General features: G+C 40.7%; 1 protein-coding gene across 1 annotated transcript; it reads right to left on the bottom strand.

Annotated features, from left to right (window-relative positions):
• Window positions 1-814: 814 nt before the first annotated feature.
• Window positions 815-19678, bottom strand: LOC131219269 (uncharacterized). The gene is made up of 3 exons (XM_058214328.1): window positions 19615-19678; window positions 3057-3217; window positions 815-2974 (listed from the first exon to the last, which is right to left on the bottom strand). Exons 2-3 carry the CDS (start codon window positions 3208-3210, stop codon window positions 1362-1364), a joined length of 1767 nt encoding a protein of 588 aa, XP_058070311.1. The 5' UTR covers window positions 3211-3217; window positions 19615-19678; the 3' UTR covers window positions 815-1361.
• Between the last annotated feature and the right edge of the window lie 52411 nt (window positions 19679-72089).

A 72089-nucleotide genomic window follows, 5' to 3' on the forward strand; every position in this document is an offset into this window, starting at 1 on the left:
AACAAATACACACCAACACATCATCCTAACCCCCCAAAATTTTAGTCATTCCATTGTAACCGTAACCGTCAATATGATCATGAAGCAATTCACTGTGGGTCCAAGATATTATATTTTAAGATTATCATTACACCTTTTTTTTTTCTTCTTTTTAACCTGCTCATGTGTAATTTCTGCATCTTGACTCTGCCAGTAAACATGATAAGACTGCTTTCCTAACCGCAATTTAGAAGCAACAGGTACATTAGATGTCATGTGAAGGTGGTAAAGCTAATGGCTGGGGTCGCAAATGGGTGTGACCCGGCCAGAGTCTAGCCTGTGCTTTTTGGGGCGCAGATTGCATGGTGATCCCAACAACATGTAGCTTGGTGGTGTTAGGATGTAGCAGGATTTTATTGGGCCACGTGTTGCTGTCAGAGATGGGCCACGTTAGTGTTGGGATGTAGAAGAATTTGAATGGGCCACATGCTGCTGTCGGATATGGCCCTCATGCAAAGCATGTTTGAAAGTTGTTACGTGGAGTCCCACCTTTGACAAGTGGCATAGGGACCAATCAAATTCTCCCACGCCCTACGTGGTGTTAGGGTCGCCACAAAATCACCATCCGTGCTTTTGGACCAGTGATTAATTGACAGCTAGGCCCATTCCAGCCCAGCCCAGCCCAACTAATTTGACTCAATTGGGACTGGCCTCGGAGAGAACACAGGTCCTTGGGCCATGAACCGGACTTGGGCATGCTCCACCAGTTTGCCACCACAGCTAGCACTCCCCCACCCAAAAATATTAGAGAGAGAGAGAGAGAGAGAGAGAACCCAGAGAGGAGCAATGATCTATTGAAAGAGGGAATGGGGCTACTGACTCTGAGGCTAAACATCAAAGAACATTCTAGAACAATGAGAAGTCTTCCCGTAATAAGCCTTGCATGGACTGATGAAAATGTAAACACTCCTCAAAACCCTATCGCCCCAGTAAAAATCCCAAACAGATGCTCTTCTCAAGAGAAATTTTCCCTAGAGAGAGAGAGAGAGAGAAAGAGGGTTTGCCAAAAATGGCAGTAAGGGTAGTGCTATTCACAAACAATAGATTCCATGAGAGAGCACTATATGATGCAAGCTCGCAGAAACCACACACCCCTTTTAAGACTTGAACTCTATACTTTACAATGAAGGCAGGACTTCCTTTCTTCCACCATGAATGCACAATGGAAATCGGACCTACGCTCAATGAAAGAATACTTCCTGCCGACAATACCCGACTCATTATGATCAATGGCCTCAGATGCAAGGTGGTTAGAGAAGCTGCCTTCAGTGCAAGATGAGGTTGACAGATAGGGAAAAAAAAAAAAGAAAAAAAAAAAGAGCTCAGCTTTTACCAGGACCATCCCGCGTCTCATTCTTACTCTGGCCTTCATCTCCAAACACCTCTTCGATCATATTGAATGTAGATAAGAAATCGACGTCTTCCTTGGGTCCCGGGAGAAATCCAATGTCCCATGCTTTCGCTTCACAGGGCGGCTCCAACAAGTATCCATGATCAACAAGACCACTTAAAATGTCATTACCGTACTCACCATGCAAGCTTTTATTACGGCCTATCTCAACTTGGCTCTCATGCGTTGCCGCCACATCAGCTGGGCCATACGAATCGGTGCCATTGCGCTGGCACTCGTAGGACGTGCATGAGTCATCCTGGACATCTTGATCCTCTGAGCCATTCTGTGGATTATTACCCGCATTCTGATTGATAGGAACCAAACTGCAACCTTGTAATTTGCCCAAACTGGGTACATTACTAACGTGTGCTTCGGAAACATCATCGAGCCCTCCGTCATCGTCTTCACTGGCAACAACATCGTCATCGTCATCGTCATCGTCGTCCCCAGCACCTCCATCATTGTTAATTTCAAAATCATCATCCTCATCATCATCATCTTCATGGCAATCCTCGTGGGCACCATCACCATAGTAAACAACATGCTCTTGATCCACTGGAGACTCCACAGCAGAGTCTTCTTCTTCCTCGGTCATTGCAAACTCCCCACCATCATCACTACCCTGCCACTCATCATTGTCGCTGTCAATGTTCAGTGGATCCGTCCTGTTCTGCTCGGCCCTTCTCCGGAGCATAAAGACATTGAAATAATAACTGACAAGTTCCTTCTTGGTTCGGTTGGGGAAGACCCGTGAGAGATGTTCCCAAAAGTTCTTCCCTGCCGATGCGGGATTGGAGAAAACAACTGCATGGAACACCTGTTCCTCCTCTTCGCTCCATCTCTGCGCTACATTCTCACCCATCTCACAGAATCCCAGCTCCATGAATGGCTCCTGCCCAATCATTTCCTTCAGCTTATCTCTAGCTTCCATCACGTGCTGTCTCACACATCTAACTGACCCCACATCTGTGCATTTACAATCAGTTCTACCATGTCCAACATCTCCTCTGCTGTGAGCAGATGCATCAGCATCCAGCATTGGGACAACACAAGTCCCAACCAGCTTCTCCCAGTTGCTGTCGTCCATCATGGGGTGAGCACGTAGCCCTGACGACGGCATAATAGAGGATTGTGGAAAAGCGGCACTGGCATCTGTATCAACATCCAATGCTGCTGGAGCTGAGTTCTTGGTGCCCTCCAGACCCCATTCTGGAACATCAACTTGATGATCTGGTCCAAGAGAAACAGGTTTTCGGTGCGGATAATCGAGAAGAGATGATGAGTAGATCTCCTCTGACGGAACTAATGATCTTGTTAGGCGATCGTAATCAAGGAAACGAGGGGAGCAAGATATCGGCAATCCTGACTCTGACCTCAAATCCTCTTTGCCGGTACTGCTTGTGACCCATGACAAGCTGGAAATGCTGCCAAAAGCGCTGACGTCAAACTCCTTGTCTCTGGCAGCTGAGATGACACTCACAGCATGGCTAACAAGCATCTCCTCATGCTGAGGCTTATTGAAGCTTTCTTCACCTTCACCAACTTTGCATCAAAATTCAGATCAGTTGGAAAACTAAGTCAGTTCCCATCCATAATTACGACAAATTCTGGTGATTTTTCTTACCTGAAATATGAGGTTTTTCGGGGATGTTACAGGGACCAGTTTCTAAAAATGAGGCCAGGCGAATGCCATCATAACCCAGCTGTCTCGGGTGCTTACAAGAGAGTTGGTATGGATCATCATCATTGAGAGGCCGTTTGTTATCCTTAAATACCATGTTTGATCTACAAAACCAACAACTAATGAAACTAATCACAAGGTCACAAAGGCAAAAACCTAAGCACACCACTGCAATATGAGTTAATCTACAACTCAAACCTTATCGAAATGGGAATCAAAACTAAATACCTCAACAGGGTTTAATACTCAACCAAGCATAGAGTACAGATAATAAAAAAATGTTTTTGTGACCAAAAGAAAGAAACCAACTAATTATAATCACGTGTTACTTGATTGAAGTCTAGTGCCTAGGCTGAAGCATACAGTAATGTTCTCCAAACAAAATGACTTTGATTTGCATGGGTAGGCTAAATATTATGATCTTACCCACCGGAGGAATCATCGACGCCATTTTTCAGTCATGGATGGCCCTATCAAAAGTTAATACAGATATTGGCATCCGGCAAATCTCCATCACTAATCCGGAAGTTTTGACATCTCATGCACCTAGATGGATGCATATTTTGTACTAGTGGGGGAGACCCAATTGGTGTGTTAGATGTCAACATGCCTCAAGTATCATTGTAACCTCAGTCCTACAAACCATGTGTCTAGTATTACCAAACATGCAAGGTGGAAGAAAGTTGACCAAGAGGCATCAGATGAGTAAGAAAGCTACCGGAGTCGACAACAAGGCTACCAGTCCAAAATTTAATTACAACAGCTATGAGACTGGTTCTTCTGTCAGCTATGAGACTGCCAGGATGCATAACTTTTGCCCACATGTCCATTTCCAATGGTTGTGATGTCTCCTCAAAATCTATGATGGCTATTTCCAAGTTTTTTTTTCACAATTTGATTACATTGGCCTCTACATCATTAAGGACATGCATGAAGGTGCCGTTACTGTGTTACAAGAGTGGGCCTGTGGTAAGTCTAATGAATTCTCAACAGCAACAGGCAAGTTTCCAAATATCAGATCAAAGGGCATACCAGCCAGTCGAAAATGATACATACTGGGCGTATCAGACAATATCGAACCTATCAGAGCAATTTTTTTAATACTAAAAAAATGAGATAAAACATCAAAAGAAAAAAGAAAAAGAAAAAAGGATAAAATGGGAAGCATAAGAATCTATCACTTATGTGAGCTTTTTCATTCATGTATCGGACCATTGTCTCGTAAGAATGCTATCTGGCAGCCTAACCTGCTGTGCTGAATAGCAGAGTGTAATTATTTGCATGTTGAGACTTGAGATGGAGTGGGAGGACCAGGAAGCATGGTTCACAAATTTGGACTCGGACTGCCACAAGGTTGGGTTGACTCCGAACTCAACCGACTAGGCGGGCCAAGAAATTAAAATTCTATCATCATCATCAAAGCCTCATCCCAACTACTTGGGTCTAGGGCTGTACATCGAGCCAAGTCGGGCCGAGGTGGGCCAAGCTTGGCTTGACTCGTCCGTGCTCTTCTCGAGCTCGTCCTTGAGCTTACCAATGGAGCTTGGCTTGATTCATCCGTGCTCCCCTTGAGCTTGAGCTCGCTATTGAGCTTACCATTCAAGCTCCTAGCCCCAACCCGACCCCCAAGCCTTTCAATTTGCAAATCATAGATTCAAAACCCCAAATCTCAATTTTCGAATTTGAGATTTTCCTATTTTCAAACAATTACATAAATAAATAAATAATGAAATATTAGATTTGGAGGTACCTTGCTGTTGAGAGAGAGAGAGAGAGAGAGAGAGAGAGAGTGGAGTTCGAGCAAGTGGGGAGGAGAAGCAAAGAGAGATTGGGAAAGCGAAGCCGGGGGGGGGGGGGGGGGTTGGGTTTGTAAAGGGACAGGTAGGGTAGAGCCTTTAGGGTTTTTTTTTTTTTTTTTTTTCCGTGTTTTTTATATATATATATATATATATATATATATATATATATATATATATATATATATATATATATTCAAGTTGAGCCAAGCTCGAGCTAACTAAGCTTGGAATCGAGCTTTGAGCCTAGCCGAGTCAAGCTCCACTTTGTTCGACCTCGGCTTTTTTTCAAATGAGTTGGGTCATATGAAGCTTGGCTCGCCTTGAGTCGCCGTTCAAGCTGAGTCAAATCGAGCTAGATTGAGCAAAGGCGAGCAAGCTTTTTGAGCTAGCTTGGCTCATGTATAGCTCTACCTGGGTCAGTTACACAAACAAATTGTGTTATGCCATTCCACTCAATCACAGACCATACCCTCCGTCAAAACACAAGTCCCTCAAGTCTTTTCCTACTACCTACACACACCCATGTCCTTTTGGGCCTTCCCCTTGCCCTTTTAGAGCCTTCAACTTGACCCAACTCACTCCTAACCAATACAGTTCTTGGTCTCCATTCCATCTAAGTCCACTTTACCTGATCTTATTACCTATTGGGTGTTACTCCTACATTCCCTCGTAGGCATTCATTCCTAATTCTATCGTTCCTTGTCTTGCCACTCATCCATCTCAACATCCTCACTCACACTATGCTCATCCAATGAAAATGTTACTCCTTGACTATCCAACATTATGTCCGATAAAGCATAGCCGGTCTTATAGCTACCCTATAATAACATAATCGAGAAAATAAAATAATTTTTTCTAACTAAATTAATAATTAAATTTCTTTTGTTGTGAGAGAATCATTAGGGACCGGTCAACTAGAACTCACTTCTCGTCAAAAGGAACAGAGGGAAGAAACTCATAGAGCTATACACGAGCCAAGCTAACTCGAAAAGCTCGCTTGGCTTGGCACGATCTAGCTTGATTTGACTGAGCTTGAACAGTGACTCAAGGCGAGCCAAGCTTCATATGACTTAGCTCCTTTGAAAACGAGCCGAGGTTGAGCAGAGTGGAGCTTGACTTGTCTTGGCTCGAAGCTCGATTAGCTCGAGCTCGAGCTCGGCTCAAATATACTATACATACATACATACATACATATATATATATATATATATATATATATATATATAAATATAAAAAATCTTAAAGGCCCTACGCTACCCATCCCTTTTACCTTTCCCTTTACAAACCCAACTCGCCGCGCCCGCCTGAGCCTCACTCTCTCTCTCTCTCTCCACTCACCCGAGCTCCACTCAGTGTCTCAGTCACAGGGCCCGCACCCACCGGACTCTCTCCCTCTCTCTCTCTCTCTCTCTCTCTCTCTCTCTCTCTCTCTCAACAGCAAGGTACCTCTCAATCTAATCTTTGATTATTTTTTTTTTTCATTTATGTAATTATTTGAAAATAGGAAAACGCGAGAGTGAAAGGTTCACTAAGCACACATGCACGGGATATATGGCCCGAGAAACTCAGCATGAGAAAGTACGAGTTTGGGGTCGGGTTGGGTAGGGTAAAGAGCTTGAATGGTAAGCTCGAGAGTGAGCTCGAGCTCAAGGGGAGCATGGACAAGTCAAGCCAAGCTCCAATGGTAAGCTCGAGGAGAGCAAGAACGAGTCAAGCCAAGCTTGGCCCACCTCAACTCGACTTCACTTGATATATGGCCCTAGAAACTCAGCATGAGAAAGTATGAAACCTACCCTGCATGGACAAGGCAGCCCATCCGCAAGACATCACGTGTTCCACCATGGCACACCAACACAAGATGCAAGTCATCCATCCAGCTAGACCATTTTGTAGTTTTTGAGGATGGAGCTTTTGAAGAGGGCACCTGTTTTTTTTTTTTTTTTGAAGATGGAGCTTCACTAAGCACACATGCACGTGCAATAACGCTCACGTACATGTTGCACATGTGCTAGCATGGAACATGAGTGTGAGATCCAATCCATCCATTAGGTTGGTCTAACCTTCTACATGTTTTCCTAAAAAAAAAATCTGGTCCACTTAGCCTGTGGGCCCTAATATTAAAAATAAATGGTGGGTTCAAAAACTTCTACCAAGTATTTCAAAGCTCTACATTTGTTTTGCAAAATGTGGTCATCCACATGACCAGTGGCTCAACCTGAATCTTCGGCTAGGGCATCAATATAGCGGTGGCGTTCTGATAAGATGTATTGGATCTTAGACCTATCATTAGGGGTGTCAATGGGTCGTTAGGCTTTTGGGCCTAGCCTGCCTCAGGTCAGGCTTGGGTTGGAGTATCAGACCCGAGGACTAGGCTCGGGCTTAAATTTGAAGCCTGTTTATAAACGGGCCGAGCTTGGACCAGGATGTCCAAAAGCACGTCGGCCAAGCCCGAGCCCGTTATGGTTTACAAATGTCCTTCCCAAAGCAAGATTAGGTGCGATGAAGGTAATAGCTTGGTGAACCCGTGGGACCCACCTCGATGTAGGTGTTGTAAATCGACATCATCCATCTATTTTGTCAGCTCATTTAGGGTATGGTCCCAAAAATGAAGCAGATCCAAATCTCAAGTGGACCACACTTGAGGAACACGGTGGTGATTGAACGCTTACCATTAATATTTATTTGTAATCCAACCTGTTGGTATGGTCACAGTCTTGGACGAAAGGAAAACACAAATAGCAGTTGGTCCAAAACTTTTGTAGCCCCTAAGAAGATTTTAATGGTGGGAATTCAAGCCCTATTGTGTGGTCCGCCTAAGATTTGGATCTACCTCATTTTTTGCACCATAACCTAAAATGAGTTGGAAAAGCATATGGATGGCGTGGATATACAACACACACATTTGAGGTGGGCCCTACTCCCCCACTAAGTTGTTACTTGCCTCACCTAATCCCAGTCCCAATCAGTTGGACTTCTAAGGCTTCAATTAATTTTAATACCTAAGAAGAATATAAGGGGTTGTCACCTTTGTGGGTCCCACGATGGAGTTTATATGGAATCCATCCCAACCAAGAGGTGTGTCACCCCATGTTAGGCCCAAGGACAAAAACTCATCTCCATCTGTGTTTCAAGTGGACCACACGATTGGAAATAGTTTAAAGGGCAATATTCACCCCCCAAACTGCTTCCTTCATATGTGCCACCGGAATAACGGATGGGGCTGATGTTTGGGCCCCAAGCCTAGGTTTGGGTATAGTATCTAATGGTTGGAGTGGATTTTATATAATCATCATAGTGGAGCCCTGTAAATATCAATGGTGGAAGTCTCTCTCCCAACTATTTCCCTTGGCATGGCCCACCTAAATCACGAGGCAACGTGGTTTTTTGGCCCTAGGCCTAATGTAGGATTAAAAACCTAATGGTCAAAGTGGATCTCACATACATGTTAAGGTGGGCCTCCTAAAAATAAAGAGCGAGTCCAAAGGAGAGTTATCTTACGTGCAAAGCTCACGCATCATGAGGAACTGGAGTTATTTCACACATCTTTTTTTGGAAAAGGGGTTAGCAGGTTAGGTGGGCTCCACCTAGGTGATGATGTAAAATCCACCCCAACTATTAAGTGTGTCACGCCATGGCCCAAAATCCAGCCCAATTCGTAATTCAAGTGGACCACATGATTCGAAACAATATACAAGGCAAGGCTCAACCTCTGAACTATTTCCCTTGGTGTGTCCCACCTGAATAATGGATGGGCCTCACTTTTGGGACCCGTGCCTAGATATTGTTGTGGCATTTAATAGTTGGAGTGGATTTTATATAATCATCATGGTGGGCCCTGTAATAATCAAGCGAGGACGTCTCTCTCACAACTATTTCCTTTGGTGTGGCCCACCTTAATCGCATATAAGCTCGATTGTTTGTCCCTCGTCCTAGCATGGGATTACCCATCTAATGGTCAAATTAGAACTTACATAAACATCATTGTTGGGGGGGGGGGGGGGGGGGGGGGGTTATTTTTTTAAAAATTTATTACGTGGCTCAGGCACTAGCCGAGCTCGAGCTGGACTTCTTTAGCCCATTGCAGGCCCAAGCCGGGTTTGAGCTTAGGTTTGAAGATTTAAGCCAAGCTTGGACAAGGCTTGGCCCGGCCCATTGACGCCCCTACATATCGTACTAAGCAGGCATATGCGTGGTGTGTCTCGAGGCTTTATTGCACACTTGTGTGGACTTAGCAAAGCTCTTGAAAATGTTTTGCTAAAATATCAAGTCATTTCACTGGTCAAACAGGCCATGGTTTATAATATAAATGGAGGGCTGAAAATTTTTTGCCAAAGCTTTTCTAGCCTTTCTAAATATTTCTAAAATTCCAGTTTGCATAAAAAGTGGCCAACCTCATTTTTGGACCAGATATCTACATGGTCAAATCCATCCAATGTACAACCACCTTGGATCTCTCCCGGATGCCACAGTGGCACATGTCATGGTATGTAACATGGGATACACCTTTTACATGAGTGTCAATGACTCAACAAACCTAACATCTGGTAAGGAACTCTTTGAAGAAGGCTTTCCTTCTTGAGTTCATTTTGCCTCTTTTGCGCCTTGGGATTGTGTCACCTCATTGGGGCACACGTGTAGATTGTCTGATGATAGTAACCGTCCATGTTCTGGATTCTATTCTATACAATCCATTGTACGAAAATTACACTGGTTGAATGACGTTGACCCATGGTATGCTAAAACGGTTACATAACGGTTGTTATGTAACAAAAATGGTGGTAACCATTACGTGTGACAGAGCCAAAATGGTCGTAACAACCGTTATAGGAAAAAAGACCTATAACAATCCCAAAGCAGATTTTTTCGGGAAGGAAAAAAAGAGGTCGTAACAGCCATTGTGGCATGTATTGAACATAGAGTGGAGCACCTTGCTTTGAACATTATTATATGTAGGTAAATTTAGAACACAGAAGAGAATTTTCAATGGCCTTCAACTCTAACAATATAGGATCATTGATGAGGCATGATTTTGAGGTGATAACTTATTTATTTTAGTACCAAGAAGATGAACGGGTCTAATCATCCACATCTCAACATTTTGACCCCATTTCAGCAACATGTGTTGGGATCTAGGTCCCCAGAGAGACAAAACTAAGAAGGCCAACTGTTGTAGCACTCTTGACGTGTTTTTTTTAACTCATCCAAGTTGGAGGAGTTGACTTTGCTAGAACGAGGTTGAAGGCAATCTCCAAGAAATAGAATCACAACCTTAACTTGTTAACATTATAAGGACAACTTTCAAGGGGCCATGTAAATACCATACAACCACAAAATCATGGTGCAAGAGTCAACTCTAAAGAGTAATGGCCCAACAAGTGATTCAAAAAGATTTTGACACCAATTTTGATTGTCAACATCACATCTAGATTAAAATATCCCCTAACTAACCTCAACCAAACCAACATATCCCCAAATTAACAACTAACAACAAAAGGAGATACTCGAAATACCCTTGCTACACTAAAAATCAGAAAACAACAAAGAACCACCAAAATAGGGAAGATCACTGGGCATCCTTGGATGCCAAGAGAGGTATTCTTGCCCAACGGGGAAGGATCACTAGCTGGCCAATATATAATTCCCACTAGTCAAGGACCCTTCCCTAGAACCATTAATACAGGCCTTTAACAAACGGGCCATTGGGAACGTGATCTACCTATTTCTCGGCATATGTTTGAAGGTTACTCTCATGCATGCCTTGGCGCATCTAGTAACAGTCCTGCAACCACGTTATCTTGTTGACATGGACCAAAACATTAGCCATATGCCCATCTATACTAAAAGGGTCACCCCAACTACACAAGTAGCCATTGTTGAAAATCAAAACTCTTTCCGACTCTTAGTTGAAGATGCTCACAAATTCTAGAAGACCATCCAATCAAATTGCTACGGCATCATGAGGCTCTTGTGACTCACCATCGTCTCAACGTCATCACCATGTATACCCTCATTACCGTACAATCTTAGATTAGATCTCCATCAATGTCATAACAATCAACAGACTCCTTGCCAAAGATCAGATCCTTATCGAGACCCAACTTTTCAACATTAATGAGGGGACATGTCATCGCTAATAAGCGATGGTTCCGAAATTTCGTGCAATGCAGTATCACTTATGGGGCTGAATTCTTCCTCCATATATATGCAAAGATCAACAAACTGCCACAAAACCATTGGAAGTTGGAATCATGGCCAAACTGCACCAAGTTGATGATGTCATGATGTACAATGCACTTGGCAATATACTATACTTGCCAGAGTACATTTTGGAACTTGTGCGTTGTGCCAGCGCTTTAATATGCTATCGTAGGGACTCGATCCCCTTGTCTTTTGAACAGGTTTGTATCTCCCACAGCCTAGCCGGTAGGTTTCGTATGCATGTTGGAGAGGCTCTTGATGGGGAATATTTGATTTGGGGCTTTTGATATGAGAGTTATTCAATCGGGTTATTGTATATGACTATTGAATAGAAATCAAGTGAATTGGGGTTGTAGGGGTGTCACTAATATTGTCACTACTCACTATAGGTGTCTCGATATGGTTGAAATGGGGTAGAAATGGGCAAGACTGGGATGGTGAGGTAGGAATTTACATTAAAAAAGAAACGAAAATCAAGATGGAAGGGATGATGATAACTAATCTGAGCAAGATAAAGCTTCAAAGCTCCAATGGACTATTTGGACGGGCAAAAAGTGAACCAATCAATATGTCAACACGTAGCGAATGAATCTTGATCACCTCTCTACCCCAATCTTGAAGCAGATCAAGCAATCAGCCAAACATCCCATAAACAAATTGGACTCTAATACCATTTGCTGGAGGGGACCCCTTGAATCCACAGAACAGCCTTCCCACGGCAAGGAATCCAAATCCGATGAGTGGCTCTAGCAAGGACCGTCAAATCCTCCATGATTGGGCAATCCATGAGCATCTTAAGCGCTAATCAAACTCAGCAAGAACAAGAGAAGGTTCTCCTTCCTCTTCTTCTCTCTCTACTTGGAAGAGAAAAAAAAAAATCAAATCAAATTTAATTATGAAACACCAAAAGAAGTCGCTCACAATCTCTGAAATAAAAACTTTATAAATCCATTACTACAAACCACTAATTAATAATGTGATTAGTGTGTTACTCATGACTAATATCCAACAAACCTTAACTACACCAACAAATCCCCTAACTAACAACTAGCAAAAAAAGTAAATACCCCTATTATACTCAAATAGCAAAACAATGAAAAACCGAAAACAGGGATAATCAATGGGCATCCATGGACTGCAGGTGAAGTATTCTTACCAGCCAAAGATGGATCATTGATAGGCCAGAAATTGTTCCTGCAAGTCAAGGACCCTTCCCAGGAATAATCAGCTCAAAATTTTCAACGGATGACCTGTTGGGGATATACCTGGGGTTGCTTCTTGTATGCTCTGGTGCATTCGAGCATCGCCCCATGGTGCCACCACAAAGGGCTCCACCATCCTCCTAGGTCAAAGACAATTATTTGCAAGAGAGTCATAGGTTACTCGATGATCACTAATCCAAAACACGTTGCAACCCCCCTCCCCAACCAAAGGTTTTGACCAGATTGTACAGCATCAAAAATTGCCCAAAAACAAGTCAACATTTAGTCCAAGTTACTGTGTTTGGTAGCATACTAACATACTCTAAAAATATTTTTACTAATCTTTTGTCCACCTACTTATCGTGTTTGGTAACATAATCTAAAGTCCAAACTACTTGTGAAAAGGGGACATGTTATGAATGATTTTTGCCTTTTCCCCCTTTTTATATTCCTTCCAAATACACATTGCTAGCCACACGAGCATCATGCAAGCCACCTTCAAGCAATAACACCTCAACAAAGTGATCCAAAAAGATCTCAAAACCAATTTTGATTGCCATAGGCCAGCCATATTAGAAGCATTATTTCCACCTAAGCCAGAAATCAGTCAAATTGCATCAAAATTAAAATTGCCACATCGACAACAGAAAGGGTCCAAGACTATTGATAAAGGAAAGCCAAAATCTAGCTTCCACCACCCACTAGAGTGTTTAGCTCAAACATTGGCTCTCTTGCTCCTTCCCCATCCAGTAATATATATATATATATATATATATATATATATATATATATATATATATATATATATATATATATAAGAAGAAGAAGAAGAAGAAGAAGAAGACAACAAGGAGGCTTCCGCCTAGTCAACATTAATTTGCCCAATTGGCCTAGGAAACATTTCTACAATTATGTTGGGAATATCCTTGATTACCATTGCACGTAATGTCTCTCCCAATGTTTCATAGAGACATCATTGAATACAATTTTAGTGCAACTTCAAGAACATCAATCCTTTTCCGCCTTTCAAAAAATAAAAATAAAAATAAAAAATCAATCCTTTGCCCTGGTTTCACCCAACACACAAGTAGGGGCTCTCCAATCAGGATGCCCGGGCTCCCTTAGAACAACAATTCCATTGCTAATTCCATTGTAGTCAATAACATTGCCTTTGATTATGTACCATTTTCCTTTTAAAAAAGTCTCTTATTACTTTCAATCCTATACGCCCGAGTCCAAAGGATATCAATGTATGCTAGAAGCAAGCCATCGAACCAACATAGCAACCTTTTTGAGTAGTGCCCAATGGAGACCAAAAAGAGATAGATTGTGTCCTTGGGTTTTAAAAGAAGCAACACGGTGGGCAAGGCGATTGATCATGTCTTCCTCCTTTGACTATAGGATATATCTATTCCACAAATGACAGCCTCTACAATGCAAATGATCTCTAGTAAGGATATTGTTGAGCAATGCAATCAAGTAAAGCGATGAGATTCTACAAGGAACATATTTCAACCACAATTTTTTAAATGGTGCATTGGCTAGCAATATCATAGCCATACTATTTGTAGAAAATGGACAAAACCCCGCCCCCCCCCCCAAAAGTTTCCTGACTCCAAATTTCTATGATCAAGCCATGCTCTATGAATAAAATCTCCTCCATTCATGGTGTGCCGTAATGGTCGTTATGAGGCCGTAAAGTTAACAGTGGCAACCATTACAAATTATGGGGTCATAACAACCATAACGGAAAGAATGACCCGTAATAGCTGGTATAACTCTCGTAACGGCCCATTACACCCGTCGTAAAGGCTGTAATAGGCCCATAATGACCCATTACACCCCCTGTGAAGGTTGTAATGGCCCCATAACGACCCATTGCACCCCTCGTAAAGGTTGTAATGGTCCATTATAGCGCCGATACAAGTTTTTCAATTTTTTTAATTACAAAGAAACCATAACGGATGTTACAAGGGCCGTAACGGACGTTACAACCCGTATCGTAAAGGTAACGATGGTGGCTGTTACGGACACCATTACCGTTACGGAATACCTTGCTTTCATTCCAACATTCCTATCATCTCATTAAAAGCATCAATTCTCTTCCTCTTGTCGCTTAGATTGTCTTTAAAAGAAAAGGATTGAACCATTATGTTGTCAACACTTTTATAAGCCTCAGATAGCCCATCCTCTTCCTTTCCTGCTACGAGAAGAAGGTTGTTGAATTCTCAACAAAAGCATTTCCCTGAACCAAATATTGCACCAAACTTACCATGTTGCCAATGCAACCTTGTATGTGATTTTGGCTACGAGAGAATTCAACTGGCGGACTACTCCAGAAATGTCTAATCCTTGTTTTCTAGTAGCCATTTTTATACCCCAATTGAGGCCCTAGAAAACATTCCTCAAGCTTGTTATGCACTTCACATTGTTGGTAAACCACCACCATTTCTTGATGTGTCAATAGCTCCCTTAGTCTTTTAATGCCTAGGCCTTCAACCTTTTTAGGTTTTAACACATCCTTCTAGCATACTCTCCACATTGAGGACCCACCTCCATTTTTCCAAGCAAAGTATTATTTTCCTTAGTCTTCTAAGGCCTAAGCTCGTATCTTTGGGTTTACATGTTCTCCCATTCAACAACATCATAAGTTCATAACACATTTTGACCAGATACACCTTCATAATCTTTGAGAATGTTTAAAGCATATTCCAGCCTCTTTTGTGCATCTTTCAAGCAAGAGTGCATAGTTTTGCACATAAAAAGTGAGATAATTGTGTTGGAAACCTTGATAACCATGGTACAAAATATCATCCGATATGACCCAGTATCATCCAAGTCGTATCAATTGCAATCAGTACTAGTCTGATACATACCTTTTGTACAAATAAATGAGATGACTCACTCTAACTCAATGTAGACTTGGACAAAAACCATTTGTCACGACTCATGGGGGGATGCTTGTATTTATGAATTGTGAAGTCTTTTTTCCTAAAATGTGTTCTATTAAAGAAGAGGGATGTGTGAAGGTGACAATGAAAGAGAAAGTCTTTTTGCCTAAAATGTTGTTATATTTATGGAAGGGGGGAGACGGACACACACACACACACACACACACAGAGAGAGAGAGAGAGAGAGAGTGAGAGAGAGTTGACATGTCAACACAATTAAGAGAGATGGAGATAGAGAGATGGGGGGAGCATAAGAAGAAGGAGAGTATTTTCCTAAATACATTTTTAAATTTTTTTTCTAATTTTTCCTTTTTTTTATTGTTTTCTATTTTTCAATTGTTTGACTCATCCAATGCAGGAAAAATCATATTAGCATCGGCGATAATAACTACTTCCTCTACTAGAATGAGTCACACTCCAAAACCAAGATTCCAATCCATGTCGATAAGCCCCTAAGGACACAACCTTAGTCAACTAAGAGTATCAACGACTTCAATAAAGAAAAATGGGATAGTCTCCTTGGCATAAAGCTAATTAAAGAAGCAGGACAATGAGCTATTGATTGGAATGAAGTACAAGCCATCAATACAAAAGCATTCATGCCGCTTCCTCATCTTTGATCAATACCTGTTCTTCTCACCATGTATTCTAGGAAATTCTAGTAAAAATAAACATAAGCCTTCCATGTCGATGAGCCCCTAAGGACACAGCCTTAGTCATTAGTCTACTAAGAGCATCAACAACTTCAATAAAGAAAAATGGGATAGAGTCTCCTTGGCATAAAGCTAATTACAATGAGCTATTGATTGGAATGAAGTACAAGCCATCAATATAAACGCACTCATGCCACCTACTCATCTTTGATGAATGATTGTTCTTCTCGCGATGTATTCCAAGAAATTCCAGTAAAAATAATCATAAGCCTTGCCCATATCAATTTCCCAACCAAAACTAAATTCCCCGCTCTTTTGGAAATGATCAACAAATTCATAAGCACTTAGAAAAACCTTTTGCGTGCTTCAAAATATCCAAGACAGATCAGTCGATACGTCGGTATATTTCCATATTGAAAGTAACTCATCCATTAGACTCAGCAGTTCACCTTCAGCTACAAACTCATTGCTCACATCTCGCTCGTGCTGTTCGGGTGAGTTCACAGATGGGCTTACGCCATAGCACATGCATAGTGTGCCATAAAGGCCGTTACGTAAAGGTAGCGGTGGCAACCGTTACACGTTACAGGGTCATAACAGTCGTAACAGCCGTTATGGGAAAAAATGACCTATAATTGTCGTTAACAACACATTACATTCCCTATAAAGGCCATAATAGCTCTTTAATGGTCTATTACAGGACATACAGGTTTTTCATACTTTTTAATTAACATTACGGGGCATATATAGGTTTTTTGGGAGTTTTTTCAATAAATAAAAAAATAAAAAAGAGTGACCGTAACGGCAGTTACAGGGTCGTAACAACTAGGGGTGTACATCGAGTCGAACCGAGTCGAGCTGGCCTCAGCTCGAACTCGGCTCGAGGCTAATTGGCTAGCTTGACTCGGTTCGGTCAGCAGCTCGGGCCAGTTCGAGTCGAGTTCGCCACTGCAGCATTTTCACAAACACATGGACTGTACCTTCAAAATCTTACTGTATTTGAAATAGCAGCAATGGTTTTAGAGGTATTTTATCAAACACCTTCTAAGCAACATAAAAATCAAGAAAAAAGGGTGTTGGTTTCATATACATACCTTCCTTGCCACCAACTACACTTCTTCGAGTCATTTCATCAAACACTTGGTGAGCAACATTAATATCAAAGTAACCGAGTCACTGAACTGGTTCGATCCAAGTTCGATTCGAGCTGGGTTCGATCTGAGTCAAGTCGAGCTGGGGCCAGCTCGAACTCATTTTCGAGCTCAAAAAATCAGCTTGACTTGGCTCGAACTCAACTTCGAATCGAGCTTTTTCAAGTCGAGTCGAGTGAGCTAACTGAGCTAGCTCGGTTCGTATACACCTCTAGTAACAATTGTTATGCCCCTATCATAAAGGTAAAGGTGGTGGCCATTACGGCCACCGTTATCGTTACGGAACACCTTGAGCACATGTCAAATGGCCTAGAGCATGCCCACATGCCATACTCAGCATGAGCAGTGCAGTGAGTAAATTGTGGAAGTTGGAGCAGTGGTGAAGAGAGAGAGAGGAACTAAAGATCGAGAAAGTCACGTTAGCTACACTAGACCAAACACACCCTTTTTTTGTTCTCCTATTTCTTGATTAACCAGATCAATCACCCCTACCGAAAAACAAAGCCTCAATCCAGTAAGGCGCACTATAGCGCACGCTGACTTTGAATCCTTTGCATAAAAAACAGAGGGCACTTCGGCTAAAAAGGAATGCAAACGCAGATTACTTGTTTTCATAAATTTAAGATAATGGTTGAAATTTTATTGCAGCGACCGATCAAAGTATCTTGATCTAATTCAGAAGGAGAGTTTCTTTCTAATGAATTGACCAACTTTCTTATTCATCACGGAATTACTCATCAATGCTCGTGTGCTTACACACCTCAACATAATGGTGTTGTGGAAGGCTTCTTTCTGCTACCGTAACACCCTTACTTCTTAGCTCACTTAGCTTTGCAAGTAATAGCCCCTCAGCCTCTTCCTCCACCGAAACATGACTTCTCGCATGGGCGAATATCTTATGCTACTACTTATTGTTGAAATAAGGTAACAAAGTGGCTCCTACTAAGGAACAGAATGAAGGGGCCTGGCTGTCCGAAGGGAAGACCTGTTAAGGTATTCGAAGATACAGCTATGGAAGCTGGTAGAAGATGGCACTACATATGACAACCCCTGTATCAAATCAAAGGGGTATAGGTCCTTCATAGCTTTTGGCTAAGCATCCTTCGATAGAGGAAAGGAGGCGACTGGTCACTTCCAGCGAAGCAACAAGTTCATGAGCAAGTGAATGAACAAGCTAGCAAACAACGAGTGAAGTGACCTAACAAGAGACTAGCTAGCAACAACCTAATGCATTGCGACCCACTTCGAAAGTGGCCTTGCACTAGCCAATCAATAAGCAATATGCTATGATTTGGCCTTCCGCCATAGGGAGGTGAACTCCAGCCTCCAGGGCAACCCCTAAGGAGACTCCTTCCAATGTCTCTATTGAGCAGCAAACCCTTTTCTTAGTGCAAATGATAGCTGAAAAAGAAGGGTAGGTCAATTCGTCACTAGGCAGAGTCCTCACCACTCTATTGCCTATCTCGGGACTGGAATGGAACTCATGAGTAGCTCCCAGTTATCACAGTCCAAGATTGTAAAACATCATCTTCCTGGTTCCAGTTGACCTCTTTCAGAGTTTGTCCTTGGATGCCCTTTTCTGATTTATGCTTGCTTGACTTCTTCATATGGCTTTCCAGGTGGTGTGGTAATGGGTGTAGTGGCCAAAATGATGGCTAAAGAGTGTCAGACCATCCCTTGTTCCACCTTGGCTCGCAACTTTTGGCTTTGGCCAATCACAAGTCTTTGTTCCTCATTTAATCGAGTCTCGTTCCACTCATGCTTGGGAAGCACATTTTGTTTTGTATTGGTTGGGATTCATGTAGGACACAAGAATAATACAACTATACTCAAAAAATTGTACGCCTAAAGCATATTGATCATAAACTGAGACATTCATAAAGGGTCCTTTTCCCATTCTTTCCATTTCTTTTCTCATTTTCCACCTTTTTTCCTTCATTTCAACCAGAGGAAGCCTAGAGCCATTTTTTGCTATATTTATTCCTATTTTGGAGATCAACACACAAGATTTGAGAGGGATTCAACGAATGTAAGCAGAGAGGACCACTTTGGTGAAAATAAAAAAGTAGGTGAACCAGTGGTTGTTTGGTTTTTGATCTTTCTTTTTGTTATATTTCAAACCTTAATCTACAAATTTATGCTTGCTTGCTTTCTTTTGAACAACTAATTCCAAGCACATTTCTGCCCCTAGCGATTAGGTTAATGTCATAGAGACAAGAGTTTAATACTGTATTGTAATACTACAAATAATAAACCAATCTTCAATTATTTACATGCAAAAATGTATCCAAAGGATGATAAGCAGTCTTAGACATGTAGAATGACCACATGTTGACATGACATAATTTCAACAAAGTGGAAAATCCTTGTTTCATCGGCTAAAATGCAAAAAATAAGAGGCTCATAGAAAATTACTTGCAAATATTGAATCAAAGAACCAGAGTGCTTAACACACAGAGATTAGAGGAACCATAGGGTCCTCAAGCACCAAGACACAAGTATAGGTGGGATAAACAGTTGATGATCCAGACAGTAGATATGACGCACCTCACTATCGATGACAGGATGGAGATGCATAAGAACTCAATCAGATAGGCCACCTGATCAGACGTCTGGATCACTAAACCATAGGCACCACCACAAGTCCTGATGCGTTAGGATGCTATATGCATCCAGGTGCGTCAGACCCAATAATTCCTCTAATTAAGAAGAAAGGAACCGAGCTAAAAACAAACATCAAAAGCTGCTGTTTTACCTCGGATCAGAGAAACACCGGAGAGCCGAGGATGAGCCAAAATCAACAGACAAACCCTAAATCAAAAAATTCCCGCCAAATTAGTCGTATTTGCAAGCAATCGATGTGAAAGAACACTTATTTCCAATATGAAGCAATATTCGCCCAACCGAATTCAACATAATAAAGAAAGCCCATGACCTAACCCTAACAACCGGATCCAACCCAAAAAAAAAAAAAGAAGAAGAAGAAGAAGAAGAAGAAGAAGAAAAGATCCGATCAAACACAAGACGATCACGTACCAGCGATGATATGAATTCCCCCAAAGAAGATTTGCTCGATAGATTTGCAGATCGAGCTTCGAAACCCTAACCCTAGAGGCCGAAATCTACCACGAAAATCTATGAAACTGCAACCGATTGAAAGAGGGAAACGAGATTAGGTTGAAGAACAGATCGAAAAACGTAATAGATCAAGAGAAAATAAAAAGGGAATATTACGAAACCCTAACCCTAGGTTGGTGAAGAAGGGACGGCTGAGGTTGAAATTGGTATCGATTGGTCGAGGGGAACGAGATGGCGCCAAAAGGGAGAAGGATTCGACGATTGAAGGAGGGAAAGAAAGGGAATTTTGATAGAGATCGGAGTATTTGAAGGTTAGGGATACAGGAATGGGAAAGTTAAATCGCTCGTGGTTTTTGTATCGAAACCGGCCATCAACTCCCGGAAAACCCTTTTCACATTGAGTCACCCGCGGCAATGCATGATTACCATAATACCCTTAAGAAGCTTCAAAATGACATGGTCAAAATAAAAACCCAATCATGTACTTTAATTAAGGGGTGCAACATATTCATGTACTTAAACGAAGGGATGCAACATGGTTGGGTTGGTCCGGTTAGGCCGGGTTAGGTTCCGACCCCAACCCAACCTTAAAAGGATCTAACCCACCATCTGATCCAAACTCAACCCAACCTCAGGACTCGGCCTAAATAACACCCAAACCCAACCCAAATACATATGATTATTCATAACACAACCTTGCTCAACCCAAACACAATCCAAATTCAAATCGAGTCTACATTTTCCAACTCAAACCCAACCAAAGAACCTTGATAACTGACCCAATTTCGGTTTGGGTCAATCAAGTTGCAGCTCTAATTTAAGCACGAGCTTTCAAGGGTATAAAAGACGGCATTGCATAATCGTAAGCTTCTCATACATCGGTTGGTCGGTCAAGTTTTCATTTTGAAGCTTGCATAACTGGATCCAAGTATTGCTTATATGAAAGGTTTATACCATGGGACACACCCCAATTAAAACGGTCTAGTTGAAATATCGTGGTCGTAGATTTCTTTGGCCTTTTATTTGTTGGATGTAGGGCTATCAATAGGCCTAGTCTGGGGTAGGTCTCAACCCAGATTTTGAACTGTTTCATGCCGGGCCATCAGGTTGGCCCTGATCAAAATTTTGATTTTTCAAGCCCAAACCCAGCCCATTGACACCCTTGGTTGGATTGGAACCATAATTGTAATCTCTTACCCTTTCATTTGGTACCATAACATGATCCAAATGGTGCCGTCCCAAACAGCCCAATTAGATGATTGAAGTATTTAACAAGGAAACACATTCCACGTGAGCTATTGAGTATTACAGCACCAAAAATCATATACTAAGAATAAATAAAGAAATAAGGTTGAATGTCATTTCTTTAACAATAATTGGACAATAAAAAAATCCCCAAAAAAAAAAAAAAAAAAAAAAACATGAAGCAGCCATGCAATCTTACATGAGGGGTTACTGTTATTTATAAAATTCAACTTTCAATATAAGTTTCGTTGGTAAATTTCAATTGTGGTATATTCCAACTTATAATTCAATCACAACTATATGCATCCTCGAAAAAATTGGCCATTGCTTACTCAAACATTATCAGAATTATAAAATCATAGGCTAGTTAGGAAGATAACTCAATAGGCTTTAAGAATGAACCAATTTCACATTATTACAATATTATTTGATATTTTAAAAGTAGGTTGCAAGATAAGTTATAAAAACAATAAGTGGGACAATAATGATATCTAAATGACTAAAAATTAAGAGAAAAAATTTTCTAAGAGAATAACGTTGAGTTAAAGAGTTAATTAGATGAATTTTCATTTTGAACCCATAATGGTGGCCCACCCTTCACGTGACCACAATCACAGTCTAGATCAAAGACATGGACCCTCATGCGAAGCATTAAAAAATAAAAAATAAAAAAATCTAGGGCTTTAGATGGTTTGACCACTGGCCACATGAAAATTAAAGTTGGAAATTGGTTTGGCCCATATACATCATGAATTAGACTCTTCAGGTTAGAATGAACTTGCCTAGTGTTAATGTTAGTGTTTCCTGTAAAACCATGTTAATTATAACTATAGTAAACATGACCTTATCCATATATCACAATAACCATGAGTCTTATTTGGACATGTTATTAATATTATAATATGCAGAAAAATCTTAAATCAAATAGATTACAAGTTAAATGAGAGAGATTCCTTTGTTATCCTTAAACCTGGAATTGGGCACGACACCACTAGTTAAGGGAAAATTATGTCCATGGATCTTAATATCCTATTGTTCTATGATGAGCTAGCAAGTTTTTTGATGAACCTGGGGTTATTCTTATATAGTCATCATGTATAAGGAAACCAATAGTTATAAGGTCTCCACCATCAAATTTGATGATGAGTTGAAGTACCTTTGCCCTGTCCTATTTAGGAATGCTAGTATTTATGGATATAGGATCTTTTTATTAGATTCGTTCAATGCTTGTATTGGATGGTCACTTCAAGTCTTTGGATCGGGAGACTCATCATGCCTAATCTAAATTGACTTGTGCCTTTACCTAGTTTCAACTAATCCTTATAATTGAGAACATGTGACGAGTTTAAATTCTTAGTTTAATGTGCTTTAACTTACCATACGGAGTCAATTTCATTAACTTATATGTTGTTGTTGTTGGGCTCATACATCAGGATACAGAAAAAATCCATATAATTCAATGAGGAATTCACTAGTCTCTTAAAGACATTTTCAGTCATTTATCATTTGTTTCAACTATTAAAATGTTTTAATCATACTTGACAATACAGTTGAGATCGTGTGGTCAATTATGTGACTTCATGAAAAATGAGGAAGGATGTCTATGTTCATTGAAGGGATTAGGTCAATCTAAGTATATGGTTAAGTAAAACTATAGGCTTTAAACGAAGTGGGGCATATACCAAAAATTGTATGATAGTGGAGCACCATATTGGTGTTTCTAATTGAAACCCTAACTCTTTATAAACAAGATCTTATCCCAAAGGGATTGTAGAGAGAGAGAGAGAGAGAGAGAGAGAGAGAGAGTTGCTACTACCCCTCTTGGGTGTCACTTATAGAGAAAGAGGGAGATGTGAGAAAATAAGGGATATAGAGAGATTGCTTCTCCTCTCCACTTCCTTCCCCACATCTACTATCATATATGTGATGCCCCGTCACTGTGGTCACATGTAGGCAGGCACACGTGGGCGGAAGTTGATGTGGGTAGGGCCTAAGGGCCTGGGCGAGCTACCAGTGGTTGGTAGGCTACAATGCTGACAGACTACTGTGCACACAGTGAAGACAGAACTTTGTCCCACATCGGAACAATTGTCCGAAGTTGTGGTGGCTATAAGTTGGGTTCCTTCCTTAATAGATGTGACTTATTTTAAATCCGTGAGCTTCGGCAAAGCGGACAATATCACATGTTATGAGGACGGACCTTACAAGTGATATCAGAGCTGAGGACGACTCTGCCCTCGGTGGGGGATAGTGTGACACCTCGTCACTGTGGTCACATGTGGGCGGGCACACGTGGGCGAACGCTGATGTGGGCGGGGCCTAAGGGCCTGGGTGAGCTACTAGTGGTTAGAAGGCTGTTGTGCTGGCAGGCTACTGTGCACACAATGAAGGCAAACTTTGTCCCACATCGGAAGAATCGTCTGAAGTTGTGGTAGCTATAAGTTAGGTTCATTCCTTAGCAGATGTGACACGTTTTAAATCCGTGAGCTTCGGCAAAGCAGACAATATCACATGCTATGGGGACGGGCCTTACAACATATGAGGTCCACTATATGAATAGCTCTTGTGTTGCCTTTGGCTCTACTCTAAAGATTTGCATGTGGCTCATCTACTCTCCTCATCTGAGACAAACCTAGGAGAGAACCTTCTACATTAAAAGTGTGGCATTGAAAAGCTACACAAATTTAGTAGCTACGATCGAGAGTTAACTTTAAAATTAGATTTTTTTTTAAAAAAAAAAATTTGTGAGTACCCAGAGGTATTCCAGTTCGTCGCTGAGCCCAGAGGGGAGCCATTATCTAGTTTCTTAGCTTTAGTCGTTGAGGATTCTGTGGTAGAGAGTATTGAGCAGCTGCTAGTTGTTTGTGAGTACCCAGATGTATTCCAAGAGATCCCAGGTTTACTACCGCGTCAGCAGATGGAGTTGAAGATTGATTTGGTACTCGGTACTACGCCTCGAAGGCCCCCTATCGGATGGCACCGTTGGAGTTGAGGGAACTGCAGGAGCAGTTGGATGAACTCTGGGAGTTAGGTTTCATTCGTCCCAGCAGTTCACCTTGGGGATCCCCGGTATTATTTGTGAAGAAGAAGAATGGTTCGTTGCGGCTCTGTGTGGACTATCGCGAGCTCAACAGAGTCACCATCAAGAACCGATACTCGCTTCCCCATATTGATGACTTGTTCGATCAGTTGCAAGGTGCACAATATTTTTCCAAGATAGACTTGCATTCCGATTACTATCAGATTCGGGTCTGAGAGGAGAACATTCCGAAGACAGCTTTTCGGACATGCTATGGTCACTTTGAGTTCCTGGTCATGTCGTTTGGACTGACCAACACGCCTGCTGTATTCATTCAGCTGATGAACGAGGTTTTTCGGCTGTTCTTCGATCAGTTCGTGGTGGTATTCATTAATGATATTCTTGTATATTCGAGGACCCGAGAGGACCATGCTGAGCACCTGCGGATTGTGCTTGAGACCCTTCGTGCCCACCAGCTGTATACGAAGATGGAGAAGTGCGAGTTTTGGCAGGAGTAGATAAAGTTCCTTGGTCACGTAGTAACGAGGGAGAGTGTCACTATGGACCCCTCGAAGGTTGATGCATTGCGTCAGTGGGGCTAGCCCATGAACACGTCCAAGATTCGCAGCTTCCATGGTTTAGCGGGATATTACCAATAGTTCATCGAGGGTTTTTCCCGTATTGCTGCACTACTGACTCGGTTGACACGGAAGGGCGTCGAGTTTGTCTGGAGTGACGCCTGCGAGGAGGCATTCACGGAGTTGAAGGACTGTCTCACGTCCGCTCCTGTTTTCACTCTTCCTGATGGGAGTGAGGGTTTTATTATTTTTACTAATGCCTTTAAAGTTGGCTTCCGTGCTGCTTGGTGCTGTACTGATGCAGCACGGAAGCCAGTGGTGTATGCCTCGCGCCAGCTCAAGGTCCATGAGCTGAACTACCCCACCCATGATTTGGAGCTCGCAGCAGTCGTCTTCGCACTGCAGGTGTGGAGGCATTATCTATATGGGGTTAGGTTCGAGCTCTTCTCGGATCATAAGAGCTTGAAGTATCTATTTTCGCAGTCCGAGTTGAACCTACGATAGAGACGATGGATGGAGCTGCTGAAAAACTATGATTTTGACCTTCAGTACCAACTGGGCAAGGCGAACGTGGTGGCAGATGCGCTCAGCTGTCAGCGACAACGCCTGGTGGCACAGATGATGGTGCATGAGTGGCAGATGCTCGAGGATGTTTCAGAGTATAACTTTGAGTTTGGTTTGCAGTCTTCCATTGTTCAGCTTTCGAGCTTGTCGATTCAACCCTCTTTGATAGCTAGGGTGATCGAGGCTCAGCAGATGGACGAGTCACTTTAGGAGTACCGAGCAGAGGCCGTATCCGTGGAGCAGTCAGACTGGTAGATTAGTTCCGATGGTGGATTACGCTTCAGAGGCCGGTTATGTGTCCCGGACGTACTAGAGTTGTGTCATGATCTGATGACCGAGGCACACCGATCGAGACTCACTATCCACCCGGGCTCCACGAAGATGTATCGTGATATGAGGAGGCAGTATTTCTGGCAGGGCATGAAGCGTCAGATTACGAGTTTTGTGGCTGAGTATGACACATGCCAGCGTGTCAAGACCTATCATCAAAGACCCCTTGGTCCCTTGCAGCCATTGAGCATTCCAGAGTGGAAGTGGGAGCATGTATCGATAGACTTCATCGCAGGTTTGCCGAGGACTCAGCGCGGTCACGGTACGATCTGGGTTATCATCAATCGTCTGACGAAGTCGGCTCATTTCATTCTAGTACGCACTTCCTGGTCATTGGACTGGCTTGCAAAGGTGTTCATTGAGGAGATAGTGAGACTGCACGGCGTCCCAGTTTCAATCGTTTCAGACCGAAACTTCAGATTTATGTCTCAGTTTTGGAGGAGTTTCTAGCAGGCGCCGGGGGTTACTTTGCATCTCAACATCGCTTATCATCCGCAGACGGATGGGCAGACCGAAAGGGTCAACCAGATCCTTGAGGATATACTCAGGGCTTGTGTGATTGACTTTGCGGGCAGTTGGGATGATCATATACACCTCGCCGAGTTTGTGGACAACAACAGTTATCACGTGACTATCGGCATGGCTCCTTTTGAGGTACTTTATGCCAGACTGTGCAGATCTTCTAGTTGTTGGACCGATGTTGGAGAGTGTCGTCTCTTAGGTCCTGAGCTTGTGCAGCAGATGTTGGAGCTTATTGATGTTATCAGACAGAGGATATGCACAGCTCAGAGCCGGTAGAAGAGTTTTGCTGATCGTCGGTGTAGACCCCTTGAGTTCGCAGTTGGGGATATGGTGTATCTCAAGGTCTTGCCTATGAAGGGCGCGGTTTGTTTTGGTGTGAAGGGTAAGCTTGCCCCGAGATTTATTGGACCTTTTGAGATTACCGAGTGCATAGGCGCTGTGGCCTATAGGCTTACCTTACTTCCTGAGTTGTCCGCAATCCACAATGTATTCCATGTGTCTATGTTGCGGAAATGTGGGTCGGACATTATTCCTGTGATTGATTGGCGTCTTAGGAACGCGAGGCCGAGATTAGAGAGCGTTAAGCCCATTTGTTTGATGATTGATTGCTTGTATTTCTTGCATTACCTTCTCTTGTGATTGAGGTATATATATACGATGATGTTTATTCATTTTGTTGTCCCGATTTTGTCAATTTCGAGGACGAAATTTCTTTATTGGTGGGGAGGATTGTGAGATCAGACCCAAGTTCGCATGTGTGCGTGTGTAAGTATGCATTTCGTTCATTCTGGTCCCGCGGTCCTACCGATCAAATTTCGTTCATTCCTCTGTCTCCTCCCTCATTTCTCTCCTTCTTTCTCTCTTGCAAAAAAAAATTCGGCCCCTTTTTTCCTCTTTTTCAGCCCATTCTCCTCCTTTTTCCCCTCAATCCCTCCATTGAAAACCCATCTCAACCCTCCATCTTGCTTCCTTGGATCCTTAGAAGCTTGGAGTGGAGTTTTGTTAAAGATCTTAAGGTGGGTAACTTGCTGATTTGATTTTCTACCCTTAAAATCTTCTTATTTCTTTTGTGTGGATCATATGGGGCCTACCAATCCATGGTGGGGACCCCATTTGACCCCATGGATGTGGCCTTTTGGCCTATCCTACATGCATATCATGAAACATGATGGGGCCATTCTCCATGGGCCCCATCATGATGTATCATATCATCCACCTTATTTCAAGGGCATCTAGACCCTAAAAGTCATGTTGGGATGGCATCCCAACCACCCATTCTAGTCATAGATCATGCATGCATTAGTTTAATGTTGTATGGTTGAGATTGACTCTTGGGAGGGCCCATTAGTGGCGGGGCCCTACCCCCATGGCTGGATTACTTTCTTTTCTTCTTCTCTTTTCTCTAATATGTGGATGATGATGTGTGTGTGGCCCATTTAGTGGACTTAGGATGTCTTAAAATAAATAAAAATAAAAATCCAGCAAGGTGAGATGCCCTTACCACTCAACTCCATGATCTTTGGACTCCTTAATCAATGCATGCTAGTGTCCTAGTCTTAGTCTGTGATCTGGACATTTGTGGGGCCCACTGAGGAAGGCCACACACCCTTTTTATTAGTGGGATTATTGAGATATAGGCTGATGTGTCCAGCCATGTATTGCTGTCTAAAAAAAAATCTGGACTGTTGCATGGACTGTCATGTTCAATCTTTGACATAGATTTCTTTTGGATCATGATTTTCATTATTTTCTTTATAATTATGGGGTGTAATGAGAAGGTGTGGGCCACCTATGGAATTGTCATCCTGTAAAATTTCAGACCCAACGGACATTTGAGCTGGCCGTGGTACGACTGGAAGTGGCCTGCTAGGTAGGGACGCCCAGGCTGGGGCGTCTAGCTTGCTTCGTGGGCCCACCTAGATGTGTTGCATATCCCACCACATTATGAGGATCTTAGAGAAAATAATTTACACCTTTAGTCCCTTAAATGTTGGGCTTAATAAATGCACTTTTGAGGCCCACCACAATTGGATTCAATTGGGTCCATGAATGTAGCTAGTTGTTGAACTTTTTAGGCCCAATTGGGCTGAAACTTTCTGGATAGGCCCATTGAACTCTTGGGCCAAATTTACCATACTATTGTGTTGGGCTAGTGGGCCGGATTACACATGTAAATGGGCCCTTGGTTGCCCATCAAATCAACTTTATACTTGGGCCAGGTTGTAGGCCCAATATTACTTGACTAAGAGCATGACATTTGCCTATGTGGTTTGAGCAATAGGCTGCCCACTAGGCCACCACAATATAAGGGATTAGTGGCGTTTATATTGGGCCCTAACCTTTCCCCTATAGGCCTATAGTGGTATATATGGGTTGGGTTATGTGTATTTCCCTTAGACCCATATTTTAGGTAGGCCTTGGGTTGCCTTTCTGAAGCCCAACATGAGTGTATGTGGTATGATTATGACTGCCCATTTCTTATTTCTAATGTTGCGTGGGCCTTGAGCCTTGATCCATGATCAATTAGAGATGAGCTTCCTCTTGAGGACTAATTGTGGTTGGATGTCCACATTAGTGGCCCTAAGGTAGGTCCATGGGCTTCTATAAGTGGTTAAAGGTCCACCATAGACCCTTGCTAGGCCCGTTTCATCTATTTAGGCCCATACCATTGTTCTCCTTAGTCTCGTGTGCTACCCAAGGTAAATGGGCCCCCATTAGAGGTTGTATTCCTTATGAGGAATTGGTTAAGTACCTATAACCTTCATAGTTAGGTAGAGAGTTCATCTTCACCTCATTAGCACTCCTAATCATCTTCATGACCCACTCTCATACGCATCATATGTATGCTTGGTTGAGGTATGATTGGCCATTGTTGTGCCATTGTGTAGGACATGTTGGTATCTCCCCGAGGGGTAGAGTTTTTCCCTCTGGAGCACGATGGATGCTTGGGACTAATACAAGGGTGATTGTGTGATTCATGCATCCAGCACTTGTATAACATGTGGATATCCGCCCTTGCTTCATCAGGGCCTTGCCTCCACAGGGATATTCATGGATGGTCGTATGTGTGGACATCGAAAATATTAGTTGAGCATACCGGGTGCATAGGATGCCCATGGGTGAAATTCTCAAAACTTCCATGGTACCAAGGATCTGCTCCAACGCCGTGACCGGGTGAAATACATGAGCTCAGGAGGGCCTTATACCATTAGGCCGTGACTCCCACTGTCGTGTAGTCGGTTGGATAGGGGTGTGGGCTTACCTGCCTGGTGTGAGGAGGCATTATTAGGCTGAGTCTGACCAGCTCATGAAATGAGTTCGCTACCATCAGGCCTTGTTGGTGATTGGCTGTCCACAGGCAAGTAGTGAGGTCTCTTACGCTCGTTTGACTGTGTGAGTCTGTAGAGCGGCAGTCATTCAGTAGTGTAATGGACCTCAGTGACTTCCTTATGATCAGAAATGTACCTGACATGTGGGTTGTATATGAGCACTAGCATTACTTGCATCACATTAGCATTGACCGTGTAAGCCCCTTCATGCATCGCCTTGGTATGACACCCAGTACTCAGTGCATCGTATTCGTGATAAGCCTTGGTAAGGCTAGTGACATTGTTATTGAGCATGTTTCCCTTCTTGTACCTCCTTCTATTCTTCTGTGCACCATTGTCACACACTCTTACTACCCTCTAAGCTTCTATAAGCTTATGCACGATTGATGCGTGCAGGAGACTCTAGACAAGCGTCATAGCAGCAGGGCATGGAGTAGAGTTGAGCATTGAAGACTCCGGTGTTGCTGACTTCTCTCTCTTTTCCTATCATCTTATGTATGTCCTTTTGGACCTTATGTAAACTTGTAAAAGTTCAAATTTTTTTATGCAATGAGAGTGAGAGATAAGCCTTATAATTTGGTTTCTCTTATTTTTAGTGAAGGATAAAACTATATGTTGTTGTCCATGGACTTATCGAATCACGTAAATCTTTGTGCATCTTGTCTCTTATATTTAGATTGATTTGGCCTTTGGTTTTTTTTTTTTTTTTTTTTTTGCTTTAATATTTTCCTTCTATGATTCTGTGTTATTGGCATTGAAAATTTATAGGTAAAGTTTTGCAACAACTAGTATCAAAGCTTTGGTTTGATTTTGTTCGGTTTATGGCCTTTTGATTGATACACATTTTCAACAATATTGTTATGGGTAAAATGAAGCTAAACAAATGTATGAGACAGATGAGTCGAGCAGGCAGACTCAATAACTATGGATTGCTTGAGGGCTAAAAAATCACCTCGACCTTTGGTGTCAGCTACGTTTTACCTTGGCCTTAGTTTTCACCTTGGCCCTCGGATACCGACCTTGGTTACCGACCTCGATCTCAAGGGACGACCTCGACCTTGGAGGTCAACCTCATATACTGACCCCGGCCTTGAGTACCAACCTCAACCTTGGATATCGACCACTGGCTCAGAAAAGAAATATCCTTACAATATATAAAAGATAGGATTACCCTCTGAGATCTTTATCGAGGATCATGACGATCAAGGTAAAGTCGGACATATTCTTGAAGTTAAAGTCTGACTCCAATATAGGCCTCTTAAATCAACTTAGATATGCAGACCACCTATAAAGGCTATAAATACACCCATTGCAATAGTTAAAGGTACACAACAAATATTCTAGTTCTACTATGCTTATTGTGAGTCTATAAGCCTGACTTAGGCATTGGAGGATCCTCGACATTAACTGGCGCCCCCAATGTCTTCTCTTATTCTCCATTAAATCACAGGTACTCCAGCTAATAGGAGGTGAGGCAGGATCTACCAAATTTCAGCATTAACAGTTTGACACCGTCTGTGGGAACGACAGTGAAGCCATCACTTATCATATCTCCATCTACCCTGTAATGGCTAAAGGGAGGAAGAGGGACCTAGCTGCCATTGCTGCACTAACCCTCGCACCAGAGGAACGGCCTGAAAATCTCCAGAAACTGCCTTCAGAACATCATACTGACCATATTCTAGCGGTGACCTTGGGTAGGCCTCACAACAGAGTTAGTCGACTCATCTCCTTGGAAAACCAAGTCGAGGCCCTGATCGTCAACGTAGACCACATAATGCAAATAATAAAGAGGCAACAACCACTTCCTGATCATGAAGCAGAAGCAGTTACGACAACCAAATTATCTCGACCTCCCTATGCACCTCACAACTCATACGTAAAGCAGTGACCAGAGCAGTACATTCAAGCCTCTGCACGTACAACAAGAACGACTGTACTGGCAAACTTTGACCTAAGCCACACCTTTGAAAAGAGGAGGCGTGAAAAGGCCCCTGAAGATATCGCAGAGAGAAAGGTCCCATGGGAGACAAAACTCGAGGAGATCTGGGGTCAGCTCGACGACATTCAACAAGCATGTTAAGCTTGGGGACCGACCTTTATGGAAGCCATGCTTGAGGAGACCGAACCCTCATTCATTGATAACATTATGAGGTCTTGACTCCCGTCTAGATTCCAAATGCCTCGGATCACCCCTTACTCCGGCTTGAGGGATCCAACTGAACACCTTAAATCTTTTAGAACTTGCATGGAGCTTTACGGTGCATCCGGCTCCATAATGTGTCGAGCATTCTCCTTGACTCTATTAGGAGTGGCACGGAAGTGGTATAGACAACTGAAGCTAAAGTCCATCATTTCTTTCACCTAGCTCAGTAAGGTTTTCATCACTTGGTTCATCGGTGGGAAAGATATGAGAAAGCCATCAACCCGCCTCCTTACGATCATTGAAAGGAAGGACAAGTTGTTGAAAGACTATCATCCGCTTCAATGAGGAAGTGGTGCAGGTGGATGATTCTTTTGACCAGATAGCTCTGGCCACCATGGTAGCCAGCCTTAAACAAGGAAAGTTCCTCTTTTCTATTGGTAAGAACCCCCAATACTCTCACCGACCTACTTAACCAAGCTAAAAAATATTTCAATGTCAATGAGTTCTTTAGTTCACGAAGAGCTACTCGAGAAGAAAACAACTCGACTAAGGACATGAAGTAGAGGGAATAAGGGGAGCCCTCTATTGCTAACGCCAAAAGAAAGAATAAGAATAGTCAAAATCGAGGCCAACATACCAACTGACATCAAGAAAGTCACTTCCATTGGTACATTCCTTTGAACACCAAGCTGGAGTAGGTACTTAAGGAAGCTGTGCAAAATAAGAAAACCCAATGACCGAGCTGAACCAGTCAACCAAGCTCGGTAATAAGACTCATCGGCCAACCCCGACCTCGACATCAGGTACTGAAGGATGTAATGACTAGAAGACATGAAGGGTAAGCTCTTACCTCACCCATGGAACGCCGATCATCTAAAACTCTATTACCCATGAGGAACTTCGTCGAGTGAAAAGACCATGCTTGATTGATCGCCTTGGTAGAAGCTACTCGTGTTCGACTATGAGAAACCTCCCTCAGTTAAAGAGAAGAAGGTTCTCCCCTTTATTTCTACTATTTTATCTACTGTTTTTATCTATATGTTTAACTGTGAGTGACCTTCCTCTGTAAAAGGAAAAAAGGTGCTTATTATACTGCTACTGTTTCTCCTCTACTATTTTACGAATTCTAAAAGGAAAGAACTTCTCCAAGTCAGGGGAATAAAATTTCTTTCAAATTCTGACTATCTGAGCTATATGATTGACCATAAGGACTTCCCTCAATTTAAGGGAAGAAAGTTCTTCTTAGTGCTCGGCTTACTACTACATCTCCTATTTAACGGTCGACTTATTGATTCTACCATGTACATCTTATCACTACATGCTCGACTTCGCAACTAAAAAACTACATATTCGACTATTGTATCTACTAAGTCATCATACACGATCACCCACACATAAAGGCAATAAAATCAAGGAACATACATAGAACGAGCCGACCTTCTCATACATCAGTTCAAAAGTTACTTCTCGAGCTCATAAAGTATAGAGCTCGGAAGTAAGGGGCTATTGTTATGGGTAAAATAAAGCTAAAAAAATGTATGAGATGGATGAGCCGAGCATCCAGACTTGATGACTATGGATTTCTTAAGGGTCGGAAAATCACCCCGACCTTTGGTGTCGGTAACTTTCTACTTCGGCCTCAGTTGTCACTTTAGCCATCAGGTACCGACCTTAGGTATTAACCTCAGTCTCCAGGGATGACCTTTACTTTGAAAGTCGGCCTCGACCTCGGAGGTTGGCCTCAGCCCCGGGTAACTACCTCTACCTCGGATATCAACCCCGGCCTTGAGTACCAACATTGACCTCGAATATCGACCACCGGCTCGAAATAGAAATATCCTGACAATATATAAAGATAAGAATACCCTCCGAGATCTTCATCAAGGATCATGCCTGTCACGCCCCGAACTCGGAAACCGGGCTCATAAAATTCTCGATCGCCGAATCCGGCGCTGACAGCATTTGTAGTACCCCATTCTCAGCTCTTGGCACCCATGCACTAGGTTCCGATCCTGGGATGCTACAAGGAGGATTTATAATCATCAGTCTGATTCATAATGAGCATAACCATAAGCATAACTTATGAACAATAACTACAAGAACACCATCACAAAATCCACTATGATAAATTTTTTTTGAGTATAATGTATCTGAAAGGAAATACAAGATGATAATGATAATAGAAACTCAAAAGCTCGACTGCATGCTCCAACTCTGACTAGGCTACGACTGCGTCCTGGCGTCATCTGCACGCATTAATCGTGCATAAGCTTATAGAAAGCTTAGAGGGTAGTGTAAGTGTGTGCGCAATATAAGCGTGCTCAGAATGCAAGGTCAGAGTAATGTGGAATCATGGTGATGAGTACATGAATGCAATCAGCCGTACCAAGGCTATGCGGTGCAAGATATGAATGCTATCGGCCATAACACGGCCATGCGATGCGAGATGCAGCTCAAGCATGCCAATCCTCATCATATATCATTATAGTTCTCATTCTGGATAATCACCAGGGTTTAGTACACTCCAAGTGGCACTACCGCTTTCCTAGCCGCACAGTCCAAGTGAGCGTAAGAAACCTCACTATCCACTTGACCAATAGTTTACCAATACCTATCCGGCATGTCGATAGTGGACCCATTCACGAGCTGGTCAAACTCAGCTTAGTATTGCCCCCTACCCTCGGGCAGGCCACACCCCTTTTCAACCGACCACGACATAGTGGGAGACGCGGTCTCCTGGTATTCGGCCCTCGTGCGCTCATATATCCACTCGGTCTCGATGTTGGAGTCATCCTCTGGTACTATCGAGTTTAGGAATTTTCACCCAGGGACATCTATAGCGCCCATATGCTAGAACCAAACATTTTCGGTATCCAATCTAGCCACCCATGATGTGTCTGTGGAGGCTTTAGCCCTGACGTCGCTAAGGCATACAATAATCATGATCACATAAATGCAAGTGCATGAATCACCCTACCAAACATGTAACAATCTTGCACGCGCCACGCGCTCATGTAAGGTAACTCCGCCTATCAGGGAGCCCATAAACAATCCACCTGAAGGCATATGCTATGATCAGTCACTCGTCATATCAGACAAACATATGATGCGAATGATCATGAATCATGAATCTATACTAAACATGTCATAGGGTGATGGGCTTATGCATAACGGATATGGGCTTAGACAGCTTACTCACTACAAGTATGGGCCTATCAATGGGCCTTAGGGCGAGTGATAATGTGGACATTTAACTAACATCATCATACAATGTGGACGTCAAACCAACATTGCTTCCAAGGCACGACCCGCCATCGAGATCATCACAAGAACCACGGTGGAGACACATTATAATGGGTCTTATGTATATCCCATTGGGCCTCGACCCATGGGCCTCCAATACGTCAAATGGGCCTCAAACCATGGTCTCATATATATCAAAGTGGGCCTTAGTGGGTGGGCCACAAACACATTAAGATGGGCCTCAACAATGACCTTAAAATAATCTCCAAAATGGTTCGACGGTTGGGATGAAACTCATGCATCATGGTAGGTCCCATAGGGATGGAAGGCATAGATAAATCACATACTCCATGGTGGAGGTCCACACTGATGAAAGGTGTGGACACAATACATACATAAGTGGGTTCTAAGTAGGACCCACCATAATATTTTTTTTCCACCCAACCTAGGGCCCAACATAATGTTTATTTGCAATCCAACTGTTCATAAGGTCACGTGGACCAGGGTAGGGCCCACTATAATATGTATTTATCATCCAATCTATTCATAAGGTCACGTGGACCAAGGGAAACTGGGGCCCACTAGAATGTTCATTTCCCACCCAAACTGTTTATAAGGTCACACGGTCAAGGGGGGCCCACGGTAATATTTACTTGTCATTCAACCTGTTTATAGGGTCACGTGGACCTGGGAGTGGGCCTGGGGCCCACTGTAATGTGGTTCACAAATCCAGTCCACCCATTATGTGTGTCCCACTTGACTGAGGGTTCAGACTAAGTTTCAGTTGCATCCAAATTTCAGGTAGGCCCCACCAAGTGATTTTATATGTTTTAGGCATGTCTTCACATGATTTTAGATGGCACAGCCCACCTGAGTTCCGTATACGGCTGATTTTTGGAATATCCCATAATTTAAAGGGGACGCCTAAAATGCATGGTGTTGATGTTCAAAATGCATCACGGTGGGGCCCACAGCTGGGCCATGAGGGCCAGTCCGTCCATCTGTCAAGCGTAGGCAGCGCCTGTGTGCGCTCTGACAGCAGCAACATTGCTGCTATTGTTTTTTTTTAAAAATCTATTTTTCTACAGATTTTCTTAGGTGGGGCCCACATCAACAAAATCCACTCCGGCCATTGGTCCCTGTGGCTCAATACAAACCTATCAAGTCTAATATTGGATGATTTTTGATGTACAAAAACACCAGGGAGTGTTTCAATGGTAGGAACACTGTTTTCTATACTATTGCCCACCAGGAAACCAGATCAGTCTCATTTTTCGGCTCAACGCCTAAAATGATCTGAGGAAGAGGATGGATGGCTTGGATTAAGTACATGCATCAAGGTGGGGCTTGCATAAGTGGCCCACCCCAAAATCACCTTTTTCTTCTCCTTTTTTTTCTTAGCTTTGTTAGTACACACCCACGTCAGTGCATGCACTCCATGTTAGCCAACTTATGTCCAACGTCCAGGGACACTGGACGGTGCAAACACGGGCATCATGGTGGGGCTCCACATGCACGTGGCCCACCTGCATGTATACATATATAATATATATGTTATATTATATATATACAATATATATTATATTATATATATCATATATATAATATAAAATATAATATATATATATATAGAAAGATGGGTGTATTGGGTCCATCTAAACAGTGGATGGTGAGGATCATCACCTGTAATAGGGTGGGTCACACCGTCTGGTGTTGATGGACGGGGTAGATATAACACATTGGTGGGATCCACACCATCACAATGAAAGGAGAGAGAGAGAGAGAGAGAGAGAGAGAGAGAGAGAGAGAGAGAGAGAAATAGAGAGAGATCGGTGGAGTGGAGGGACCCCACCACTATGGGCCCCTCTTTAATCACATACACATACATTAAGTCCCATCATAAGTGGACCCTTAATGAAAATTAACGGTGGATCACCCACCTCTAGGCCTTCTCCTTGCTCCCTTAGGCTCCTAAGCTCCTTGCCTTCGTCTTTAGTGGAGGTTGATGAGGTTTTGATGGTGGGGATGAGAGATGAGAGGGTGGGCCACACTTGTTGTTTGGGAAGGCTTGGAGAGGCTTGAATGTATGGAGTTTTTTTTGTTGCTTGGGAGAGTGTTTTGAGAAATAAGGGAGAAAGAGAAATGATGGGATTAAAGGGATGGATGGAGTGGTGGTTTTAATGAAGAGGTATGGGTGAGTTTGAATTTTTATAAAAAGGGGATGGGTTTGTTTGAAAAGTTGTAAAAGAGGGATGGTGAGGGGAGAGAGAGTTGACTTAAGGGAAAAGGAGGGATGGGTTGGTTGTACTTGAGGTATAGTTGTACTTGACATTGATTGATTGATTGATTGATGGGACATATCGTAGAGATTTCCTCGATATACGCAACACGTGGCGTTTCTTCAGAATGAACGCAGGCCCACATCTCCTAGCCTGGATATTGGTTCGGTGAGCGAGTCGCGGTGACGACGCGGTTACTAGGATACAAGTTTCGGTTTGAACCGACTTAGGTATGTGGGACCCAGTTTAAGATCGCGCGCAAATGTCGGATACGGGTCAAGGATTGCAAAACTCGACCGGAAGGACCATGGAAGCTAACGGAACGGTACGGACTAGGACACGGGCCTTACAATGCCGATCGAGGTAAAGTCGGAGATATTCTTGAAGTTAGAGTCTGACTCCAATACAGGCCCCTTAAATCAACTTAGCTGCGCAGACCACCTAGAAAGCCTAGAAATACACCCTCTACCATGGGTAAAGGTACACAATAGATATTCTGATTATACTATGCCTATTGTGAGTCTATAAACCTGACTTAGTCATCGAAGGGTCCCTGACCTTAACCGACGCCCCCAATGTCTTCTCTTGTTCTCTGTTAAATCGCAAGTACTTCGGCTAATAAGAGGTGAGGCAGGATCAACTAGATTTCAGCATCAACAAATATGCTGACTATTAAAGGTGTGTAATGATCACAATGATATCGAATACAAAGTTTAAGGTGAAAAAGTTCAATAGGAATAATAATTTTAACCTATTGTAAGTTAAGGTATGTGATCCCTTGGTTTAGCAAGGTTTGTACAAAGTATCGAAGGCGAGATCGAAGAATATGGCATTAAATGATGATGGGTGGGAAGATTTGAACTTAAGAGTTGTTAGCACAATTCGTTTGTATCTTATGGATGAGGTGCTTTATAATGTCATAAATGAGAACTCTGCAAAAAACCTTTGGGAAATACTCAAAGGTCTCCACATGATGAAGTCCCTAATCAACAAACTATATCTAAACCAGTAGTTATATAACTTAAAGATAAAATAAGGTACATTTGTCCATGACCACTTGAATCAATTTAATAAAAAAATTTATCAATTATTAAGTATTAATGTTTAAGTTGATGAAGAAGATAATGCTTTAATTTTATTGCATTTACTTCGTCCATCATATGTCGTCACCTTATTACTACTTTGATTTATTGGAAGGAGACTATAACAATAGATGATGTAACATCTTATCTTATATTGGAAGAGCTTATTAAAAAGTCAAGTAACGAGGAAGGGCAAGCCGGAATTTTGATGGCAAAAGATAGATTTACCAAAAAGAGACTAGAAAATCAATGCACAAAATTTATATAAAAAACTAGATATGTAAAGAAAAACATTAAGTTTTATTATTACAAGAAGATTATGCACATTAAGGACTGTTATAAACCAAAAGAGGAAAAGAAGAAAAAAAAATCTTTAGATGTAGCGAGTGTAGCATAAGTTTCTTCTAATGGAAGTGATAATGTTATTCTATTAGCAATCCTAAATGATGATAATTTTTGAGATACATGGATTCTTGGTTCTGGTTATTCTTATCAAATGTGTCTTAATAAGAATTGGTTCACCACTAACAAGCCATGTAATGGTGGAACAATTCTTATGAAAAATAATACTGCTTATAAGACTATTAAAATTGGGACAATTAGAATTAAGATGTGTTGATAGATGTCTTAAATCTATAGTGTTTTGGGCCGCTCGACTGGTCGAGGCACGCTCGACTCGAAGTCCAGCAGCGATGTTTTTTGGAGTTCCATGGTGCTCTACCAGTCAAGGGGATCCTTCGACTAGTCGAGGCTCTGACTCGACTAGTCAAGGGTTACGTGGCCTACACGCGGATTGTGTAAATGTAAGGTGGTTTTCGGACTTTTCTAAAGGAGGTGCATAAGTGGAGTTTCCTAAATTATAAATAGGGGTCTCTAGGGCTATTCTAAGGTATTCTAAGACTTTTTAAAGGGGTTCCAAGGGTTCCCAAAAGGGTTTTAGGGTTTTTAAAGGGTGTAGCAAGGGTGAGATTCGAGGTTGTTCGAATTGGGTAAGTCCTTTCTCTTTGTAATTTCTATTTGCATAGTGGAATTCTGTTGCTTTGTGCCGTGGTTTTTTCTCGTAAGGGTTTTCCACGTTAAATCTTTGTGTTCTCTTATGTTTGCTTAGTGCTCTTGGATTGCTATCCTAGATTTAGATCTGTGTGATTTCGCAGAACAAATCCCCAACTAGTGGTATCAGAGCAATCATTGGGGCATAGATCTGAATCTGAGGGATTAGTAATAATGGCAAGCATTATGCATGATATTGAGAAGTACTCAGGGAAAAATAATTTTGAATTATGGAAGATCAAGATGATTAGTTCCTTAATCAAGCAAGGCAAAGATGGTGCTCTTAAGGAGCAAAAGTATACTATGACCGATGATGATTGAAATACTCTTGATAAGAAGGCTTTATCATTGATCTGTTTATATCTCATGGATGAGGTTCTCTACAATGTCATGAGGGAGAAAACTACGGCTAAGTTATGGGCGAAGTTAGAGGATGTCTATGCGAAAAAATCTTCTGAAAATCACCTACACTTGAAGCGGCAGTGGTATAACTTCAAGATGGCAGAGGGTGGAGATCTGGAGGCTTACGTCAGCAACTTTAATAAATTAGTTTGCAAATTGTTGGATATGGAGGAAGTGATGAAAGATGGGGATCAAGCATGTATATTATGAAAATCTCTTCCAGCATCTTATAAGTCATTCCAGGACATAATGTGCTCCACGAATAAAACCCTGAGTGTCGACACTATTATCTCAGCCCTTCAAGGGAAGGCTATGAGAAAGCTTAACGTCGACATTGGGATATCTTCTAATGCACTGCTTACAAGGGCTTGGAATTTTGAATAAGGTACAGGTTTTTCAGGTTCTAGATCCAAATTCAAGGGCAAGGGCAAAGGAAAGGTAAAGTGCTGAAATTGTGGGATGGAAGGACATGTGAAGAAGGATTGTATAAATCCTAAATCTAAGAAAGAAGATTCTGAGGCTTCATATAGGAAGGCCAATGCTGCTATGTCAGATGGATCGAGTGGATGTGATGGTGATGTTTTGTCTGTGTCTATAATCAGACGACGATACAATGATTGTAAGGATGAGTGAATTCTAAATACAAGGGCATCTTTTCACATGACTCCTCATTGGAGTTGGTTCACCAGTTACAGGGAGTGCGATAGTGGACAGGTGTTTATGGGCAATGGCTTTACCTGTAATGTTGTACCTGTTGGTTTAGTGCACATCAAGATGGTTGATGGGGTGGAGTGTACTTTGACTGATGTCAGGCACGTTCCTAATTTGAAGAAGAATCTGATTTCTCTTAGTACACTTGAGGCAATGGGCTGTAAGTTCACAAGTATTGATGATGCTCTTAAGGTATGTAAGGGGGCACGGGTAATCATGAAAGCGCAATGACTCGGTAACATATACAAGTTGATCGAGAGCACTTCAAAAGGTGGAGCTGCAATGGCTGTAGTGGATTCCACCTCTACACATGTGTGGCATGATGGGGCATGGCCACATGAGCAGGCAGGGCATGAAGGCTGTGATGCGTGGACAGAGATACGGAGCAGGTGGAGTAACCACCTGTGAGAAGAATTACACGACATAGTCGCTAGATATCATTGAGGTACATGGATGACTCTAATATCGTAGAAGATCCGTCTACTATTCAGATGGCTCTAGGTGAGCCTGGTGTTGAGAAGTGGAAGGTGACTATGGGCGATGTGATGGACTCATTGTACCAGATCGACACATGAGATCTAGTGGAGCTTCCAGTGGGTCAGGAAGTGGTTGGATGCAGGTGGATCTTCATGAGGATATAACATAGATATAGAGCGAGATTGGTAGCGAATGGTTATGTTAAGAGGGAAGGGATCGACTTCTCAGAAATATTCATGCCGGCGGTATAGCAGGTGTCTATTAGATCCGTGATTGGCGCTGGTTGGCTAATATGATCTTGAGCTAGAAGGATGAATGTAGAGTCTACACTTCTGTAAGGGAAATTAGAAGAGCACATCTGCATAAAGTAACCAGAGCAGTTCAAAGTTTAAAGGAGCTGAGAAAAAGACTTTGTAGGAGGTCATGGTATGACCTGTTGCCTAAGCAGTGGTTTGATTCCTTCATCCTGAGTCAGAAATTGTACATTGATGACATGTAGATCGCCCATTATGAATGTCTGAAATCAATGCATTAAAGACTCAATTAAGTGGGACATTTAGGATGGAGGATCGGTGGGGTTGCAAAGATGGTTCTTGGCATTGAAATTGGAAGAGGAGTAGGCTTTGGTTATCTCAGGCAAAATACCTTAGGTAGGTATTGATTAAGTATGTGATGGATCAGGTAAAGCCGGAGAGCATTCCTTACATGTTTCTCCTTAAAGTTTTCCTCAGGACATGTCCCAAAACAGATGAGAAAAAGTAGGATATATCTCATGAGCCTTATTCGAATGCGGTTGGCAGTGCATGCCATGGTTTGTATTAGACTAGTTATTTCACAGGCTATCAATATTGTGAGCAAATACCCCGGTAAGCAATATTGGGTAGCAGTGAGTGGTAAGAAGACTATGTCTTTCCTTTTGAGAAGACAGGAGCAAAGGTGGTTGGGCACGTGGATTCTGATCTAGTAGAGATGCTCACGTAAAACGTTCCTGCAGAGAAGTTCAAGTTCTGTACAACTTCTCTGGGCTTGGCGATGGCGGAAAAGAAGGACGTAGTGTGCACGAGAAGCTATGATGTAATGCAGAAATAAGAGAAGAGGTCAAGAAGCTACACGATTGAAGATTAAAGACATGGTGGATATTATTGATAGATGTCTTAAATTTATAGAGTTTTGGGCTACTCGACCAGTCAAGGGTCCACTCGACCGGTTGAGGCACGCTTGACTCGAAGTCCAGCAGCGATGTTTTTTAGAGTTCCGTGGTGCTTAACCAGTCAAGGGTCAAGCTCGACCGGTCAACGGGATCCTTCGACCAGTTGAGGCCTTAGCTCGACTAGTCGTGGGTTACGTAGCCCACGCGGGGACTGCATAAATTTAAGGTGGTTTCCGGAGTTTTTCAAAGGTGGTGCGTAAGTGGAGTTTCTTAAACTATAAATAGGGGTCCTTAGGACTATTCTAAGCTCTTCTAAGGCTTTCTAAAGGAGTTTTAAGGGTTCCTAAAAGGGTTTTAGAGTTTCTAAAGGGTGTAGCAAGGGTGAGATTCGAGGTTGTTCGAATCGGGTAAGTCTCTTCTCTTTGTAATTTCTATTTTCATAGTGGAATTTTGTCACTTTGTGCCGTAGTTTTTTTCCGTAAGGGTTTTCCACGTTAAATCTTTGTGTTCTCTTGTGTTTGTTTGGTGCTCTTAGATTGTTATCCTAGATTTAGATCTGTGTGATTCTGCAGCACAAATCCCCAGCAAGATGTTGGATGACATTATTAGAAGCCTAATAAATGTGTAACACGTTCTAAATATGAAGAAAAATATGATATATTTTGGTAATCTTAACTCTAATGGTTGTAAGATAACAACAAAATGTGATACCATAAAGTTATAAAATCAGCATTGATTGTGATAAAAAGAAAGAAGTATGCAATCTATATGAGCTTATGAGGAGTACAGTTTCAAGTGGAGCAGTTGTGATCACTCTAGATGATGCAGACCAAGCACTTTTATTGCATATGCTTTTGGGCCACTTGAGTGAGCGTAGTTTATTAAAGTTGCATAAAAGGAACCTGCTCAAGGGTATAAAATCTTATTAATTGAACTTTTATAAGCATTTTATTTTTTGTGAAGTAATGTATAGTGAGTTTTAAGATTTCAATTCATCGTATCAAGGAGATTTTGGATTATGTACACCCAGATGTTTAAGATCATTCTATAATTTCTTTAAAGAACAAAAATCAAATTATTTTATTTTCTTCATTAATGGTTACTCCAAAAAAGTGTAGATCTACACTTTAAAGCATGACTCTAACGTATTCTATAATGGTAATAGTGGAAAGCTCTGGTTGAGAAACAAACATGCAGAAAAGTTAAACACTTTATGACAAATAATGGTGAAGAATTCAAGCCGCCTGAATTAATAAAATTTTACAAAGATGAGGGTATTGCTCGTCACTTCGCTGACCAAATACATCATAACATAATGGTGTCACAGAATAGATGAATAAGACACTCTTAAAAAGGCCACGCAATATATTGGGTAATATTGGTCCATCAAATGACTTATGGATAGGAGTGAATGCAATATGTTTCCTTATGAATAGATAACCTTGCACAATAATAAAGTTGGAAAGTTTGGAAGTAGTATGGTCTGGTCATTCTCCCAGTTACTCTAATTTATGCATATTTGGTTATCCTACATATTTTCATGTGAATACTAATAAATTAGAAATAAAGACCAAAAATTATATCTTTCTCGGCTTTTTTTTTTTTTTTAACACATGCACACAAACCCCCCACACACTCACACCCTAGTGGAATTTCACCACCTATGGGTACTCGAACCCTTGACCAGGTGTTGAAACTCTTGAGAGTCTACCATCGGAGCAAGAGTAAGGACCCAATTATATCTTTCTCGGTTACGTGATAAGTATTAAAGGTTATTGATTATAGTATTATGATCCAGAGAAGCTGAAGTTTATTATTTATAAAGATGTTCAATTTGATGCTTTTTGTTTTTAAAAAAAATAAAGAAATCAGGTAAACCAAATTGACATGACAATATTTAGGTGGAGTTTGATGTCGATGATCAATTAGACAATGTCACTTCAATAGATAATACAGAAAAATCCACAGATGAATCGGATGTGTTGGCTAAATACAAGAATGAGAAGCAGTTGCAGACATACAATGGTTGAAAATACAAAGGGGTTCGAAAGCCTAAGGTAATGTTAGATATGGTTGTATATTTTATTAATAAAGTATGGAGATTCGTTTATGCTACAGGAAGTTTTGGATGATAGAAATTTTAGCAAGTAGAGAGTTGCTATGAAGAAAGAGGTGGAATCTCTTAATAAAAATCAAACATGTGATTTGGTTAAGTTGCCAAGGGAAAGAAAGCTATTGGTTGCAATTGGATATTCAAAAAAAGAAATATTCCCTTAATTCTAGAGATATGGTGTACAAGGCAAGATTATTAACGAATGACTGTACACAAAAGGAAATTGTTGATTCAATGAAATCTTCTCGCTGGTTGTAAAACATTCATATATTCGAATCTAATTGGTCATTATTATATTATTTAACCTTGAGCTAGAGAAGCTTATTGTTAAAATATTATACTTACATGATGAGTTAGAAAAGCATATCTAAATGCATCAGCCAATATGATTTTAGGTGGAAGTTAAGGAAGACCATGTGTGCAAATTGACAAAGTCTTTGTAAGGTTTGAAGTAATCTCCAAGGCAATTGTATGAATATTTTGATATGTTTATTGATGATGTGTCGATAACTGCGAAAGATATGTTTAAAATCACTGTGTTAAAGTCTGTACTCAGTAGGGACTTTGAAATGAGATATTTGGTAATGTGAAGAGAATTCTTAGTATGAAAATACATATAAATAGAAATTTATTCAGATTATATTTATCATAGAGTAAGTACATTCAAAGAATTTTAACTAGATTCAATATCCAGAACTCTAAGTCAATGAGTATTCCTCTTGCTACCCATTTTAAGATTTTAGTGGTGTTTAATCACTAAGTAAAGATGATGAGAGGGACTATATGTCACATTTTTTTTAATTTTTAATTTTTACTTTAATACAATTTGTATGATGATAAGTAGGTATATAATGAGTAGGTATGTCATGGTGTGCACGCGTCCGGATATTTCACACACAATTAGTATGGTAAGTAGGTATATGGCAAATCCAGGAAATGAGTACTAGTAAGTATATATGAAATGGATACTATCCTACTTGAAAAACACTTGATGAGCTATCTTAATATTTGCTAGGAAGAATTAAAAAGAAAAAAGAAGAAAAAGAAGACAATGCCATTGAATATGTGAATGCTAATTTCATAGGTCATTGGACAAGAGAAGGTTTACTATGAGTTATGTTTTTACTTTTGCAGGTGGTCCAATAAGTTGGAAGGTGATGTTACAATCGACATTTGCTTTATCTACATTAATGCAAAGTATATAGCTACTACAAAATTTATAAAAGAAGTTTTGTGGTTTAAAGGCCTAGTTGTTGCTGACAGATATCTTAAATCTTATAGTGTGGGTTCGATGACATCGAAGCCGGTCGATGCCATTGACCTTTTTTAGGATTTTTTGTCTTTGTTGTTGGACTGTTTTTGTCATTTTTTGATGACATTGAAGTTAGTTCGATGTCATCAAAGGTTTTACGCATATTTTCTACCGAAACATAGATTTTGCATTTTTTATTTCCTATTCCATTTTGGCTTCTTTCTAAAACTGTATAAAGGGTTGTATACGGACTGAGAGGGTATTCTAAGAGGTTCTAAGTATTTCTAAAAGGGTACTAGGGTTTTTAAAAGGGTTATAGGATTTTAAGGGGTGGAGAAAAGGTGAGGTTTGAGGATTGCTCAAGCTGGGTAAGTCCTTTATCTTTGTAATATGAGCTTTCATGGTGGAATTTTTTGTTGCTTTGTGCCGTGGTTTTTTCCCACAAGGGTTTCCACGTTAAATCTCTGTGTTTCTTGTGGTTGCTTGGTGCTCTTGGATTGCTATCCTAGATCCATATTTATGTGATTCTACAGCATAAATCCCAACAAATGGTATCAGAGCAATTGTTGGGGCATAGATTTGAATCTGCGGGATTAGTAATAATGGGTAACGCCAAGTTTGATATTAAGAAGTACTCAAGCAAAAATAATTTTGAGTTATGGAAGGTTAAGATAATTAGCTTATTAACCAAAAAAGGCAAGATTAAGGCTCTTGAGGAGCGAAAATTTACTATGAAAGATGAAGAATGAGAAACCCTTGATAGTAATGCTTTAGCCTCCAAATATTTATGTTTCACGGATGAGGTTCTCTATAATGCTTTAAGGGAAAAAACTGCAGCTAGTTTGTGGGTGAAGTTAGAGAACATCTATACGAAAAAGTCTTCTGAAAATCGCCTACACTTGAATCTACAGTGCTATACCTTTAAGATGGTAGAGGGTGGAGGTCTGGAAGCCTACATCAACAACTTTAATAAATTGATGTGTAAATTGCTGGATATAGAGGAAATGGTCAAGGATGAGGAACAAGCATGTATATTGTTGAATTCTTTTCCTGCATCTTATGAGTATTCAAGGGCATAATGTGCACCGCGAATAAAACCCTAAGTGTCAACACCATTATCTCAGCCCTTCAAGGGAATCCCATGAGAAAGCTAAACGATGACATGGGGACATCTTCCGATGCACTGATTACGAGGGGCAAAGATTCTAAGTAAGGTACAAGATCTTCTAGACCTAGATCCAAATTCAAGGGCAAAGGTAAACGAAAATTAAAGTGCTGGAATTGTGGGATGTTTGGACACATGAAGAAGGATTGTAAAAATCCTAAAGCGAAGAAAGAAAATTCAATTTTTTCTTCCAAGAAGGCTAATGTTGTCACATCTAATGAAGAGACGAGTGGTGGTGATGTTGGGTCCTTACTCTTGCTTCGGTGGTAGAATCTCAGGAGTTTCAACACCCGGTTAAGGGTTCGAGTACCCATAGGTGGTGAAATTCCACTACGGTGTGAGTGTGTGGGGGTGTGTGTGCGTGTGTAAAAAAAGTGATGGTGATGTTCTGTATATTTCCATGATTCCATGATTGGTCACTTACACAATAATCATAAAGACGAGTGGATACTTGACACAGGAGCATCATATCACATGACTCCTCATTGGAGTTGGTTTGCCAGTTATGAGGAATGCGATGGTGGACAGATTTTTATGGGCAATGACAATGCCTATAATGTTGTGGCTATTAATACGGTGAGCATCAAGATGTTTGATGGGATGAAGCGTACCTTGACTGATGTCAGGCACGTTTTTAATATGAAGAAAAGTCTGATTTCTCTCAGTGCACTCGAGGCTATAGGGTGCAAGTTCACCGGTCTTAATGGTGTCCTTAAAATTTCAAAGGGGGTACTCGTGGTTATGAGAGTACAAAGGCACGAAAACCTTTACAGGTGGAGTAGCAGTAGCTATTGCAGATACCACATCCTTACGTATGTGGCATGCTCGTCTAGGCCATGTGAGCGAGCGGGGCATGAAGGTACTATCTGATCGATGTTTGATTCCAGCTTTTAAAAATTCTGATTTAGATATATGTGAGCATTGTACATATGGTAAATAATTTAAATTATCTTTTAAAACTAGAAAACATGTATGTAAGGGAGTATTTAATTATATGCACTCTAACATATGTGGGCCATCACTAGAAGTTTTCATTAGGGGGTTGTCATAGTTTATTTCATTCATTAATGACTACTTCAGGAAAGTTTGGGTTTACTTCATGAAACGTAAATCCAAAATTTTCACCATATTTAAACAATGAAAGATAATGGTGGAAAAATAGTCAGGGCAAAAAATAAAGGTTTTAAGGACTGACAATGGTGGAGAATTCACTTTCACTAAGTTTAATAAATATTACAAGGATGAAGGGATCATTAGGCACGACACAATGCGCCACATGCTCGAACAAAATGGTATGGCTGAACGAATGAATCAGACTCTCTTGGAGAGAACCTGATGCATGTTAAGTAATGTTGTGTTAGGCAAAGACCTATAGACAAAGGCCGTCAACATGGACTGTTATTCGGTGAACCGGTCTCCTTCTGTGATAATTGAATGTAAGATCCTAAAGGAAGTATGGAGTGGTTATAAGCTGGACTATTCAGATTTGTGGATATTTAGTTGTGAAGCTTACTCTCATGTATTGTAAGTTGAGAGAGATAAGCTAGACCATAGAGCCAAAAAGTATATTTTTGTTGGCTATGATATTGGTGTGAAAGGTTACATGTTATTTGATAAGGTCACATGGAAGGTTATCACTAGTTTGTGATGTCAAATTCGATGAAAGCTCCCTATTATGAAAGAATGATTAGGAGGAGTAAAAGGAACTTGAAAGGTTAATCGTAGACATTCAATTGACAGAGATGATACTCAGGTAGAGATAGATGCACAGACGGAAGTAAAGGAGCAGGTGGAGCAGCCACCTGTGAGAAGAAACCCATCGCGTGATTGCAGGTTACCAACAAAATACAGGGATGACTCTAATATTATATGTGCCCTCGTTACAGATGAGGGGGACCTGTCTACTATTCAGGAGGCTCTCAGTGAGCCTGATGCAGAATAGTGGAAGACGGCTATGGATGATGAGATGGACTTGTTACATAAAAATCACACATGGGAGCTGGTGGAGCTTCCAGTGGGTCGAAAAATGATCGGATGAAAGTGGTTATTTAAAAGAAAATAGGATAGAAACAAAGCAAGGTTGGTCGTGAAGGGTTATGCTCAAAGAGAAGGAATTAACTTCACAGAGATATTCACGCTATTAGTTTAGTAGGTATCTATTATATTTGTATTGGCACTTGGTTGCCCAATACGATCTCGAGATGGAACAGATGGATGTCAAGACTATATTCCTTCATGGGGAGTTAGAAGAACAAATCTACATGAAGCAGCTAGAGGGTTACGAAATTAAAGAGGCAGAGAAAAAAGTTTACAGGTTAATAAGGTCATTGTACGGCCTGAAACAGTCACCTAGGCAGTGGTATACAAAATTTAATTCTTTCATGTTGAGTCAGAAATTTACTTGGAGTGAATACAATCATTGTGTCTATTACAAGATACTGAGTGATGAAAAATTCATCATCTTAGTATTGTATGTTGATGATTTGTTAATCGTCAGTCATGATATGTCTGAAATCGATGTATTGAAGACTCAGTTATCAGGGACATTTGAGATGAAAGATCTGGGGGCTGCAAAGAGGGTTCTTAGCATAGATATCCATAGAGATAGGAAGAAGAGCAGATTTTGGTTATCACAGGCAGAATACCTAGAAAAGAAGATGATCAAGTATGAGATGGACCAGGCAAAGTCGGTGAGCGTTCCCCATACAGCTCACTTCAAGTTTTCCTCAGAACATAGTCCTAAATCAAATGAGAAAAAGTAGGTTATGTCTTATGTGCCTTATTCGAATGCGGTTGACAGTTTAATATATGTCATTGTCTGTACGAGACCAAAAATTTCACATGCAGTTGGTGTTGTGAGCAAATACATGTCAAATTTCAACAAGCAACATTAGGAAGTGGTGAAATGGTTACTTCGATACATACGAGGTATGAAACACTCAGTCTTAACTTTTGAGAAGATAGGGGTAAAGTTGGTAGGGCATGTGGATTCAGACTGCGCAGGCAGTGTAGATTCTAGAAAGTCTACTTGAGGATAATTGTTTGTACTAGCGGGTGGAGAAATTGATTAGATATTGAAGCTTCAGTCTGTGGTGGCTCTTTTCACAATTGAAGCAGAATATATGACAGTGACAGAAGCATTTAAAGAAGATATTTGGCTCGGAGGCATGATAAATCAGCTGAGACTTTAGCATGAGGCCGTGCCGGTTAACTATGATAGCGAGAGCACTATCAATTTGGCTTAAATTCTGCTTATCACTCATGTACTAAACATATTTATGTTCGTCACAATTTTATCCAACAAGTACTTGAGGAAGGAGGCATAACACTGGAAAATATTCACACTAGCATGAATCCAGGTGACACGCTCACTAAGGTTGTTCCTAACGAGAAGTTCAAGTTTTCTGCAACTTCTTTGGTCTTGGCGATGACATAATAGAAGGACGAAGTGTGCACAAGAAGCGTTGATGAAGCTATGATACAAGGTAGAGATAAGAGAAGAAGACAAGAAGCTACACGTTTGAAGATTGAAGACATGGTGGAGATTGTTACTAACAGATGTCTTAAATCTGACAGTGTGGGTTTAATGACATCGAACCAACTTCGATGTCATCGAAGCTAGTTCGATGACATCAAAGCCAGTTGATGCCATTGACTTTTTTCAGGATTTTTTGCCCCAGTCGCTGGACTATTTTTGTCATTTTTTGATGATATTGAAGCTAGTTCGATGTCATCGAAAGTTTTACGTAGATTTTTTGTAGAAATGTGGATTTTGCATTTTTTTGGTTTCCTATTCCGTTTTGGCTTCTTATTAAAACTATATAAAGGGTTTTATACGGACTGGGAGGGTATTTTAAGAGGTTCTAAGTATTTCTAAAAGGGTGCTAGGGTTTCTAAAAGGGTTCTAGGGTTTCAAGGGGTGGAGAAAAGGTGAAGTTTGAGGATTGCTCAAGTTAGATAAGTCCTCTATCTTTATAATTTGAGTTTTCATAGTGAAATTTTCTGTCGCTTTGTGCTATAGTTTTTTCCTGTAAGGGTTTTCCATGTTAAATCTCTGTGTTTCTTGTGATTGCTTAGTGCTCTTGGATTGCAATCCTAGATCCATATCCGTATGATTCCACAGCACAAATCCTAACACTAGTCAGTGAACTTGATCTAGAATAGGAGAAGATATGTGTTTGTTGTGATAGCTAAAGTCCTTAGCATTTTCACTGAGAGTAAAGTCTACCATACAAGGTCCAAATACATATTTGAGAGGTTATCTTTGAAGGTCCATTATTATTACAAACTATTTACACTAATGACTACATTGCAAATATGTTGACGAAGCCTGTTATAAGAGAAGTTTATGTAGTGCAGAACTTTTCTTGGGTTTGTTAGTATTTAGTGATTAGTGATGTTTGGGCAGCTGTTACTCGAAGTGTTTTACTTTTTACACTGAGAGAAACTAGCCTTCAAGTGGGAGAATGTCTAAGCATTATCCCCCCTCTCTCCCCATTTCTCTCTCTCATCCCTTTTACATACGGACTAGGGTCCCCTCTCCCCTTGGTATGTATGGCTTTACCATCTCTAGTTTCTAAAGTATTTTGCCTGGAGTTTTCTCTTGTACTATCTATATAGGGAGCACAGGGAGGATATCTTTAAGAGAGCATCTTCTTATAGGGGTTTCTGAGAGGGGGATTACTCATATAGTTGGAGTGAGAGGTTGGCCTTGTAATATGATTTATTTGTTTTAATGAAGGATAAAGCTATATATTATTATTCTATAGAGTAAGCATATTGTCGAATCATGTAAATCTTCATGCCTCTTATCTCATGTATTTAGTTACAAAGACATCAAATGTAAATTTTGAGGTGGAGAAGTTCCATGGGAAGAAGAATTTTAACCTGTGTCAGGTTAAAGTATGTGATCTCTTGGTTCAATAAGGTTTGTACAAAGTATTAAAGAAAAGATTAAAGAATGCAACATTAATTAATAACAAGTGGGAAGATTTGAATTTGAGGGTTCTTAGCACAATCCATTTATGTCTTGCCACTACACCAAAATCACGAATTGGGAATGACAAAGTGTTTCGTTTGGGAATGGCTGAAGACTTCCAAATTTAGAACAGTTTTCAACCATTATAAAACTAAAAATAAAAAAGAAAATCGATACTCATTTACCTGATTTCTTATTTCCTTTTAACACCCAAGTGAGCCCTCTTTCTTTCTTCGGTCCTCTCCCTCTCAATTTCTCTCTCCCTCTCCCTCTCCCTGCCCCCAATTCCTTTCTCTCTCCCTCTCTCTCTCTTTTGTGATTTCCCAGCATGGAAAGAAACCCTATTGTTAGAGAGATGATTTAAGCGGGGAAGAGAAATTACAAAGCGATTCTAGAGGCCAAAGGAGAAACCCTAACCTTAGAAAGAGCGAAAAAATAGAGGAAATGGTTGTGAAAAGGAAGATCTAGGGTTGAGCTTGAGATCTTCCGAGGATCGCCATCCCTTGCTGTTGAATCTTATGCTTTCGACAACGATAACATCTTTTGTTGCTCCTCTTTTGTTGATGTAGAAAAGCTTGTGAAATGGCAATTTTGCATGTACAAGTATTTGAAATTGATTTTTTTTATTTATTCCCTTTAAGAATGATGGATCTAATGAGGAATCAGATTTCTACGCTAGGACATAAAGCTGACTGCTGTAGAACACGTTGTTGTATAATCTCTTGAGCCCCATTTATGCAGACCAGGCTGTTGAATTTCTATGCAAAATGCGAAGTGATTGGGTGTGCATGTGAGGTGTTTGATGAAATTCCTAAGAGGAATTTGATCACTTGGAGTGCAAGTGTTTTGATCATTGTATTCAGCAAGTGTATTGAATAGCTCCTATTCCTCGGTGGATCATTATATAGTATTGAGAAAATGGTCACCATGGTGTGGTATCAATTTTCCAATTCAACCTCTTAGAGCTTTTTTTAAAGGTTATTTTAGAAATATCACACTGAAACAAAAAAAAAAGAAAAAAAAGATTACTAAATGTATTTTTTAATATCATGTTGTCCCTTTTTTAAAGTTCAAATCCAACACATTCTCTATTAAGAAATTAATTTCTTTTGGTTATTTTTTAATTTTTAATTTTGCTTTCCAATTCAAGGAACCTTGTGCTACCTAAATTTGTAACCTGTTGTAGCTTGTGAGATCCGATCCGAGTTCGCATGTGTGCATGTGTGTGTGTGAGTATGCATCTCGTTTTATTTAGTCCCGTGGTCCTACCAGTCAAATTTCGGCGACCCGCGACCCTCGGATAGTGTTTGTGGTTATCCTTGAGTTCGGTCACGTAGACTCGACTCGGATTGACCCGAGACCTATACCATTGCGACCGCATCGTCGCCGCGGTTCCAATGCCGCGTCTCGTGCATAAATCTGGCATGTTCATCAAAAGTTGTGGCCTGCACCATTTTGGACCCTTAATCATGATATGGGGCCCACTTTACCCATGTGCACATTTTTCAAGAGTGGGTCCCACCTAGCTCCCTTATCTAGACAACCTACCTACCCTACCCTAGCACCTATCATACCTACCCCTAGCCTAGGTAGTAGGCTAGTTGCTCTAGAAACCCATCATTAGCCTTGGCTTCTTTCCCCCCATGTGCTATGATTACAACCCTCTTCCCTAGCCAAGAAAACAAATGATGGTTTTGCTATACCCCTCTCTCTCCCTTCTCTCTCCTTCTCATTCTCTCATTTCTCTCCTTCCATGGTGGAGACGTCCCCACCTTCCCTCATTTTCTGCAACTCTTTCTCCTATCTTCTCCTCAATCATACCCTCAAACCCCCATCTACACCATTAAAACATCTCCCTTGAAGCATAGAAGCTAGCACTTGGAGTTGGAGCTTGTCCATTAGAGGTGGGTGCTCCATGAAGACTCTCCTCCATTTCTTCTTCTTGTTTTTTTTTCCTACATGAATGAAAGCATGTAGGACCCACCAATCCATGGTGGAGGTCCTACATGACTCCTAGATTTAAGGCCATGAGCCTAGAGCATGCATATCTTCTTCCATGGTGGGCCATTCTCCATGGACCCACCATGAGACATTTTTCTTAAATCTAACCTTTCATAGGTCATTTAGACCTTTGCATGCATGGTAGGGATGATATCCCTACCTCATCACCTCTTTTTAATTGTGAATGACATGCATGTAAGCCACCAATATAGTGGATGGTGTGGATTGAAGGTGGAAGGTTTATAGTGCCGGAACCTTCCACCATGGCCGTGATCTTTCTCCCTTTCTCTTCATTTTTTTGCTAGAAATTTGTGGCCCACTGATGTGGTCTGCAACATCTCAGTTCCATCAGAAAATGGGACGTCCAGGCCCACCATGACATGTATGGGTTGGGTGGTCTCCAAACATGGATTTTCTTGGAGTTTTTAGTGTGCTAATGGAACTAAAATCTTGCTGACCCATCTAGGTGGACCACACTTGGTGGATTAGGTACAAAACCCTTTGGATAATTTCTATGGACCAAAATATGGACAGCATATGTTGCTGTCCAGATTTCAGGCCCATCTATAGTATGATTTTGAGTAATTGTTTGGGACTGTTTGTATGTCTTTTTCTCCCAAATTTCTTTGGGAGTTTTTTAGAGTGTGGACCCCACTTTGATTTGGATTGGGGCTCATATCATTTCTCCCATGTTTCAGGCCTATGGGATGGGCCAAAGTAGGCCGACTGTCTAAAAATTTTTGGACAGTCCAACAACATTGCATGTTAGAAATGCTCATTTTCCATCTTGATTTGGGAGTAAGTGAGCCACTTCAGTGGACCCCACTTACTGTCTATATGTGGGACCATCAAACCCACCAATTTTTCGGTAATTTGGGCAAGTATAGGCCCACCCCATATGGTGCCAAACATGAGACAACAATATTTTCTGTACTAGCAGATTTTCTGGATATTCATTATTGACCATAATTTGTATGAATTAAATAAAATACTTATACTACCTCAAAAATTCTACAATTTTTTAGAGAGGTGTCTCACTCATGGTAGGACCTACCCACAAACTTTTAGGGCCAATGGACCCCATTTGTGCATCCAAAAGGGTGGGCCAACATAGTGGGTTGCCAGAAATATCTGCTGTGCAGTCCAGCAGCATAGTTTCATATAAACAAAATTTTAAAAATATTTTCTCAGAAGGTGGGCTATATTTTTGGGTCCCACCTTTTTGTAGGCTTGATTAGGGACCTTGGGCCCAAATTTTAGGAATTTTGGAGTCCCAGAACCCACCCATTTAGATGACCCAAATTCAGGACAGTGGACAACTATATTTCCAGCAACATTCCACCCTGGGCAAGTTGAAATCCCGAAATTTATTAAAATACTTTTGTGTGTCTAAAAATTATGAAAATTTACAAATATGTGACTCACCCATGGTGGGATCCACATAAAAATATTTGGGGCCAATGTAACCCTGTGTACACCGTGGCAAGGGCTAGACCGGCCCACCACGTTGGGACTCAAGATGATCAAAATTTTTGGGCAGACTGTATTTCATAAATAAATTAAAATACTTAGGAATATTCAAAAACTATGAAATTTTTTAGAGGTGTGGCCCACCCATGAAAGTATTACCCTATAAAATTTTAGAGCCATCGAGCTCTTGTACAGCTGGTGGTGTGGCCTGGAGTGGCCCATCAGGCAGGGATGCCCGGGCTGGGGCATCCAGCCTTGGCTAGCCCTCTAGCCTACCTTGTGGGCCCACCTAGATGTGTTGTATATCCCACCATATTATGAGAATTTTGTAGGGATAATTCATACCTTTGCACCCTTAATTTTGAGTTTAATTAATGCATCATTGAGGCCCACCTTGGTTGGGTTATATGGGTACTTATATGTAACCAGATTTTGGACTCCTTGTAAGCCCAAATGGGCTGGAACCCTTTAGATAGGCCCAATGGATTATTGGGCTGTATTCTCCATGGTATTCTGTTGGGCTAGTGGGCTGGAATGTATAAGTGGTTAGGCCCTTGGTTACCCACCAAAACAACTAAATTCTTGGGCTAGGTTGTAAGGCCCAATTTGCTTATCTTGAATATGATTCTTGCCCATGTGTTGGAGTAATGGGCTGCCCACTATGCCCATCACAATGTATGGACTTTGTGGCACCTATGTTTGGGCCCTAACCTTCCTTATGGACCCATATTATTGCATGTGTATTTGGCTGTATATTGCCCCTATTGGACCTATGAATTATGTGTAACCTTGGGCCACTTTATCGAGGCCCAACATGTGATGTATCTATATGTACATAGTTGCCCATCTCTTTCTTATGATGATGCTCGGGCCACGGGCCTTGATCCTTGGCAGATTATTATTAGGCCACCTTCAGGGGACAATGGTGGTTGAATGCCCACCTTGATATGCCCCTCTAGGCCCTTGTTAGGCCCATTCTTGCTTCTATGGGTGGTTAAAGGTCCACCATAGACCATCGTGAGGCCCATTCTTATTATTTAGGTCCGTGCCATTATCTATCTGGTCTCGTGGGCTACCCCAGGCTATTGGGCCCCCACTTGAGGTTGCATTCCTTTTGGGAAACGGTCTAAGTACCTAGACCCTACTGGTTAGGAGGGGAGGACATCTTCATCGTATTGGTATTTCTTGTTCATCTTCATGGCCCACTCTCATACACATCATATGCATGCTTGGCTGAGATGTGATTGGTCATGGTTATGCCATTGGGCAGGATATTGTGAGGGATGGAGTTTTTCCCTCTTGAGCACGTTGGATGTTTGGGTATGATGCATGGTTGTTTGTGTGATTCATGCATTTGACATTGCATAGTATGATCGATATTCGCCCTCGCTTCATCAGGGCCTTGCCTCCACAGGGATGTTCTCGGATATCTAGACATGTGGACACCGAAAATAATGTTTAAGCATAATGGGTGCATAGGATGCCCATGGATGAAATTCTCAAAACTTCCATGATACCAAGAATTTGCTCCAACGCTGTGACCGAGTGAAAACTATGAGCGCACGAGGGCCTTATACCATTAGGCTGCGACTCCCACTGTCGTGTAGTCGGTTGGATAGGAGTGTGGCCTTACCTGCTTGGTGTGAGGAGGTGTTGTTAGCCTGAGTCTGACTAGCTCATAAATGGGTCCTCTACCTTCAGGCCTTGTTAGTGATTGACTGTCCACAAGCGGGTAGTGAGGTCTCTTACGCTCGTTTGACTGTGCGGAGTCTGTAGAGCAGCAGTCATTCAACAGCATAATGGACCTCAGTGATTTCCATATGATATGAGCACTGGCATTACTTACATCGCATTAATATTAACTGTGTAAGCCCCTTCATGCATTGCCTTGGTATGACGTCCAGTACTCATTGCATCATATTTATGATAAGCCTTGGTAAAGCTAGTAATATTCTCATTAAGCATGTTTCTTCCCTTGTACATCCTGCTATTCTTCTGTGCACCTTTGTCACACACTTTCACCACCCTCTAAGTTTCTATAAGCTTATGCACGATTGATGCATGTAGGAGACTCTAGGCAAGCGTCGTAGCAACAGAGCATGGAGTAAAGTTGAGTTGAGGACTTCAGTATTGCTGTCCTTTCTTTCTTTTCCCATTATCTTATATATGTCCTTTCGGATCTAATGTAAGCTTGTAAAAGTTCAAATTATTAGTGGATTTTATAATGTGTGCCCCTTATTATTCTTAGATGTATTTGCTGTAATCTTGGGTATGCTCATATCGAAAATGATTATATTACTATGAAAATCCTCCTTATAGGATCCCAAGATCGGAACTTACCTCAGGAGTCGAGAATGGGGTACTATGAAGGCTGGTACGGTCAGAACCGGTTACCGAGTCTGGGGCGTGACATAGCCCTTCCAGAAGGTAGTTGGTATTGTCCATATTGTAGACTTACATTCTGTATGATGGCTAAGCAGATAGAAGATAAAATTTGAGAATCTTTTAAATTACTCGAATATATTCAATGTAAGTGTAGATATAAGTAAATCTACTACCATTGATGCCTTAATTGATATAAGATCCTTTCAGCCTAGACTTCCCCTTTGTTTAATTGATCACTTGTAATATTACTGAAAAGTCAATCTGAAAAATAACTGAAATCGAGTTCTTAATAAATTCTTGCATTCATTGTGTTTGTTGAAATTACTGCGAGCTGGCCCATCATCTTCCCGCCAGCTATTTTGTTGCTGATGATTCTCCGTGTATGAGATCTATATCTGATTTGTCAATTTCAATTTCGAAACTTTTGTTAATTTTCATTCAGATAGTTTGAATAAAAATTCCATATTGTAAAACAACATTCCTATTTTGATGGGGTTGTTTACTTGTTGCTTGTTAGTTAGGTACATAAAAGGCATCACGCCATGGAGCTCTTCATCTGCTTGACGGACTTCATTGAATTGAGTATGTCTTTCAAAATCTATTTTAAAGTCTTTCATTGTAAATTTTGTTTTTTGTATTTTTATTTCTAGTTAATTATGACCATTTGCTATTTTCCACCCTTTGAAATGTCTGGAATGATAGATCCCCGCAAAGTGAATTGGACTCTCTTGAAGCCAATATCTTCAGAGAATGATGGAAGAATTGTAACATCATATCTTAAGAAAACTCGCGACAATAATCTTAATGACAAATTGACCTGAGATTTGATGGTTTTTCTTGTTTTCTTCGATGATTACTTTTCATTTGGGCCTGTTTATGTAGGTGAATGAAATTTTTTTTATTCCAAGTTTCCAATTCTGCTTATGGTTTCTATTGCCTACAACTCTATGTTGAAATGTATTTTATTGTTTCACATAAAAGGGTGTCTCAAAGTTGATGCGTACTCTTTTCACCCCGAGAGAAACAAAACTCAATTAGGTATATGATACTCAGGTTGTGGATTACGCTTGATACGTAGGCATGCAAAAACTTAGATAAAACCTTTTAAATTGTGCAACCACTGTCATGAAGTCACAATCCCAAGATCAAATTGGTTGAAAAATCCAAACCTCCGATTCGTGGACATTTGTTTGTGGAAATACGACTATTGGATATTTTTCATTTTAACTGTCCAATAAATGTCCACCAATCCAATAGTTAGATAATCAAATAAGCTTGATTTTTAGTCCATGATACATCTACCCTGGGTAACAAAATTTTTATGGTTTAATTTGACTATTATGCCACATGTGCAATTTCTAAATTTGAGTGCCTATGTATCACACTCATCCGGAGTATCAACGTTCGTCTCGAACTCAATTGAGTTTTGCTGGTGGTTTCTATGCAAAATGACAAATAACTGCTTGTATGGAGCTATACTGAGAACTTGTTTACAATGAAAAAATTTCCCAATTCCTTTTAAGTTCCTTCAACATGTTAGTGATATTCTAGATCATATTTCTTTAAGCTATATGTTTGCATAAGTGCTTTTAGGTTTTAATTATGTTACACTGGTTGGGTGAAAATTTGGTTTTGTTTCAAGTTGTGTTTGGTTTGGATATGAGTTTCTAAAGTATCTTTTGGTTTTAAATTAAGCCAAGTTAGTGTCTATGTCTAATGCAGATGAAGTTATATCGTCTCTAGTGAGTGGTAAAATGGCCAATGCAGATGAAGCTAGCTTGTCTCCAGTGGGTGTGAAAAAGTCACAGAGACAGATGAGTCCCCATCTACAGGCATTGGGAGAACTTGAATTTAGTAAGGCATTTTTTATATTAATCTATAATTGGAAGTGAGTTAATGAATTCATGAATACATACATGTAGCAACTCATGCTCATGAATTGAGAGCCCATTGAAAATTAAATCAATAATCGAGCTTCCTGTTTTGCGTTGTGTTGATGCGATATAGATAAATAATTGACGGGTTCAAGTGTTGGAGGTAAAAGGGACATTCTTCTTCTTGATGTGTGCATTTTTTTGACAATTTCTTCGTAGGGCTATTTAGGAACTTGGAGTATAAGGGGCCATTTGGATGCTTGTAAATGGTTTAAGTTGTAAATGATTTACAGGTGCCTGTTGTATGTGGATTTAAGATGTAAATGATTTACAGTAAGATTGTCTGTGTTTGGATAGCCTGTAAGGAGAGCCAATCTTTCGTTTGCAAGTTTCTCTTCTAAAATTGTATCCTCAATGGAGGTTAAGTTGAAATTGTGGTAATGACCACTTTAGTAGAAGTGAGAATATGCCAAGGTGTCCTAGAGGGGGTGTATAGGACTTTTTAAAATTTTATGATGATTTAAAACCTATCAACCATATCCTAATATAATATGCAAGTATCAGGATTTTTTTAATGTAACTCTAATGCCTTTCAAGCCAAATAGAGGATCCAATCATAAGTGTAACACCTCGGGTTTTCAGGGGCTGTGTAGGAATTTGGCCTCCAAATTCTCGGGTATCGCTTATATCCTAATTATGGTAATTTGTACATAAATCAGTTTAAATGAGAAATAAAGGAATCGGCTGGAACATAAACCACAACCACAACTAATCTACTGAAATAAATGTGACTAAGAACTATAAGTCTATAAGAATATCAAATGGGTTGCACAAGGCGTCGCCCAAAAATTTATAAAATAAATGTCCAAAAGAAATGGTGCGCTAGATCCATAGCTCAACAACCTATAATCAATCCACACAGTCTACGGTGATCCGCCCATAAGATGGAAGTAAGAAGCTCCTCTTCCTCATCCATGCTCACCCCACTTATCTCGTCGAGTTCCGCCTCACCTACATCTAATGACGTGTCTGGTTGGTGTTTTAAAATACTGTCCCAGAGTGGGAGTGAGTAACTAACTCAGTGGGTGCCATTAGCCATAAGTTACATCAAATAACAATTCCATAATGAATTTAATGAAAAAATATAAATTCACACATCTCTAACTAATCTTGTTAAATGCGTATGCTTGAATTATGGTATGATGCATGACCTCACCCACAACACTTCCTCGAGCGACTTCATCTCACAGTCGCGCATGACCAACACTCCCTCATTGCAACCTCAATTGCCGAGTTGTCAAATCCTAGCTAATGCGATGCATGGATAATGTTAGCCAAGTTTTTGGTTAATTTCATTCATTTAGCAGGTTGGGAAAACTGGTATACCTTGATGATATCAATGCCCTCATCCATCGAGGCTAGGACCCCGTGATCTTTGATCCCATCGAGGTCCCCACCCCCGATTGTAAGCACGTGGGGAGTACTAGAAAGCGGGATCACTCACGGTCACTACAGGGAGGCTCGTCACTCTAGCGTAAGCCAACAGCTTGGGTACAGTGTCCCATTCCACCATGCCCGGCTCACATGACTGTGGATCAGTTTTCAGCTGTTGTCAGTGGGCGTCAATGGGAGAGGGGTGTTCCAGGTTCCAAATGCGCATGAACAAACGTGGTTAACAAGCATAGTTGGTTAGTCGGTGGACTAGACTGCCCAAGTTTAGGCGAGCACATAACGGACGACATCGGGTGCAAGCAACCCACATAGTCCGACTACTGTCGCACATTCACATTTGCCTAAATCCGTCAGTCTAGTCACAAGATGGTCCTACTAAAGAAAACCACCTTCACCAATCCTGGTTCCCTGACCGACCTAGAAAATGGATTGTATTTAATAACACTTCAACAATTAAGAGTTCATCTTCTGGCACAAGTGAAATCATATGCACAATATATCGAGCATGAAGTTTCAGGTTGTTAATATAAATATAACTACTCTTAATAGCACGAGTTAGACATGTGTTTGTGTGTGGTGCTGGATTATTGAAGAGACCAAGGACAACACACCACTCAAAGTACAAGAATATAACAAGAAATAATACAATCATACATGTTATAGGGAAAATCATGCAAGAATCAAATATGAGATAATCATGCAACACCAATTTCATGCTCAAACATGTTGAAAACCAAACAAATAGCAATTTATCATTATATGGATGTTGGGGGACCTAATATGTAAGTTTCTAGCTAGGTTTTTCCTAAATCACTCATGCACATCACTCTAGCATTTACAAACATTAAATTTATCTTAAAATTAGTACTTGGCCACCTAGGGATAATGGTCCGCACCTTGTGACGTTTCACCCAACTCATGGTGCTCGTTGGGTTAGAAAATTGGAGAAAATGATTCCTATACCAATTTAGAAGCAATTAGGTAAGATTCATGCAATTCATTTTAGAAAAACCTAGGTTGGGAAGTAGGATTTATTTCTTACCTTCCAATTATGAATAGAGCAGAGGAAAATGATTGATGCTAGGGCTTTGATTGGAGGAAACTGATGAAGGGAAGTACTAAAGCCTCCACCACCCAACTCTTTCTTCTTGTCTTCTTCTTTCTCTTCCTCTTTCTCTCTTTCTCTCCTTTGAAAATGCAAATTCGTATGGGAAAAGGGGGTGCCCAAATGAAGCCCTTATATAGTGCCATATTTGGTGTAAATGACCCTAATGGTTGGGTTTTTACTATACTAGCCCTATGGGAGGGTTTTTCTAACCTTTAGGGCCCATTATGGGGTTACAAGTTGATATACACCGTAGGATAGTTAGCCCTAATGATGATCTACATATGGATATGATCGGCCCACCATTTGGATGTGTTAATCAACGGATATAATTAAAAGTCTGTTTAACGGTCACCGATAGTCGATCGGGGCCGTGACTATATGGATATGAGCAGGAAAATATCATTAATCGGTACTCTAATTTTGGTTGTGGATTGACGGTCCGAAAGCCACAATTTCATGAAAGAGTGGAATGTCTATTTCAATTAAGTTTCAGATTTCGGCATAGGGGATTCGCGCGTTGCAAGCAGTTAGCTTTCGGCCCAAGTTGAACTGTTCTGGACACTACCCAGGTCTAACTCCCGCGATGGACGTCGAGCCCAGTAAGACGGGCATTATTCTATAGTTTTGGAACTAGTAGTCCACTAACGAGCAGTTTAGAGCTTGTTCAAAAAATCGGGGCATTTCTGAAATGAATTTGATTTTAAGATTTCTCATGGGCAATGATTAGGGTTTGGATTAACTATGTTCATAGTGTGGCTTATTTATAATTAGTGAAAGTGGAGATTTGGTCATGATTACTCTAAACTGGCGGTTATAGGCTAAAAGAGTAACAGGGTTGATTTGGTCTATTAGTCAGGATCCGGGCCTTATCTAACTCGGCTCCGAGTAGATCCTTTAATTTAATTACGATTGTCTTGATTAATTAGTAGTAGGTTGGTTAGATTTAGGCTTTGTGTGAGCAAATCATGTGGCTAAATTCGGTGTTTAAGTGATCGAGCAGATTCGTTGGCTTCCTACGGTTGATTAATCGGACTTGTGCGGTTCTATACTAGTACCACCCGTGTATAAACTAACACTGAGTGCTAATGGTCAGTAAGTGATAATATAAGTTAATTACATTTTAAAAAAATTCAAGGATTTTTGAAAATCCAAAACAGTGAAAATTTAGGACGTTATAATAAGACTATTCAAAATATAAACAAGATGAGGAACATGATAGATATGACTTTATGTGAGATGTGATTCTAATTAGTTCTAGATAATCATGTAAGCATGCATTATAAGAACATTCAGAGAAATCACACAAGTATTAAAAGTAAATAACAATCCTAAACACAGTCATTTTTATAATGGTTCGACTATGTGTCTACTCCAATTCCAGCGGACGCACTCAACCCTTGAGTGTATCGGATCTCACTAACGGAGGTTTCAAATCAGGTTTACCTCAAAGCAGTATAACCTACACAAGGCTGACTCTAGGACCTACACAAGATACTTAACGTGTCTCCATGAGACACAAGTTTATGCCTCACATAGGAGAAAGGGTCAACACACATCACCCAGGTTTTAGGCCACACAGGTCGAGGATCTACACAAGGAACCTAGAGTTTATGCCCTACAAAAGAACAAAGGTCAACACACAGCACCTCGGGTTTTAGGCCACACAGGCCAAAGACCTACACTAATGGCCTAAGTTTATGCTCACTAAGAGCAAGGGTCAACACACAACACCCAGGGTTTTAGACCACACAGGTCAAGGACCTACACTAAGGACCCAAGTTTATGCTCACCAAGAGCAAGGGTCAATACAACACCCACATGTATTCTCCTGTCGGAGGCTACCTATGAGGACTTGAAAGGGGTGAGAATCACCTATGACCTAATCCTATACAAAGAAATTATCAGCAGGGTCTCTGGACTCTAATGACTTATAGATAAGTAGATGAATCCCATTAAGCACGTTAACGAAGATCTCCTCCTTTGATGATGAAGAATCTTCAACTCCCTTTAACCGCAATACAAATGATACTCCAATGTATAGCGACGAGTTGGGTCAAGGTTATATTGGAATCCTACTCTATTAAATATTTTCCTATTTTAGAAACAGATTGATTTCAAGCATCTAAGCATTCAAGGTATCCCAGCTCAATGATTTTCCATTAAGGTAGTAGCTGGATGATCCTTGAATGTGTAAGTTCATTCCCCATTCCACTCTATTGAATATCAATAATGAGGGTGGGTTGGAAGATGAACTCCCATGCGAGAAAAGGGCTTAGGGTAGGTGATCTAAATTAAACACTCAAAGGCTCTATCTCTTTTCTCTACAAATAACTTAAGGAGGCAAGCTCTCATTAAATAGGTAAAAAGTTTCAATAGAAATAAAACAGTCATATTTTTGATAGAGTTCGATATCATCGAGCGGGCTTCGATATCATTGAGCGTATACTCTCGATAGCGTCGAATGGCCGCTCGATGACACAAACTTAATCTTTCAAACACTTTTGAACCTTTTTGCCAATTGATTGAGGAAATCGAACATGCTTCGATGTCATCGGATTTCAAACTCCGATTTCATCGACCTATGGTTCGATTCCTTGACATTTAAAAAACAAGGGAGCAGACTTGCCTTAGAAACTTAATAGGTATTGATATGATCGAGCATCCCTTGATATCATTTGATTTTGAATATCGATGATATCGATAACAGTTTCGATTCATCGATCTTTTTAAAGAATTTTCCTATAAACTCGCTGGACAGTTTTTTGTCTGAATTCGATGACATCGACCTGGTATCGATATGATTGATCTTTGAATATCAATATCATCGAGTGACTCTCGATACCTCGACCATTTAAAATAATTTACCTGAAAGCTTGTTGGTCAGATTTGTGTCCCAATCCGATATCATCGATGGTCCATCGATATCATCGAGATTGGAATTTTGAAGATATCGAGACTCTATTCGAGACATCGAAAATCACATGATTTTCCTTATTTGCTTTCTGGACACAGACTAACTAGATGTCAATTTTATCGAGCTATTTCGATGAACTCGAGATTTGAAAGTCGATGATATCGATCTTGTCATCGATTCATCGATAATTCAGCTCAATATTCATTTTGGCTGCCGAACATCTAAAGTCCTTATTCGATAACATCAAGTGTGTTTTGAGGACATCGATAATAGAGTCCGATTTCATCGAAGCACTGTCGATAAATTGACAAAGGCTGAAAACTTATAGATTTTCCTGATTTTGCAAAATAGTTTTCACACCTTAAACCCTATGTTGTTATAAGCATTTTTAAGGGTTTTATTTACCTAGTGTTTTGGGACATGGGATGTAAGGCTAAGTTTTCCTTTGTAGAGATCTAAAGCCACATCTGATTGAGGCAGACACTTAAACAATCTTACTATGGGGCTCACTTGTCTTGCTGACTCAACTCTCAAGCTAATTGACAAACCAGGGCACTTTCATGAGTTTCTTTCTTAAATTTAATACGACATGCAATTCTAGTTATTTAGTAGATTTCAAAATTGAATTCTTTTTATTAATTTTCAATTTGAAAGTTTTAAACATTGATGAGTCATGTAATTCACTTTTCACATGTAGCTTACATTTTTTTAAAAAACTAAGTATGATATGGTGATGTTTTCTTCGTGGTTATTTAAAGTGTTCGGAACTAAGCTTGATGAACCATAATTGTTTTGAAAAAAATTATGTTGAAAAGCTAGTTAAAAAATAGGTATATCGAAAAGGGCTACCAATTGAAGTGAAAAAGAAAAAAAATATATCCATAAAAGAATGGAATGAAAAAAAAAAAAGAAGAATGAAATAGTGGACAATGAATTAAAAAAGAAGAAATAGCATAAAAGTCGTTGATGGAAAAAATTGAAAACTGGTAAATTTTGAAGGAATGGTTAATTCATTTGCTTTGGTTGATCTGTCCACTTTTAGGTAATTATGAGTTAGTATTATTGTAGAAACTAAAATTTTGAGGTGTGTTAAGATGTCACTATGCACTTATGAAACTCAATCTCCAGGATGTTCAATTAAAGGATTAATTTTTTGAAATCAATTTGGTTATTTACTAAGTGTTAAATATAGTATGTCAAAAGTTTTCAAAACTAGGATGCCTTAGAATTCTATTATTTAGAATGATTTAAGGATTATAGGAAATTACAGAATGAACTCTTCTGAAAAGAATTTTTCTCTTGGATTTAAACATCTTTCGTATGTTTTGCTTGAGACTCGCAAAATGATGGTTGGGGGTGTAATAATGCCTAAATATTGTATATTTATCCCTTATAGAATTGCATCCTTTTTCCATGCATTCAAGTGTTAAAATGATTTAATTAAATATGTTTTTAACATGCAGAGAAAATTCATAGTCCAATTTAAATATGTGCTTAAAGTAACGATTTAAAGGCTAAAAAGAGATGAAGCTGAAAGGCAATGAAGAATTAGAGACTTGAAGACCAAAGTTGATGATTGGAGGTGTCAAGGACCAAGGAAACAAAGTACTAGAGTGAGGAATTGAATATTGAATGCATCAAAGAAGAATGGAAGAAAATCAATACTTGTCAATTCTATCGATAGGTCTTCGATCCCAACAACAGGCCATCTATGGGATTTGATGCGTTCAAGCTTCATATTGATAAAATCTGAAATTTCTTGGCTACTTACTGGATTGTTTCTTCGATCCCATCAAAGGCACTTTGATCTCATCGAGAAATCATAAAATTTAAAAGTTAGTTGTTGGACAGTTTTATATATTCTTTGATTCCATCGAGTGATCATTCGATTATATTGACATGTCTTCAATAGCTTTTAATCTTATCAAAATCCCTATTGAAGGTGCACAGAAGTGCATAAGTTCGTGAATTTTTTGAGGTGGTGTGGAATTGGGTCCTTCAAATCTATAAATAAAGGCCTGTAAGACATTTTCAATTAATCAACTAGGGTTTTTTTAGGTGATTCAAAGAGAAGGTGGAGCTCTTCCAATGTCATTCTTCTTCAATCGGTCCTTCTTAGTTTGTTTTTCTTTTTGTTTTTATTTAAAATGTTAGCTATGCTAGGCCAATGTCTTAGCTAAGGTTAAAGGATAAATCTCTTGATGAATTTTTTAATTTAATTCATTTTAATTCAAGTTTGTGGTTTTCGAATATTGAATTTGTTGCACAGCACGCCAACAATGCAATGAACCAAGATCCAATCTCCGGCCTCACCCACAAACAATAAACAAGAAGAAATATAAACTAGAAAAAGAATCAAAGCATTCCAAACAAACCACAAGACAAGATATACGTGGAAAAAACCCAATAAGGGTAAAAACCATGGATGCAAACTTCCAATATGAAGAAAAATAAAGATTACAAGGCAATATACTAACCTCTCCCTTGGAAGTACAGAGAAAACCCTTTGCCCACACCTTGGAATAACTCTCATGATACCTAAAAAAAGCCCTAAGAACCCCTATTTATAGTTTAGGTAACTCCCCTTTCGTACCTCTGCGAAAACAGACTCAAAAATCCATAGTCCACATCAAATCCGGAAACGAATCTGCGTAACCTCGACTGGTCGAGCGGACCCTCGACTGGTCGAGCATGGGCCTCGACCGGACGAGCACATCGGAACCCAAAACTTGATGCTCGCTGGACTTTGAGTCGAGCAGTCCTTGACTAGTCGAGTGGGCCACTCAAATGGTCGAGCAAGGCACTCGACTGGTCGAGTGGCCGCCAGATGTGGCTCCACATCTTAACAATCTTCCACTTGGAGACACATCACCATAAACATTCGTCTTCTAAATCCAGAGTGCACCACCTCCCCAGCTTCAAGCCCGAAGACCAATCAAAGCTGAACAGAGCTTCAGCTTCTCCCGTGTGATCGCCTTGGTCAGCATATCTGCAGGATTCTCACTTGTATGAATCTTCTCCAAAGCAATTGATCCATCTTCCAGTAATGAACATATGAAGTGATATTTGGTGGCATTATGCTTGGTCCTTGAGTGAAAGATTGAATTCTTAGCCAAATGTATTGCACTCTGACTGTCATCGTATAGCTTGCAATCTGTTTGCTTCTTACCTAACTCTTCCATGAAACCTTACATCCACACCATTTCCTTACACACTTCTGTAGCCGCAACTATTCTGCTTCCATCGTACTAATAGATACTATCTTCTATAACTGAGAAACTTAACTGACTGCAGCACTACCCAGAGAAAAAACATAACTTGTAGTGTTTCTTTTGTTGTCGATATCTCCTGTCAAATATGAATCCACGTAGCCTTGTAGCTTAATTTTCAATCCTTCATAATACAGCCCTACATCCTTAGTACCTACCAGGTATCTAAGAATCTACTTCATAGCTTCCCAATGTTCCTTCCCGGGGTTGTTCATGAACCTGCTAACAACTCCCACTACTTGAGCAATGTATGGCCTCGTGCTCACCATAGCATACATGAGACCCTCAATAGCTGACGCGTATGAGACTTTAGCCATGTAGTCTCGTTCCTCCTGCGTCTTTGCACCTTGCTCCTTAAATAGCTTGAAGCCGTTGGATAATGGAGTGCTAATCGGTTTAGCACCTCCCATATTAAATCAAATAAGTACCTGAGTTGTGTACTTTGCCTGTGACAAAACTAGTTTTTTATTTTCTCTGTCGCGCTTTATCCTCATGCCTAAGATTTATTTTGCAGTTCCTAAATCCTTCATGAAAAATTCTTTAGATAGTTGTCTTTTGAGATATGAGATGTCCTTCATGCTTGAACCGGCCACAAGCATATCATCAACATATAGAAGAAGGATATGTACGACGTACCAAACTTCTTCAAATAATAACAATGGTCTGCATAACATCTCCTAAAACCGTTTCTCAACATGAAACTGTCGAACTTCTTGTACCACTACCTTGGGGCCTACTTTAGGCCATATAGACTCTTCTTCAGTCTGCACACCTTATTCTCCTTTCCTGGTGCCACGTATCCTGTCGGCTAATGCATATATATCTCTTCTTCAAGATCCCTATGAAGAAAGGTTGACTTAACATCTAACAGCTCTAGATGTAAGTCCTCTGTAGCCACCATACTCAAGATCATGCGAATCGTAGACATTTTCACTACCGGTGAAAATATTTCAGTGAAATCGATACCTGCCTTTTGTTGAAACCTTTTCACAACCAATCTAGCCTTGTACCATTTCGAACCATCGTGCTCCTCCTTCAGTCTGTAAACCCACTTGTTATGAAGAGCTTTCTTACCCTTAGGTAGAGTGACTAACTCCCATGTACGATTAGACTCAAGAGAGTCCATCTCATCATCCACAGCCTGCTCCTACTTATCTGACAGTAATGCTTCTTCAAAACACTCTGGTTCATCATTATTTGTCAGCAGTACATAATGTAAGGAGGGTGAGTATCGGACCGTGGGTCTCCTCTCCCAAGTAGACATCCTTACAACCGGTGTCTGTGGCTCTGCCTCATAATGCTCCTGTGCATGATCAGCCTATGGCGTTGTAACACCCGTGTCCAGTAACTCTTCCAACTCTACGAATTCTTTCTCCTCGACCTTATTTTCCTGCACACTGTCTTTATGCATCACTTTTTCATTGAAGACTACATCTTTGCTTTTGATGATTTTCTTATTTTCTATATCCCAAAACTTGTAGCCAAAATCATGCTACCCATAGCCTATAAACGTGCACCTTCTGGACTTTACATCCAGCTTGTTTCTATGCTCTACATCAATGTGAACATATGAAGTGCAACCAAATACTTTGAGATGTACAAGGTTCACTTCTTTCCTAGTCCACGTTTCTTCTGGTAGCCCGCCATCCAATGGTGCTGAGGACTTCTATTGATGAGATATGCAGCAGTGTTCACTGCATCTGCTTAAAAGGTCTTGGGCAACCGTACATGTAACATCATGCTCCTGACGTGCTTAAGGACAGTCCTGTTAATGCGCTCAACCACGCCGTTCTGTTGTGGTGTCCCTAGAATCATTTTCTAATGTTTGATTCCATTTGTTGCACAATACTCCTCAAATTTCTTATCATAGTACTCCCTCCCCCCCCATTATCAGATCTGAGACATTTTACTGTTTTACCTATCGCATTTTTTACCATTACTTTTCACTTTTTAAACACATCAAATACATCAGATTTATACTTTAAGAAATAGACCCATATTTTTCTACTAGCATCATCAATAAAATAAACAAAATAACGTGAGCCACCAAGAGATAATACCTGTATCAGTCCCCACACATCATTGTGTACAAGCTCCAATAGATGCGTCTTTGGAGCACATCCTGTCTTCTTAAAACTTACCCTCTTCTGCTTGCTATACATGTAGTCCTCATCGAATTCCAAGTCAATAGACTTCAGCCCTAGTAGCTTCCCTTTTGACAATAGCACTTTCATCCCTTTCTCACTCATATGTTTCAACCTCTGATGTCATAACTGCCCATTCACTCCAGTTGATGCGACTGCGAGTGAACTATACAATCCTGAAGTCACATACAAAGTACCTTCCTTCTTGCCTCGAGATATCACTAAGGCACCTTTTGTGATCTTCCAGGAATCACTAGTGAATGTCATCACATAACCAGTATCGGGCAACTGCCCCACTGAGATCAAGTTCCATTTCAAACTCGGTACATGTCTAACATCCTTCAATTTCAAGTTCGTTGCGTCTTTCTTATTTATATGAACATCGCCCTTTCCAACAATACTGCACGGCTCATTATCACCCAAGTATACCCTCCCGAAGTCACCTGATACATAATCACGTAGAACTGTCTTACATGAAGTGGCATGAAACTAAGCACCCAAGTCTATGACCCAAGACTCATTCCTCGCATTAAGAGACAAGATCAATGTCTCTGTGTCACTCTCCTCAGATAGATTCACTGAATCCTTCCTGCCTTAAGAGATTCCTTCTTATTTCTTAAGTGCCTTACAATCACGTTTCATATGCCCCTTCTTCCCGCAATGCCAACACCCATCTTTGTCTTTCGGTCCCTTGGACTTCTTCCTCAACTTAAAACGTTTGTGTTTATTGCCTCTTTTGTTCAGTGATCTTCCTCTTCCTTCAACGTTTAGAGCATTTCCTGAATCCCCTGAAACTCCTGATGCCTTTCTTCTAAATTCTTCACTGAGAATTAGACCAACTACATCATCAAATTTCAGTTTTGTCAACCCTGAAGAATTGCTCACATTAATCACCAAATCATCCCAAATGTCTGGCAAACTGGATAAGATCAATAACACCCTGACCTCATCCTAAAAAATAATGTCAACGGATTCTAACTGGCTCGTGACTGTATTGAACTCATTTAGATGTTTAGCCATGCTTCCACCCTCTGACATCTTCATGTTGAATAGTTGTTTCATAAGATGAGCCTTGTTAGACGCTGAAGGTTTTTCATACATGGTGGCTAGGGCTTCCATTAATTCTTTTGTAGTTTTCATCTTGGATATATTGAAAGCAATGCTCTTAGACAAAGAGAGTCGGATCGTTCCTAAAGCCTTCCGATCCAATAAAAACCATTCATCATTTGTCATCTTCTCTGGTTTCTTCTCTTTTACTCCTAAAGGAATATAGAGGTCCTTCTGCTACAGATAATCCTTCATCTGCATCTTCTAGAAGGCAAAGTTTGAACCATCAAACTTTTCAATTCTAATCTTCCCTTCTTCCATCATCACTCCCAGTATAACTAAACCAATAGCTTTGATACCAGTTGTTGCACAGCACGCCAACAACGCAGTGAACTGAGATCTAATCTCCGGTCTCACCCACAAATGATAAACAAGAAGAAATATAAACTATAAAAAAATCAAAGCATTCCAAACAAACCACAAGATAAGATATACGTGAAAAAACCCCAACAAGGGTAAAAAACTACGGATGCAAAGTTCCACTATGAAGAAAAATGAAGATTACAAGGCAATATACTAACCTCTTCCTTGGAAGTACAGAGAAAACCCTTTGCCCACACCTTGGAATAACTCTCATGATACCTA

This window comes from Magnolia sinica, chromosome 11 (assembly GCF_029962835.1).
Source record: "Magnolia sinica isolate HGM2019 chromosome 11, MsV1, whole genome shotgun sequence".
Taxonomy (NCBI): Eukaryota; Viridiplantae; Streptophyta; class Magnoliopsida; order Magnoliales; family Magnoliaceae; genus Magnolia; species Magnolia sinica.

Bases quoted from the DNA above. Each gene is read 5' to 3' on its own strand.
- LOC131219269 (XM_058214328.1), bottom strand. From the start codon at position 3,210: ATGGTATTTAAGGATAACAAACGGCCTCTCAATGATGATGATCCATAC. The intron at 2,975-3,056 runs GTAAGAAAAATC...TTTGATGCAAAG, and splicing joins CGAAAAACCTCATATTTCAG to TTGGTGAAGGTGAAGAAAGC.